This window comes from Myotis daubentonii, chromosome 2, assembly GCF_963259705.1.
Source record: "Myotis daubentonii chromosome 2, mMyoDau2.1, whole genome shotgun sequence".
Taxonomy (NCBI): domain Eukaryota; kingdom Metazoa; phylum Chordata; class Mammalia; order Chiroptera; family Vespertilionidae; genus Myotis; species Myotis daubentonii.
The window spans coordinates 129,110,751-129,182,839 of record NC_081841.1 but is presented as its reverse complement, the minus strand read 5'-3'; the positions used below and the strand labels follow the sequence as shown (position 1 = coordinate 129,182,839).

General features: G+C 42.1%; 1 pseudogene; it reads right to left on the bottom strand.

Annotated features, from left to right (window-relative positions):
- Positions 1-53,039: 53,039 nt before the first annotated feature.
- On the bottom strand, positions 53,040-56,778 carry LOC132228318 (nuclear factor of activated T-cells, cytoplasmic 3-like; annotated as a pseudogene).
- Positions 56,779-72,089: the final 15,311 nt, after the last annotated feature.

The window sequence follows — 72,089 nt, the reverse complement described above, 5'->3', positions numbered from 1 at the left end:
AGAAAAAAAAAAGAACAGAAAAAAAAGAATGAAAAAAAAATTGGTTTCTTAGTTAAAAAGTGAAAAAAGAAAAAAAATTGCAGTAGTGAAGGTCCTTCGTTTCTTCTATTCTTCAGTGTGGCTCGCCTTAGACCTTCCAGGTATTCAGGAGAGTGTTGAGTTTCCCTGCGATATACTGTTCCTCTGTGTTGTAAACCACAGTCCTTATTTTAAAGCATGCCACATTTATTTCCCAGACTGCCTTATTTTGTGTTTAGCAAAGAGTCAGTTTGTGGGTCAGCCTCTGGGTGGCAGTGTTCTGGGGTTGGCCTCTGAGGCTATAGGGCCTCTCTGTCCAGTGGAAGTTCACTGCCCAGAGCTGACTGAGTAATAGTTAGTTATGTTGTTGCTGGGATTGAAAATCCCTCTATAGGCCAGACCCTGTTAACTCCCAGGGACTGATCAGGTTATCTTAATCCTTGATCTCCTACAGGGTGGAATCTGGGTGTGGCTGTGCTCCTTGCCTGGGGGCCGGGGGGAAGAGACTCCCTCTCAGGAGCGGGTGGCTGCCCCAGCCCTGGCCTCAGGGGTGTCTCAGCACTCAATTCACTACCACCTCTCCCGGCTCCCCCTCTTTCCCCAGTCTCTCCCCAGATTCCACTCCCCAGCACACTCTCCCTCTCTTCAGCACAGGTGAGTGTCTGTATCCGAAATGTCCCATGAACAGGATTCAGTGAAAACAAACAAACAAATTCCGGCCGCGGAAACGGGGGAAGGCTTGGTTTCTGTAAGCTTCTTCTCTTACCGGGACTGCATGGTCAGGTCAGCTCTTCAGGCTGCCCCCTTTAGGCTCAGTCCTCCGTGATCACAGAACCCAGCTCTCAATTTCCCTGGCGGCGCCAGGAATCCCGCGGTTCTCCTTTCCCCCCCGTCAGGGGCTGTGCCTGTCCGAAGGGACGCGGCTGTCTGCCACGCGGTCTCCCTCCGACTCTCTGGGCTCAGAGGTCTGGCAAACTTTCCTGCCCAAATCCCTGGTGTTTTTTTTTTTTTACCTTACCAGGGGAGTTCTGCTCTTCCCGGCTGTAAACCCTCTCACCAGCTGAGCAATTTTGCCAATTCGGTGTGAGTGTTACTAGCTTCAGCTGCTCGTTCCATTTGCTCCGGGACACGACCTGGGACACGTCTGCCTATATCGCCGCCATCTTCCAAGTGACCCCTTTCCTCTTTGAATACTTTGTCTTGAAATATCTTACCCCCCTCCCCGCTTCCTCCCAAGGGATGTTTATGTCTCCTCTTCCTGAAGTGTCACTCCAGCCAGAAATCGGGAAGTCATCCTAAACTACTCTTTCCTCTTCATTCTTCAGATCTACTTAATATATAAAAGTACAATTGGAGCATTGTGTAAAAAATTCATTCAAAACTCTTGTCTCTGTGTGATTATCTTACCAATTTGATCCACAATTTGTATAATTTGTTTTAGTGTGTTTTTAATGTTTGCTTGTTTTTAAAAAATATGTAAAACATTTACATGGATCACAAATTAAAACTCTATAAAAGATATACTCAGAAAAGTCTCTCTTCCATCTCTGTCCTTTCTAACCCTTTTCTCCACATCCTTGCCAACTCTTGTTGATTGTTGATTTGTTGATGATAGCCATTCTGACAGGTTTGAGGTGGTACCTCATTGTCATTTTGGTTTGCATCTCTTGGATGATTAGTGACTTTGAGCATTTTTCATGTGCTTTTTGGCCTTATGTATGCCCACTTTGGAGGTCTTTTGCCTATTTTTTAATTGAAATTTATCTTCCTTTTGTAAAATTGTATGAGTTCCCTAAACATTTTGGAGATTATCCCTTATTGGAAGCATCATTGGCAAATATGTTCTCCCATGCAGTGGGCTACCTCGTTATTTTGTTGATGTTTTCTTTTGCTGTGCAGAATCTTTTAATTTTGATGTAGCCCCATTTGTTTATTTTCTCCTTAGTTTCCATTGTCCTAGGAGATGTATTGGTAAACATATTGCTATGAGAGATGTCTGAGATTTTGCTGCCTATGGTTTCTTCTAAGATTTTTATGGTTTCATGTCTTACATTTAAGTCTTTTTTATGCATTTTTAGTTTATTTTTGTGCATGGTGTAAGTTGGTGGTCTAATTTCTTTTTCTTTATTTTTGCATGTATCTGTCCAATTTTCCCAACACCATTTATTGAAGAGACTGTCTTGACTCTATGCTCTTGCCTCCTTTGTCAAATATTAATTGAGGATAATGTCTTGGGTCGATTTCTGGGTTCTCTAGTCTGTTCCATTGTTCTATATACCTGTTCTTGTGACAGTACCAGGCTGTTTTGAGTGCAGTAGCTTTGTAGTATAGCTTGATGTCTGGTATTGTGATTCCTCCAATGTTCTTCTTTCTCAAAATTGCTGAGGCTATTTGGGGTCTTTTTTGATTCCACATAAATTTTTTTAGAGTTTGTTCTAGGTCTATGAAATATGCTGTTGGTATTTTAATATGGATTGCATTGAATCTATAGATTGCTTTGGGTAGAATGGACATTTTAATAATGTTGATCCTACTAATCCATGAACATGGTATGTTCTTCCACTTGTGTATATCTTCCTCAATCTCTTTTTTCAATGTTCTGTAGTTTTCTAAGTACAGGTCTTTTACCTCCTTGGTTATGTTTATTCCTAAATATCTTAATATTTTTGTTGCAGTGGTAAGTGGGATTTTTTTAATTTTTAATTTTCTCTTTCTGAGAGTTCATTATTGGTATATAAAAATGCCATCAATTTCTGGGTGTTAATTTTATATCCTGTTATGTTGTCCAATTAATTTATTAAGTCTAGTAAGTTTTTGATGGAGTCTTTAGGGTTTTTTATGTATAATATCATGTCATCTGCGAATAATGACAGTTTTACTTCCTCCTTTCCTATTTGCATGCTTTTATTTCTTCATCTTGTCTGATCGCTATGGCTAGCACTTCCAGTACTATGTTGAACAGGAGTGGTGAAAGTGGGCATCCCTGTCTTGTTCCTGTTCTAGTTTTAGATTTTGCCCATTGAGTATGATGGTGGCTGTAGGTTTGTCATATACGACTTTTATTATGTTGATATATGATCCCTCTATTCCCATTTTGCTGAGAGTTTTTATCAAAAAGAGGGTGTTGGATTTTGTCCAATGCTTTTTCTGCATCTATTGATATGCTTGTGTGATTTTTGTGTTATAATTTGTTACAGTGCTGTATCACATTTATTGATTTGCAGATATTGTACCAGCCTTGCATCCCTGGAATAAATCTCACTTGGTTATGGTGTATGATCTTTTAATGTATTGCTGGATCCAATTTGCTAAAATTTGTTGAGGATTTTAGCATATATGTTCATCAGGGATATGGGCCTAGAATTCTTTTTCTTTGTAGTGTCTTTATCTGGTTTTGAAATTAGGATAATGCTGGCCTCATAAAAAGAGCTTGGAACTATTCCTTCCTCTTGGATTTTTTTGGAATTGTTTTAGGAGGATAGGTGTTAGTTCTTTGAATATTTGGTAAAACTCCCCTGTGAAGCTGTCTGGACAAGGGCTTTTGTTTGCTGGAAGTTGTTTTTTTTTTTATTACTGCTTCAATTTCATTAGTAGTTATTGGCCTATACAGGTTTTCTGATGTTTTCTGATTGAGTTTTAGAAGGTTATATTTTTCTAGGAATATGTCCATTTTGTCCAGGTTGTCCAGCTTGTTGGAATGAAGTTGTTCATAGTATTTTTTTTTATGATCCTTTGTATTTCTGTAGGGTCAGTTGTTACTTCACCTCTTTCATTTCTGATTTTGTTTATTTGGGTCCTCTTTGTTTCTTGGTGAGTCTGGCTAGAGGTTCATCAATTTTGTTTCTCCATTCAAAGAACCAGCTTTTTTTTTTTGTCTCTTTGTAATTTATTTACAACTGACTTTTATTATTTCCTACCTTCTACCTACTCTGGGCTTTTCTTGTTGTTCTCTTTCTAATTCTTTAAATTGTAGGGTTAGATAACGTAATACAAGTTTTTCTTGTTTTTTGGGGTAGGCCTGTAGAGCTATGAGCTTCCCTCTCAGGATTGCTTTCACTGTGACCCATAGATTTTGGATTGTTGTGTTTTCATTGTCATTTGTTTCCAGGATGCCTTTTATTTCTTTTTTGATCTCTTTGGTGACCCATTCATTGTTTAATAGCCTACTATTTAGCCTCCATGTATTTGATTGTTTTTTTATTACTTTTATTATAGTTGACTTCACATTTCATGCCATTGTGGTCTGAGAGGATGCTTGATATGACTTCAATCTTCTTAAATTTGTAGAGATTTAGGTTGTATCCTAAAATGTGGTCTATTTTTGAAAATGTTCCATGTGCACTTGAGAAGAATGTATATTCCATAGCTTAGGGGTGAAATGTTCTGAAGATGTCAGTTAGTTCCTCATCTAGTGAGTTGTTTAGGATTGTTGTTTTCTTGTTGATTTTTTTGTCTAGAAGGTTTATCCAGTGATGTCAAGAGGAAATGAAAAATAGCAGAGCTGTAATAAAGAACATCCTGGAAGGTTTCAACAGTAGAGTAGAAGAAGCTGAGTATTAAAGTCCCTTACTATGATTGCATTGCTGTTGATCTCTCCCTTGACACCTTCCAGAAGTTTTTTTTTTATGTATTTAGGTGCTTCTGTATTGGGTGCATATATGTTTACCAGAGTTATATCCTCTTGTTGTATTGATCCTTTTAGTATTATGAAGTGGCCTTCATTATCTCTTGTTATGGTCTTCACTTTGAAGTCTATTTTGTTAGATATAAGTACTGCTACCCCAGCTTTTTTCTCATTTCCATTTGCCTGAAGAAATTTTTTTCCATCCCTTCACTTTCAGTCTGTGTGAGTCCTTTGTTCTGAGATTGGTCTCTTGTAGACAGCATATATATATATATGGGTCATGTTTTCTTATCCATTAAGTTACCCTATGTCTTTTGATTGGAGCATTTAATTCATTTACATTTTAGATTGATATTGATAGGTACTTGTTTGTTGCCATTTTTATTTTTTATGCCTGTGTTCCTCCCTCTCTTTCTATTTCTTCTGCTTACAACAGTCCTTTTAGGGTTTCTTGCATTGCTGATTTAGTGGTAATAAACTCTTTTAGCCTTTTTCTTTATTTATTTCTCTTTTTTTAGCTGCAAAGCTCCTGATTTCACCTTCAATTTTGAATGATAGCCTTGGTGGATAGAGTAGTTTTGGGTTCAGTCCCTTGCTGTTCATTACTTGGTATACTTCATGCCGCTCTCTTCTGGCCTGATGAGTTTCTGTTGAGAAATCAGTTGATAGTCTAATGGGAGATCCCTTGTAGGTAACTTTATATCTCTCTCATGTAGCATTTAAGATTCTTTCTTTGTTATTGACATTTGCCATTTTAATTATAATGTGTCTTGGTGTGGGTTTTTTGGGGTTCATCTTGTTTGGAACTCTCTGTGCTTCCTGGACTTGTGTGACATTTTTCTTCCCCAAGTCAGGGAAGTTTTCTGTAATTATGTCTTCAAACATGTTTTCTATTCCTAGCTTAGCTTCTTCTCCTTCTGGCATAATATGCAGATGTTGTTTCATTTCATGTTGTCCCAAAGCTCCCTTAAACTCTCCTCCTGTCTTTTAATTTTTTTTCCCAATTGCTACTCTGATTGGGTGTTTTTTTTTCTACCCTGTATTCTAACTTGCTGGTTCAGTCTGAGCTTCTTCTACTCTACTGTTGAAACCTTCCAGGGATTTCTTTATTGCAGCCATATCATTCTTCATTTTCTCTTGATTCTTATTCATGTTGGTGTATTTCTCATTCAGCTCATTATAATTCTCATTGAGTTACTTGTAATTCTCAGTCAGATGTTTGAGTATCCTTATTACCATTACTTTGAATTTTTTATTACTTGCCTCCATTTAATTTAGTTCCTTTTCTGGCGATTCCTCCTTTTCTTTCCTTTGGGGATTGTTTCTTTGTCTCCACATTTTTGCTGTCCCTTTGTATTTGTTTCTATATCTTAGATCAAACTGCTATGCCACCCAGATTTTTGGGGGATGGTTCTATGTAGTAGGTGTTTTGTGAGACCCAGTGGTACAGTCTCTCAGATTTCCTGAGCTGGGTGTTCTAGGAAAGCTCCCTACTTGAGTTATTTGGATTCTCCTGATGTAGTTTGGTCTTTAATGTTATTGTCTCATTCGTGGATAGAGTCTCCTCACAGGTTGTCTGGCTATGTAGTGCAAGCTGTTGTGTATGTACTCTGTGTCCTGGCTCGGGTGGTGAGGGTTGCCTGTGAAGTCCCACTGGTGTGCAACCTGCGACCTAGAGACCCAGTTGGGGTGGTGTGCGACTCCATGACTCACTGCATGGGTCCGGGGTGGTGTCCAAGGCCAGTCTGGGTGGTGGTGAGGCTATGCTCCTAGCCACCACTGCTCCCTCCTTCAAGATGGCCTGGTTTCCATGCCAGAGTCGCATCTACATAGGGAGTGCCTGTGGTGGTAGCAAGAACTCTTTGACCATGAAAGCCTGATCCTCCAGCTCCCCAAAATCCTGCGAGATCTAACTGTCCATCACACACACACACACACACACACACACACACACACACATGTCCGCACACTCCCTTACTCACTCACACTCTTTCCCTCACTCCTGCCTGTCCCCTTCCTGTCCTGTTATGAACTAGGAAGCAAGGACATTCATTTTCAATAGAGAGCCCAGGGATATCATGAGGTGTTTCAACTGGTTGGGACACAGATAATAAAGAAATCAGTGTGTAAAATTTATTCCCCTTCCTTTTCCATATTTTCATTTTTATTTCCCTCATTCCTTACAAAACATTTAAAAGTTTTGGTATCTTAAAGTATTTTAAATGTATGAGTTTGAAACTCTCTACTTTAAAAATCTGTGAATTTGAAAACCTATTTGAAGAAATAATGACAGAAAACTTCCCCTACCTGGTGAAAGAAATAGATTTACAAGTCCAGGAAGCGCAGAGAACCCCAAACAAAAGGAATGCAAAGAGGTCCACACCAAGACACATCATAATTAACATGCCAAGAGCAAAAGACAAAGAGAGAATCTTAAAAGCAGCAAGAGAAAAACAGTCCATTACCTACAAGGGAGTACCCATACGACTGTCAGCTGATTTCTCAACAGAAACTTTGCAGGCCAGAAGGAAGTGGCAAGAAATATTCAAAGTGATGAATATCAAGAACCTACAACCAAGATTACTTTATCCAGCAAAGCTATCATTCAGAATTGAAGGTCAGATAAAGAGCTTCACAGATAAGAAAAAACTAAAGGAGTTCATCACCACCAAACCAGTATTATATGAAATGCTGAAAGGTATGCTTTAAGAAGAGGAAGAAGAAGAAAAAGGTAAAGATACAAATTATGAACAACAAATACACATCTATCAACAAGTGAATCTAAGAATCAAGTGAATAAATAATCTGATGAACAGAAAAAAAAATCTGTGAATATGGCTCATATTACATACTACATATAAACTTAAGAAATTGCTGCTTCTACAAGCTATAGAAGCAACCCATGGGCCCATAAGTAGATGAGTGGATAAAAAAGCTGTGGTAGATTTACACAATGGAATACTACTTAGCCATAGAAAAAGAAAATCTTATCCTTTGCAGCAACGTGGATGAATTTGGAGGACATTATGTTAAGTGAAATAAGCCAGTCAGAAAAAGACAAGTACCATATGATTTTACTTACATGTGAAATCTAATGAGCAAAATAAATTAACAAATAAAATAGAAATAGACTCATAGATACAGAAAACAGACTGACAGTTGTCAGAGGGGAAGGGTTTGGGGCTGGGTAAAAAAAAAGGAAGGGATTAAACAAAAAAAGAAATCATAGGCACAGATAACAGTATGTTTATTACTAGAGGGGAAAGGGGGTAGGAGGAGGGAAGAGGGGGTAATAGGGGAATATATGATGTTGAAAGGAGACTGGACTTGGAGTAGTGAATACACACTACAATATACAGATGATGTATTATAGAATTATACACCTGAAACCTATATAACCAATGTCACCCCAATAAATTCAATAAAAAATTGCTACTTCTAAATGATAAATGTTGGATACATATTTTAAAATAAAGTGGCAGTGAAGGATACCCATTATATCATCATGAGACCTTATTAATGTTTTATCTTTGTCATTCCCGTTCTCCCTCCCTGCTTACCATAAGTATTTAGTTGCCTGGGGTAATTTGCAAGCCTGTATTCCCACAGTACTTGGTTCATACAGCAGTTTTGCATTGATCTCATTATTTTATTGTTGTTTATATGCTTTTCCTAAAAAGCATGTGAGAACTGAGAGCAGGGATCTTATGTCTGTCTATCCTATTCCTCTCTGTATCTCATGCAGCACATTGTCGGGGAAAGTTCACTGTCCCTGGAATCTTGGCTCTTCCACCTCCCAGCTGCGTGAGCTTGTCCATGTTACTTAACCCCTGTGGACTTCAGTTTTCTCATGTGTAAGTAAGAATAATCTCTTCTTGCCAAACCATTGATAACATTGAGTGAGGTAATCTGAGTGAAGGGCACAGTGTATGGCCCAACCATCCTCTGAACTCTCAGTGCCATTCAGCCACTATTTTCCTTGTCCTTAGATTCAACTTCCATTTTCATTTTTGACATCAGTTTTTTAAATAAATTTTACACACTGATTTCTTTATTATCTGTGTCCCAACCAGTTGAAACACCTCATGATATCCCTGGGCTCTCTATTGAAAATGAATGTCCTTGCTTCCTAGTTCATAACAAAATTGGAGTTAATGGAGAGGGAGAATTGGAAACACCTTTCATAACTCCAGAGATCAGCATGCCCGCAGACCACAAGCCAACAGGGTCCCTAGGGTTGTGCAACTTCACAGCCCCACTTCCTGGCCTCCAACCGACAAACTGTTTCTAAATGGTTCTTAGTCTACTTTTCTCCGTCCCTTCTGCCTGTACTTAAGACCTCATTCCTTCCCTTTATTATCAGGCTTCTTGGAGGAGTTTTTACCTCATTTTCTCCTCTTCCATCAGCTCTTTTCCCCTTCCTTTTCCTCATTCACTAATCAACTCATTGCAATCTGGCTTTTAACTTTACTAGATTAAAAATGATTCCAATAAAAATCGTACTAATTTCAAGGCCTTTATACTTGCTCACTAAAACCTTTTAATCACTCTATTTTACACTGGATCCATAACTTTCCCAACCCTAACTCTGTATCTCATTACCTAACAGAGGCCCGGTGCACAAAAATTTGTGCATTGGTGGGGGTGGGGGGTGGGAGGGTTGGTCCCTCAGCCCTACTTGTGCCCTCTCACAGTCTGGGACCCCTCGGGAGATAACCACCTGCTGGCTTAGGCCACTCCCTGGGTGGCAGATGGCAGGCCTGATCCCTCGGTGCCTGCCCTGCCTCCCTGGGTCGTGCACACGGCAGGGCTGATCTGGGGTTGGGGCGCCGTCCCGGGTTGGGTTGCACACGGGACACCCGGGCAGGCCGGCAGATCACTGCAGCCCTGCCTGGCCGCCCTGGGTCGGGTCACACACGGGATGCCCGGATGGAGGCTGGGCAGGCTGGCTGATCGCTGCTGTACCGCCCGGCTGCCCCAGGTCGGGTCACACACAGATGCCTGCCCCACCACCCCGGGTCGCAAATAGCAGGCCCAGATGGCAGCGGGGCAGGCAGGATGGCACTGTCCCACCCTGCCAGCAGTATGCAAATTAGCGGCCATCTTTGTTGGTGGTTAATTTGCATATCATGTTGATTAGCCAATGGGAGGCGTAGCGAAGGTATGGTTAATTACCATGTTTGTCTATTATTAGATAGGATTATTTTTTTCCCACAGTATTTACCCAATGTATTAAAATTTTACATATTTATTTATTTCTGTGTCTCCCACTAGCAGGTAAGCCTAGAGGGCAGAGATTTTTATTTTCTACTAGAGGATCTGCGCATGAAAATTTATGCACTGGAGGGGGGGTCCCTTAGCCTGGCCAGCCCCCTCTCACAGTCCAGGAGCCCTCAGGGGTGGGAGGTGACCTGGCGATCAGGGGAAGGTGATGCCCCATCACACTTCTGCTGCTGCCACTGCCAGCGGTACAAGCCTCAGCCAGCCCTGGTTACCTGAGCCTTGGGCAGCCCTGGGTTGCTGGTCAGCCACCATCCGAGGCTTGCCTATGCCTCGGGCCAGCACTGGGTGGCTGGGCACCTGACATTTGAGGCTTGCCTGTGCCTCAGGTGTCATCTGGGCAGCTGCCATCTGAGGCTTTCCTGCACCTTGGGCCGGCCCTGGGTAGTTGGGGAGCTGAGGGGACTGGGGGACTCCAGAGGCAGGTTCGCGGAACTGAGAGGACTGGGCGCTGCCATCTTGTGGCTATGGGCACCACCATCTTTGAGGGCAGGACAGTCAATTAGCATATTCTCTCCTTATTGGCTGTGGGCGCTGCCATCTTTGAGGGTGGGGCAGTCAATTAGCATATTCCCTCTTATTGGCTGTGGGTGCTGCCATCATTGGGACAGTGTGAGGGTCAATTAGCATACTTCCTCTTTATTAGGTAGGATTTTGTTCATTATTTATCCCCAGTGCCTTGAACAGAATATGCACTTAATAGGTGCTTAATGCATATTCACTGACTTGAGCAAATAAATGACTATCTGGTTTTCAAATTCATTGTCTCTGTTTCAGATTGTACCCTACTTGGCCTTTCGGTGATATTTGACACTAGCTTCCCTGTGTTTCTGTGACCATATTCTTTCCTAGGTTTCCTTCTATTTTCAGACCACTTTTATTTCCCTTTGTCAGCATCTTATCTTCTTCTTAAATATTGGCCATCCTGATATTGTTTTTGTTACTTTTCTCTTTTTACCCTTCACACTTTTCTAGGCAAGCTTATCCACATTCAGGCTTTCAACTCACATCCACAGGATGAAAATTCTCACACATGTATGTACAGCTCTTGACTGCTCCTTCTGTCTTCAAAATGGTCATCTCAACCTGGATTCCAACACATCTTTTTTTCTTTCTCCAAACTGCTCTACATTCTGGAAGCACCACCATACAACTGCCTACCCCCTACCCCCACCCCAATCAGAAACTTAGGAGTAACTTTGAATTTTTTTGTTCTTTTACTAGCTTCTTGCATCTAGTAAGTACCCCCAAAATGGTGTCAATGTTATTATCCTTGTTTTTTCTAGCCCCATTGCACAGCCTTATCTTTCTGGCTTGTACTATTTCATTAATTTTCTAAAATTCCTCTGCCTCTATTTTTCCCTCCTCTAATTCATTCCACACATTCTTTTACAAATGTAAATCTGACCATACCACTCCCTTAGGAAGTATCATTTGTTGTCTGCAAAATTCAACCCAACTTCTTAGCATGGTACAGAAGGCACTTCAAGATCTGACAAATCTACTATCTATCTATCTATCTATCTATCTATCTATCTATCTATCTATAAAAGCCAAATATGCTAAGCGTCCGACCGATCAGTTGAACGTTCGGTCGACCACTCAACCAGTCGCTGTCATGCACAATGACCACCATGGGGAGATGCTCCAACTGGTAGGTTAGCTTGCTGCTGGGGTATAGCTAATCAGGACTGGGTGAGATTGGCCAGACACCCCCTGGAGCCCTCCCATGGCCCCTCCCTGGCCAGCCAACCTCCTATGGTCCATCCCTGGCCAGCAGGCCCCCATTGTCCCTGATCGGGACTGGGCAAGACGGTCCCGATGGATCAATCAGCCCTGATTGCTGGCCAGGCCAAGGAACCCCAACCATGCGCGAATTCATACACCAGGCGTCTAGTTTTCTACTTTGACACAAATATCCTGTATACTGTGTGCAGTTCCTTAAAGAAGACACACGCTTTCTCATTTCCTAGACTTTTCACATACTGTTCTTTTTTCATTTGGTATGTTTAATTTTTAGACACTTCACATGATGGAAGTCAAGTTACTTTTTTTAAAAATTTATTTTGTTGTTTACATTTTTAAATATATTTTATTGATTAAGATATTACATATGTGCCCTTATCCCCACGTTACCCCCTACCCCCGCCCCCCCCCCCCCCGCTCATGCCCTCACCCCCCCCCCCTGTTGTCCGTATCCATTGGTTAGGCCTATATGTTTGCATATAAGTCCTTTGGTTGATCTTTGATCTTTCCCCCTTACCCCCACCCTACCCCACCTTCCCTCCAAGGCCCGACAGTCCAATCAATGCCTCTCCGTCTCTGGATCAGTCCCTGTTCATCAGTTTATGTTGTTCATTATATTCCACAAATGAGTGAGATCATGTGGTATTTATCCTTCTCTGACTGGTTTATTTCACTTAGCATAATGCTCTCCAGTTCCATCCATGCTGTGGCAAATGGTAAGAGTTCCTTTTTCTTCTTCCTCTTCTTAAAGAATACCTTTCAGCATTTCATACAATGCTGGTTTGGTGGTGATGAACTCTTTTAGCTTTTTCTTATCTGTGAAGCTCTTTATCTGACCTTCAATTCTGAATGATAGCTTTGCTGGATAAAGTAATCTTGGTTGTAGGTTCTTGGTATTCATCACTTTGAATATTTCTTGCCACTCTCTTCTGGCCTGCATGGTTTCTGTTGAGAAGTCAGCTGACAGTCGTATGGGTACGCCCTTGTAGGTAACTGACTTTTTTTCTCTTGCTGCTTTTAAGATTCTCTCTTTGTCTTTTGCTCTTGGCATTTTAATTATGATGTGTTTTGGTGTGGTCCTCTTTGGATTCCTTTTGTTTGGGGTTCTCTGCGCTTCCTGGACTTGGACGTCTATTTCTTTCACCAGGTAGGGGAAGTTTTCTGTCATTATTTCTTCAAATAGGTTTTCAATATCTTGCCCTCTCTCTTCTTCTGGCACCCCTATAATTCTATAATTCTGATGTTGGTACGCTTGAAGTTGTCCCAGAGGCTCCTTACACTATCTTCATATTTTTGGATTCTTCTTTCATTTTGCTTTTTCGGTTGGGTATCTTTTGTTTCTTCGTATTTCAAATCTTTGACTTGATTCTTGGGATCCTCTTGTCTGCTGTTGGATCTCTGTATATTATTCTTTATTTCAGTCAGTGTATGCTTAATTTCTAGTTGGTCTTTTTTTCATATCCTCCAGGGTCTCACTAAATTTATCGGTGGTTTCCATAAAATTATTGAAAAACCTTATAAACGTGGTTTTGAACTCTATATCCAATCAATTGCTTTCCTCCATTTCTGTCATTTGTGACCTGTTTCTTTGTCTCCACATTTTTTATGTTTCCCTGTGTTGGTAGAGTGGCTTTGTGTGCTAGGTGTCCTGTGGGGCCCAGTGGCTCAGCCTCCCCAGTTACCTGAGGTGGACACTCTTGGTGCACCCCCTTGTGGGTTTTGTGCACTGTCTTGTTGTAGTTATGCCTTGATTGTTGTAGGTATCACTGGGAGGAATTGACCTCCAGGCCAATTGGCAGTGAGAATCAGCTGTGTCTGCAGTGGGAGAACTTCTGTGCTGAAGACCCTTCTGGGGCAAGACTTGCTTCAGTGGGGCTTTGGTGCTCACTGAGTCTTCCCCCTGAGTGTGTCCCTTATGGATCTGAGGAGTTGTAATCTGGATGGTCCCACTCTGACCACTGGGTACACTGGCTCTTGGATCTAAGGAGGTGCTAATTTAGCCTCTGCCTGAAGTTACCCAGCAGGAGCTATGAAGAGATCTGCAGATTCCCCTTCCTTTTTTGGAGTTTGGAGGTGCCCAGATGAGGTCCAGCTGTGAAGCAATGCAAGCTGCTGTGGGGCCTTGGGCCTTCTCTTGGAAGTTCTGGGTCTGTCTGGCCCAGCTGCAATTTGTTAGGTAATTTTCAGGTTGCAAAGGGCCAGGGCATTCATACGCAAAAGCCTCTGCCGCAGCCTGCGTGGGGCGGGGTCTCGGAATCAACAGGGTGGAGCAGCAGCTATGGCAGATCCTCAGCCCTGCCCTAAGGGGCCCCTTGTCTCAGCATCCCGGTAATTGCTGCAAGCACCTCTGAGGGAAAGCCGCCCTTAGGTTCTGAGTTCTGCCTGCTGCCAGACAGTCCAGTTTCTCCCTGTATGAGTCCTGGGTCCCCAGAGACTTCCCGGAACCGGAGTTCAGAGCAGTCGGGAGCTTGTGACTCCCTCCTGATTCAAAAAGACAGCCCCGTCCTCAGGTGCCAGCCCCTTTCCCTGCGTGCGCTCGAGCCTCCGTACCTCTGCACTTTACTTCCACAGCTCCTCTGAGTCTCAGTATGTTTTTCTCTTTCCTTCTAGTTGTAGAATTTCCACTCAGCCAGCCTTCCTGTAGTTCTGGATGATGTCCGTTTTCTCTTTTCATTCTATTTTTGAAGTTGTTGTGGGAGGCAGCAATTTCCGGTGTTTACCTATGCTGCCATCTTGGTTTCTCCCTCACATACTGTTCTTAATAAACACAGATGCCTTTCCATGCTTTGTCCATCTGGTGAACTCCTACTTAGGTCATTCCTGATATCCCTGGGCAGAGATGAGGAGCTTCTTCTTTGCCCCTCCCACCATTAAGTACCCACCTTACAGAACTGATTACATCGCAGTAATTGTTTTTGACATTTGTCTTCCTCAAGAAAATCATCTTTGTTCCTAAGGGCTCAGGGAAATGAGTGGCATAGAGTTTTCTTTCAGTCAAATTTATTAAATTAAACAAAAGACTAATCATCATCATCATCTCACATTTAACCTGATATTCTAATTTAATATGTTTTGAAACACTGTTTGTGTGGCCCAGCTTTGAGCAATTGCTATTTAGTGTAGAAAGGAGGAAGCCATCTGTATGGCCTGTCAAGTCAGGAGCTTGAATTCATCTCTCTATGCCTCTATGTGTATATTTGGGGCATTTAACTGGTCAAGCTTCAGTTTCTTCAACTGTGAAATGAGAACAACCTGACTTATGGGAGAAAACAAAGAATGTAAATGGAACTAAAGTAACAGCCACAATTCTGCTATAACAACCAATTTAGAAAGTTTAGTGTGCTCGAATCAGCTCTGTATTTTCTCTATTTTTGTAGTGCAATTGCAATTACATTTATCTATTTTATGTCTACCAGGGTCACAGGTGGCTATTTTAGATTGCAAATTCCAGAAGGGCAAAAGGCCTTATAACCTTCAGCATATGGTTGAGCCAAATACTTAGGCTTGAACAGTGTTCAGAACAACTTTCAGGCAACCTCAAAAATGGCAATGTTAGAAGCAGATTTGCTGTGATTTTACTTATCCTATCTAATAAAAGAGAAACATGGTAATTAGCCATACGTCTGCTACCCTTCCCATTGGCTAATCAGGGCTATATGCAAATTAACTGCCAGCCAAGATGGTGGCTGGCAGCCAGGCAGCTTGAAGCTAACATGAGGCTTGCTTGCTTCAGTGACGGAGGAAACCAACGTTCCCCGCCTGCCTTGCCGGCCTCTGAGCTTACAGTTTGAAACATTGTTACAAATATAGAAGCTAAACAAAACCCCAGAAACCTGCTTTCAGCCAGCCAGGATCTCAGAGCTGGAGTTGATACAGTGTTTCGATTGTAGAACCCAAACAAACCAGATACCTGCTTTCAGCAGCAGAGGCCTCAGACCTGGAGCCAGAACTAAAGCTGGCCCAGAATAAAAAAAGAAAAAGAAAAAAAGGAGCAGTTGGGAGCTTCAGTCACCCGCCAGCCTGAAAACAGCCCTCAGCCCCTCACCCAGACTGGCCAGGCACCCCAGTGGGGACCCCCACCCTGAAGGGTGTGTGACCAGCTGCAAACAGCCATCATCTCCTCACCCAGGCTGGCCAGGCACCCCAGTGGGGACCCCCACCCTGATACAGGATACCCTTCAGGGCAAACCAGCCGGCCCCCACCCATGCACCAGGCCTCTATCCTATATAGTAAAAGGGTAATATGCCTCCTAGCTCCGGGATCAGCATGACAGGGGGCAGTGACCAAACCCCCTGATCACCCTGCAGCTCTGTGTGTGACAGGGGCGGGGCCACAACCTCCCTATCCGCCCTGCTCTGTTTGTGACAGGGGAAGGCGCCCCAACCCCCTGATCAGCCCTGCTCTCTGCCTGATAAGGGGGAGCTCCCCAAACCCCTGATCGCCCTGCGGCTCTGTGTGTGACAGGGTGCGGCACCCCCCCCCCCAACGGGCCCTGCTCTGTGTGTGACGGGGTAGAGCCATAACCTCCCCATCGGCCCTGCCCTGAGTATGACAGTGGCAGTGCCCCAACCCCCTGATTGGCCCTGCTCTGTGCGTGACAGGGGGTGGCGACGCAACCTCCCCATCAACCCTGCCTTGAGTGTGACAGGGGGTCGTACCCCAACCTCCCAATCGGCCCTACCCTGAGCGTGACTGAGGGTGGCATCGCAGCCTCCCAATCCGCCCTCCTCTGTGCATGACAGGGGGCAGCGTCCCAACTCCCCAATCAGCCCTGCTCTGAGCCCGACCAGGGGCTGCACCTAGGGATTGGGCCTGCCCCCTGCCACCCGGGAGCAGGCCTAAGCCAGCAGGTCGTTATCTCCCGAGGGGTCCCAGACTGTGAGAGGGCATCAGGCCGGGCTGAGGGACCCCCCCCCCCCAGTGCACAAATTTTTGTGCACCGGGCCTCTAGTAAGTAATAAGAATAAACATTCTGCTCCTGACAAATGGAAGGCATCGGCTTATCTAAAGGAATAAGAAAGGAAACTGATGGATGACCTGATTTGCTAACCCCAATCCTGTTAGTGAAATAGGGACTTAAAAATGGAAAAACCTGCCTAGATAGCTGTGGGTTTTGTTTTTTAAGTATGTTTTTGTTGAGTTTTAGAGAGAGAGGAAGGAAGAGGGATAGAGAGATAGAAATATCCATGAGAGAGAAACATTGATTGGCTGCCTCCTGCTCACCCCTTACTGGGGATTGAGCCTGAAACCTGGGCATGTGTCCTGAGTAGGAATCAAACTGGTGACCTCTTGGTTCATAGGTTTACACTCAACCACTAAACCACATCAGCTGGGCATAGATTCCTTTGAGATGTTTGGTTCATAGTAGGCACTCTCTAAACACCTGTTAAGTGAATATTGAATGACTCCAGCTCCTCCACTGCATATAGCTTTAATGAGTTCCTAGGAGCAGCTAGCCATATCCCTTACTAGTGCCTTACTGCTGACAGCTGCGCGAAATGTATGGTGTAGCATCATTGCTAGATGATGGAAGAAGAGAAAGAAAAATCTTTGAATAAACATCTAGAAATTCAGCAAGAATAGTTCAGCAAAAACCAGCATAAAACCGCAAACAAAAAGACTATATACCTGTTAATGTCAATTTCCTTCAGTTAGGTATACAATTAAACAAACAAACAAACAAAAAAACACCCCAAAACAAAAGCTGGTGTCTGTTTGCCTGAAGATTGACTTTGGCCTACGAAAAGTTTTAATTTGAATTCTCTTTTGGTGGGCCTTATGGAATCTAGTTTTCCAGTTCCTAAAAATCTCTGTTATCTTGTTTGGTCATTTACATAATCCAGGAGACCCCTGAAGGCAGCAAGCCTTGGTTTAGTGGCAGCAGAAACCAGAGAGAGACCTTTGGGTGCCAAAGTGGCCTAAAATTAGAAGGTAGTCTTCAAAATTGGCTTAACCTATCTTTCAGAATGGATGAGCATTGTTTCTTCATCTGATTTATCTTAAGAGTTTTGTTGATTGCTACAACTTGTGAAAAACTTAAAGAAGGGCTTGTTATGAGTAATTTCCCAGAGGATCTTACAGACATGCATTTTTTCCCAATAATCAAGAACCATTTCTTATGTACATTTTAGGTAGCAACCTAGGTGCATAAGTGTATGAAGTCTCATTGCATTTGTGCAGCCATGGGAGGCTCAGAGAGTAAGGACTTGCTCAAGAGTACTCAATCAGCACCATGGCTAAAAAAAAATCTCCTATTGCAGGGGTGGGCAACCCCTGGCACGCGTGCCAACTATGGCACGCCAGTAACTTTTGCTGGCACGCGAAACCCTCTCTTATAATCTTCCATTTACAATTTTTTTCTTAATATCGACTTTTTTATTTTTCAGATAAATTCGGTGTAGGTGCATCTTAAATAAATAAATAAATAATTTTACTTAACATGTATACATTAAAAAATAAATGTAGTTTTCATCATCATATACTGTATTTTTTGTCACTTGAATGAATTTTATTATTTCTTCAAGGTTCTTCACAAACGTACACCTTAAGAGATATCAAGTAGGTGTAACATGTTCTCAAAAAATTAGGGTTGGCACGCAGAAGAATTTTGAGTCAAAGATTTTGCTGGTTTTGGCACGCACTCACCAGCCATGATCCCAGCTCAGGGCTTCTGGCTGAGCGGTGCTCCCCCTACGGGAGTGCGCAGACCACCAGGGGGCAGCTCCTGTGTTGAGTGTCTGCCCCCTGGTGGTCAGTGAGCTTCATAGTGACTGGTCTTTCTGCTGTTCAGTCTATTTGCATATTAGCCTTTTATTATATAGGATTGGCTGTGAGGATGGTGGAAGACAGCAAATTAAGCACTAGCCTGCATTCAAAAGCCAATGAAATATTTCTGGTATAAAAACAATGATGTGATCTTTATTGATATTTTGATTGATATTCAACATTTTATGACTATGGCATCCTGTGATGCAAATATGCAATTCTTTTGTAGATTTCTAGAACTATGAAATATTTAAAGCTAATTAGGTGGAGCCATCTAAACAATTTCTTTGTTTTCCTGGTTGTTTATTATTATTATTAGGAAAACTAAGAAAAAAACATGGAATAAGCAACTCTCAACAGAAGAGTTATAGCTCTCTTACTATGAAGTCAACATCTGTTTCTACTCTAACATTGCTGAGTCCAGATGTTGTTATCCTCCTAGTACAATCCCCACAGTGAATGTTTTCCAATTGGAACTTCATGTTCGAGCAAATCAAAGCAGAACAATGTTTTATGTAGGTTGACCTTTGGCTGTTTTGAACCATCCATTATTAAAAGACAATTCTGTTGCTTTTGTGCTCTGTTCTCAGTCAATAACACAGCCCCCTCATTCATTACATTAAACTTTGGCTTTTGCATGTCAGAAAAATTATTTAAATTTCCAGTCTGAGATATTATAGGAAAAAATTTTTTTAAGTATGAGAGAAAGCAGAATTTGCTATAGGTTCCTTGTTCACAGTTGTAAAAAAAATAACATTATAACAAGGATGTTTGCTTGACCTAACTTTAAAAAAAACAATTGATTCCCAGAATTCATAAGGTGATATTCATAAATAATGATTGTTTGAAAGTTATATGAATCAAAAGAAGAAAGTCATTAATGAGTAATTGTAACCTAATTTCCATATGTTTTAAAATCTGCTTCAAGACCAAAGGAAGCTTTTGCAGAAGAAAAAAGGGTTCTCAGATCCCTAACACTACTTTTCATTTTGGGTGTTTCTTTCCAGCCTATGACATTGGTGAGTTATTAATGGATATAATGCAGGATACATTTATTCTGCTGGGATAAACTACCCAAAGTTCTTTTCCTTAGTTTAAGTTTTATGACCCATCCCATGAAGACACAACTCAAGTGAAAGAGGAAAGGTTTGTTGTTGGTTTTTTTTTTTTTTCATTTAAAAACAATTTTTAAATACAAAACTCACGTTCAGGGAATTTGTTTTCTAGAGTTTGAGAAGGTGTGGTGACTATAAAAACCAACAGCTGTTTGTTGACTTTCTGTAGAAGTTATTTATACAGGCTGGGAAAGCAGAATGTCTGGGAGAATTTAAAAAGCCAATCTGATAACTCAACACAGCAGCAGGATGAGGTCATGGCTGAGCGTGGGATGGCCTAGAAGCCATACTAAGGCAGGATCTCTGCAGGTGGCCTGATGCGCCAATGGGAGGAGAGGAGAACAGAGGACAGGAAGGAGGGACTAGATCCAGTTGGATTAAACTAGACCCTGAAACTGACATGTGGAATTGCATTTCTATGAAGAAGTAGCTGAGAGGCCATATACTATTTATACTTAAAGTGTTATACCAGGTGTACCAGTTAATAATGCGGATTTTTTAAATGATGGAGTTACACATATGTTGACATATATGCGACTTGATATGTATGCTATTTTGTTGTATTGACAGTAAGCTTCAAAACTTCATATGTCAAATTTTCTGAAGGTGTTAACATCATAGATATTTTTACGCTTAAAAATGTTGAATTTTGTGCCAAAAGAGAGCATTTGTGGAAAGTTTGAATTCATTACTTTATTTTGAAGAAAAGTGCAGCTGAAAGTTATCGTATACTTCGGTAAGCTTATGGTGAACATGCTCCATCTCAAGATATTTGTGAGTGCTGGTTTAAATGCTTTAAAAGTGATGATTTCGATGTGAAAGACAAAGAATGTCCAGGTCAACCGAAAAAGTTTGAAGACCAACAATTACAAGCATTATTGGATGAAGATGCGTGTCAAACTCAAAAACAACTTGCAGAAAGATTAAACGTTGCTCAGCAAACAATTCCCGATAGTTTACAAGCGATGGGAAAGATTTTAAAGGAAGGAAAACCCATATCAACTGAACAAAAGACAAATAGAAAACCGAAAAGTTATCCATAAAACGTTGCTTCAATGGCATGAAAGAAAGTCTTTTTTGCATTGAATTGTGACTGGCGATGAAAAATGGATTTATTTTGAGAATCCCAAATGCACAAAATCATGGGTTGATACAGGTCACCCATCAACATTGACTGCAAGGCCAAATTGCTTCGGAAAGAAGACAATGCTCTGCATTTGATGGGATCAGGAAGGTGTGGTGTACATATTATGAGCTTCTAAAACCAGGTGAAACCATTAATACTGATCACTACTGACAACAAATAATCAATTTGAACCACGCTTTGATCATAAAATGACCAGAATGGGCCAGAAGACATGGCAAAGTAATTTTACTTCATGATAACCCACCATCATACACTTCAAAACCAGTTAAAGACATGTTAAAAGATCTTGCCTGGGAAGTATTAACCCACCACTGTATTCACCAGACCTTGCTCCTTCAGATTACCACTTGTTCTGATAGATGGCACACGCACTTTCTGAGCAGCATTCAAAACGTACGAAGAAGTGGAAAATTGGGTCTCTGAATGGTTTGCCTCAAAACAAGAAAAGTTTTATTGGGACGGTATCCACAAATTACCTGAAAGATGGGAAAATGGTAGCTAGCGGTGGACATTACTTTGAATAAAGCACTTTTGATGTTTCTCTTGAAATTATCATGTTTTCTTTGATTATAAAATCTGCATTATTAACTGGTACATCTGGATGTTAAAGAAATAGGTTGCCAATATTTTTGCCAGAAATCAGGACCACTGTATTTCTAGATACTAGAGATAAATGGGTGTGATTTGGACACAAAAAGTCCAAAGAGACTAGTCTGGCTAGCATTTGTTGTCAGGGCACCAATGTATGTAATCCCAGATAATATTTGTTGAGATCTTGCTATGTGCGAGCACTGGTGAAGGCACTTGGCTTGCATTAAATCATGTAATATTTATACTAGCTTTGGGAGCCAGCTGTCCCCAGACCAGGATGCTGAGACCCAGGGAGTTAAAGAACTTGTTCAAAGTCACACTGAGAACATGACGGAATCAACCTCATACCCCAGGCAGCTTTCTCTGGAGCTCACACTTATAACCACTGGGTTGTAGCTGCCTCTCTGAGGTGCAGCTTCTAGAGTGCTGTCTGGAGGGCGCTCACCTCCAAAAGGGCTCACAGCAAATTTATTCATGATACTCCCTTCTAACAAGTTCACAATTAATATTAGTATGGTGGGTGGCTCATCACCGAGTGTCCTCTTCAGCCTGAATTTATGTGGGGATGCAGTCTGATTTCTACCTGTTCAGTCCTCAGGCGCTGTCTCTGAGCTCCCTGGGATGTCCCAGCTATAAGGACCAGACATACATTGGCTTATCATTTGAATTTGTTTTTTAGTACTTTCTGGTGCTCTTCATTTTATCCTAGTAAGTCTAGCTTTAAAAAATAGGCCCTTTGTTGTAGCATATTTTGGTAGTAGCATTTTTAGACATTCTCTACTGGGAAATAGACTCAGAATGTTTACTTCTCAATATTGCCCCACAATTATCTTGTATGCTCTTTTCTAATATTACTGTATAGCAGCTTGGACTCCTCAAGACCTACCTACCTCACCCAACAGCAAAAGGAATTCAGGCTAGTAAGGAATGGTGGGTGTTACTGCTTTGGTGAGGCATACATTAACTAGAGCAGTGCTTTTCAAAATGTCTGGGAACCATAATTTTCTGGAGAACTAGTTTGAAACACAAACCTAATTCCTAGCTTCCTGGAACTTGCAATTTTGTAGGTCTAGGATGGAATCCAGAAATCCACATTTAAAACAATCACCCCCAAGTGCTTTTGATAAAATTGGAAAAGCACATAGCTAGCAGGTTGGGAAAAGCATAGTAATATATAAACAGTGCTATGGAAATTACACTCATGGACTTTGAGAGATGCTATCCTTTGGGAGGCAAATACATGGATTTTAAAAACAGATCAACAAATTTGAACCTCGATCCATAGTAATAACTATCCAAACTTGAGCAAGAGTTGTCAAAATATTTATAACTCAATGTCTTTACTAGATGGAGCTAAAAATAACTTTCACATAAAGTTGGTGTAAGGGTTAAGTGTGGAAACAGAATAGAGCATCTTATAGACTTTTGGCTAAACATAACTTTTAAACACATGCATATATTTTAATTGATGCTGAAATCCAACCAAAATGATAGTAAAGGAAGCCAAAAAGGCTTACACACCTAAGGACTGGAGAATAGGAAAGGAGACAACAGTAAACAAGATATATTACCAAAGTTTTATTACCAAAGAAATTGGATGGAGGCAGAGCAGATATTTAATTGGTACTCACCAATGCACACTCATATGACCCTATTGGTAATTTATATCACCAGTGCCCATTCAGTGCTCAAGCTCTCTTTGTGGTTAAGTATTTCCATGGTCACTCCAGCATGGAAGAATGGTAATTGATTGAGCAAGCTGAAATCTAAATCTAAGAAAGGAACACCAATGAGAAAAAGCTGATATGCTCCAGAGAACACTGGGAAAGCTCAGGATTTGGCAGCACCAGACACCAGAGAGAGCAAGATAAGTTTAAGAGCTCAAAACAGGGAGACTGGCTTAAAAAAAGTGTTAGAGCAGATTTAGATTTAGAATCAAATTTCATATATATATATATATATATATATATATATATATATATATAAAATTGATTAAGATATTACATATATGTCCTTATCCCCCCCTTACCCCCTACCCCCCCCCCCCCGCTCATGCCTTCACCCCCCTGTTGTCCGTGTCCATTGGTTAGGCCTATATGTTTGCATATAAGTCCTTTGGTTGATCTTTCCCCCTTACCTCCACCCTCCCCTACCTTCCCTCCAAGGCCTGACAGTCCAATCAATGCCTCTCCGTCTCTGGATCAGTCCTTGTTCATCAGTTTATGTTGTTCATTATATTCCACAAATGAGTGAGATCATGTGGTATTTATCCTTCTCTGACTGGTTTATTTCACTTAGCATAATGCTCTCCAGTTCCATCCATGCTGTGGCAAATGGTAAGAGTTCCTTTTTCTTCTTCCTCTTCTTAAAGAATACCTTTCAGCATTTCATACAATGCTGGTTTGGTGGTGATGAACTCTTTTAGCTTTTTCTTATCTGTGAAGCTCTTTATCTGACCTTCAATTCTGAATGATAGCTTTGCTGGATAAAGTAATCTTGGTTGTAGGTTCTTGGTATTCATCACTTTGAATATTTCTTGCCACTCTCTTCTGGCCTGCATGGTTTCTGTTGAGAAGTCAGCTGACAGTCGTATGGGTACTCCCTTGTAGGTAACTGACTTTTTTTCTCTTGCTGCTTTTAAGATTCTCTCTTTGTCTTTTGCTCTTGGCATTTTAATTATGATGTGTTTTGGTGTGGTCCTCTTTGGATTCCTTTTGTTTGGGGTTCTCTGCGCTTCCTGGACTTGGACGTCTATTTCTTTCACCAGGTAGGGGAAGTTTTCTGTCATTATTTCTTCAAATAGGTTTTCAATATCTTGCCCTCTCTCTTCTTCTGGCACCCCTATAATTCTATAATTCTGATGTTGGTACGCTTGAAGTTGTCCCAGAGGCTCCTTACACTATCTTCATATTTTTGGATTCTTCTTTCATTTTGCTTTTTCAGTTGGGTATCTTTTGTTTCTTCGTATTTCAAATCTTTGACTTGATTCTTGGGATCCTCTTGTCTGCTGTTGGATCTCTGTATATTATTCTTTATTTCAGTCAGTGTATGCTTAATTTTTAGTTGGTCTTTTTTCATATCCTCCAAGGTCTCACTAAATTTATCGGCGGTTTCCAGAAAATTATTGAAAAACCTTATAAACGTGGTTTTGAACTCTATATCCAATCAATTGCTTTCCTCCATTTCTGTCATTTGTGACCTGTTTCTTTGTCTCTGCATTTTTTATGTTTCCCTGTGTTGGTAGAGTGGCTTTGTGTGCTAGGTGTCCTGTGGGGCCCAGTGGCTCAGCCTCCCCAGTTACCTGAGGTGGACACTCTTGGTGCACCCCCTTGTGGGCTTTGTGTGCAGTCTTGTTGTAGTTATGCCTTGATTGTTGTAGGAACACTGGGAGGAATTGACCTCCAGGCCAATTGGCAGTGAGAATCAGCTGTGTCTGCAGTGGGAGAACTTCTGTGCTGAAGACACCCTTCTGGGGCAAGACTTGCTTCAGTGGGGCTTTGATGCTCACTGGGTCTGCCCCCTGAGTGTGTCCCTTATGGATCTGAGGAGTTGTAATCTGGATGGTCCCACTCTGACCACTGGGTACACTGGCTCTTGGATCTAAGGAGGTGCTAATTTAGCCTCTGCCTGAAGTTACCCAGCAGGAGCTAGGAAGAGAACTGTAGATTCCCCTTCCTTTTTTGGAGTTTGGAGGTGCCCAGATGAGGCCCAGCTGTGAGGCAATGCAAGCTGCTGTGGGGCCTTGGGCCTTCTCTTGGAAGTTCTGGGTCTGTCTGGCCCAGCTGCAATTTGTTAGGTAATTTTCAAGTTGCAAAGGGCCAGGCATTCATATGCAAAAGCCTCTGCCGCAGCCTGCGTGGGGCGGGGTCTCAGGGAATCAAAGGGCGGAGCAAGCAGCTATGGCAGATCCTCAGCCCTGCCCTAAGGGGCCCCTTGTCTCAGCATCCCGGTAATTGCTGCAAGCACCTCTGAGGGAAAGCCGCCCTTAGGTTCTGAGTTCTGCCTGCTGCCAGACAGTCCAGTGTCTCCCTGTATGAGTTCTGGGTCCCCGAGACTTCCCTGAACCAGAGTTCAGAGCAGTGGGGAGCTGTGATTCCCTCCTGATTAAAAAAGACAGCCACGTCCTCAGGTGCCCGCCCCTTTCCAGCACGCTCGAGCCTCCATACCTCTGCACTTTACTTCCACACCTCCTCTGAGTCTACGTGTGCTTTTCTTTTTCCTTCTAGTTGTAGAATTTCCACTCAGCCAGCCTTCCTGTAGTTCTGGATGATGCTCGTTTTGTCTTTTCGTTGTATTTTTGAAGTTGTTGTGGGAGGCAGCAATTTCCGGTTTTTACCTATGCCGCTATCTTTGTTTCTCCCCTAGAATCAAACTTCTTAACTGAAACTCTTCAGTCAATAAGACAATGAAGCTCTTTCAAAATGTAGAGAAGGCCTGAGGCAAGGTGAGAGGGTGGGGTAGAAGGGGTCAGTGGGTAAAAAGGGGCCATATGTAATGCTTTCAACAATAAAGATTTAAAAATAAAATAAATAAACAAATAAATAAAATGTAGAGACAAAATGTTTTTCAATGAAGATTCTATACCAAATCAAATGATCAATCAAGATATTTTCAGATACAAAAGGTCTAAAAATTTTACTTTGTTTTCTTTCTCAAGAGTTACTGGATAATGTGCTTTATGAAAATAGGTGAGTAAACCAGGATAAAGGAAGACACAAAGGGCAGGAAGTGAGGTCTCCAATATAGGAGAGAAACAGAAGGAATTGCTAATAGATGGGAAGGGGAGTGCCAGGAGAATTCCCCACCAGCCTGGGCTGGAGGACAATGGACACCTCCAAGAAAATGTCCGCAGGAAGTCAGTAAGTACTGTCGAGAACAGCCGTGGGGAAACTATGGCCCTCGGGCCGGATCCGGCCCGTTTGAAATGAATAAAACTATTGGGGGAAAAAAGACCGTACCCTTTTATGTAATGATGTTTACTTTGAATTCATATTAGTTCACACAAACACTCCATCCATGCTTTTGTTCCGGCCCTCCGGTCCAGTTTAAGAATCCATTGTGGCCCTCGAGTCAAAAAGTTTGCCCACCCCTGGTCTAGAATCAAGAAATAGCAGCATAAGAATTTTATTTATAACATTGGATGTAAATATTAGGAGAAAGCTAAATGAATTGGGGAATAGGATGGGATTAGACAAGGGTGAGACAGGGAGCTATTGTTTTCATTAGAAGTCATGTAGTACCATTTGTTTTTTAAACAAAATGCAAGTATGACTTTAGCAACAATGATTAATTTAAAATATAAGTGCTGTTTTCATATCTAGATCTACATATACAGTGCCTATTCCTATTAAATACTCAGTAGTTGGTTGGTAGTTATTTTTATAGTTTTTGGAGAACTGCAGGTGAAAACTAGGAGGACAGACTCAGAGGCTTCTCCAGAATTTCTATAGGAGAGGCTTAGCCATGGAATAAGATGGTGGGAGAGGTGGGTTGAATTGTGGTTCCAAAAAGATATGCCCAAGTACTAACCCCCAGTATCTGACTGTGACCTTATTTGGAAGTATGTCTTTGCAGATTTAATTAAACTAAGGATCTCAAGATGAGATCATCCTGGATTCAGGATGCACCTTAAACCCAATGGTGAATATCCTTATAAGGAACAAAGAAGGAGAAGACGCAGAGAGGCATAGGAGAGGAGGCTCCGTGAAGAGGGAATCAGAGATTGGAGTTATGTCCCTACAAGCCAAGAAACTGCTGGCAGCCACCATCTAGCAGAGATGCATGGCAGTTTCTCCTTCAGAGATTCAGAAGGAACCAACCTTGATTTCAGGTTTCTGGCCTCTGGAACTATGTGAGAATGAATTGTTGTGGTAAGCCACTCACTTTGTGGTAATTAATTATAGCAGCCCTAGAAAAGTGATTCAGTGGGGTTAGCAGACAGACCTTGAAGTTTGCTTGTAGAGCCTGTATTTCAATCCTTAGATTATATATTTATTGGCAGTTTTGATGGGGAGGGGGGTGGGGGGACTGAAGGAGATCCTTATATGACCCCTTGGCATTGCTGCTGGCTAGCTCTCAAATTGGATGAGTTCAGTGAAATAAATATATTTTATTTTTCCAACTTTATCAAAAATATAATATTGTGTAAGTTTAAGGTGTACAACACATTGATTTGATACATTATATATTACAAACTGATAACCAGCATAGTGTTAGCTAGAACCTGCATCACCTCACATAATTACCATTTTCTTTACTTGTGATGAGAACATTTAAGATATAGCCTTTAGCAGCTTCCAAGTATATAACACAGTGTTATAAGCTATAATCACTATGCTGTACATTTGATCCCAAGAATTTACTTATCTTAAAACCAGAAGTTTGTACTCTTTTACCAACACCCCTCAGTCCCTGTTAATCACCATTCTAGTCTGTTTTTATGAGTTCATATTTTTTAGATTTCACATATAAGTGATATCATACAAAAGTCTTTCCCTGTCTGACTTATTTTACTGAAATAAATGTGCTTCAAAGTGATTTCAGATGCATAAATTTATGTTATGAAATGTATTTCGGAGACAGCAACATTTCCACACTACTGTTTGCCTATTTCATCAGAGGCAGATATGAGGCAGGAAGATGGGAGTGTTGCCTTGAAATGGTGCAAGGGAACTCCAGGGGTGATGGAAATGCTGTCCATCTTTCTGGGGGTAATGATTACACAGGAATATACGTCTGTCAAAATGTATTAAACTGTACACTGAAGATATGTGCATTTTATTGTGTATGAAATTTACCTCAAATAACAACATAATCTCTTGTTTTTGTACTTGGCTGCTCAAAGTGATAGAGACAGAAATAAAATATTCGGAAGCAGCTATAATTGTAAGAAATGTTAATCATGCTCTGTTAACTGTGATTGCTTTGTTCTGATTAAAGAAGGCACATTCTAACCTGGCTGGGAGTTGCACGTGGGACCTGGGAGCTCACCTGGAAATGCGGCCCATCCTCTACATCTGGGAGTTGCTTATTATCATGAAAAGATGAACAACCTGGTTGCAGAAACCAGAACTGTCAACCATTTGAAGACATGCAGCCCTTTGCATACCCACAGGCCTATGCAAATCCCCAGCCTGCACTACCTGTCTACTGCCCATTTGGCACACCCTTCTGCCTACTTCCCCATGTAATCTTCGTCCCAATATAAGCAGCTGGTTTATGGTGAGGGGATAGAAGATTTTTGTGGATGACCTGCTTCTCTCCCATACTGCCAGCAGTATTGGAATAAACCAATAATTCAAATAATGCTCCTATGAACAAATTGAGTGCATATGTCATGAGTAGAACTTTGAAAGAGAAAAGAGTAGAATGGTAAAGAGGAGAAAATTTTCTGATTGGTGGGGACTAAAGAAAACCTTGCTGAACTTGGAAAGCATAATGAAAACAGGATCCCTTCTAGTTTGCGGCATTTGTATCCTTGAGCTCAGATTCATGCTTGAATTATATACAGTGCATCTTCAGGAATGAACGGCCCACAAGAGAATGAGAACATGAAGGCAAAGCGGATACTGCTGGAAGGGGAAAGCATGGAATGTCCGTAGAGGGCAAAATAAATGCAGATGTGGGTGTGTGGGAGGGTATCAAGGGAAATGAACACTGCCACGCTGATTTGTTTTCTAACTGCCGAAGCATTCCTGGGACATTTTTCCTAGATGCTGGGACTAGAGAGGTGGCAAGTTTCAACAATATGCTTATCTATTAGAAGTACAACCATTTTTTATTTTTTTGGTAAATGTATTTTTAATTCTAAAGAGACAAGACATTAAAGAAACTTTGAAACAACATGATTGATCCCTCGTAATTCCACTACCCTTTAACTGGTAATCTATTTTTATGTTTTCTTCTAGACTAAAATTCTCTTTCTTTAGTATACTTTTGGGTGAGTAAATTTCCTCTTGGCATAATACCTATTAAGGCAGCTTCTGACTCCCTAACAAACTGGGAATGATTCTCTAGTCCCGTATTATTCTGCCTTAAACTGGAAACTTTAACTGCTGAGATGATTACCTGCAAGTATCATTTCACAACTGTTTCCAAGATTCCCTCTTTCAAAAACTGCTGATCGGTTGTCATCTGGCCTCTGAAGTAAAGGCCAGCGAACTCCGGGTATACAGAGCCACTCTGTAGTTGTCTAGAAGGGGCTGGCGATCCTCCATCCTAGTCCCTGTTTAGTCAGGAAAGTGAGGCCCAGAAAAGTCACAGACCTAACAAATGCTGGAGCTGAGATTTGAGCCAAACTCTTAAAAATAAAACTTTTACTTTCAAATAATTTTAGAGTCATAGAAAAGTTTAAAAAATAGTATATAGAGTTCAAGACCTAGTGTACCCTTTATCCAGCTTCCCCTAATGTAAACAATTACACAACCATAATTACACAGAAATTAACATTGGTACGATGTTATTAATTAAACTACAGACCTTATTTGAACTTCATTAGTTTTCCTTCCAGTGTCTTTTTCCCCCTGTCATTCCAGGATCCAGTCCAGAATGTCACACTTAGTTATATGTCTCCGTAGTTTCTTCCAGTCTGGGCGAGTTCCTCAGTCTTTGTCTTTCAGGACCTGACACCTTCAAGAGTACTGGCTAGATATTTTGTAGAATTGTTATCGGATTCCAGGGCAGGAGGGATAGGAGAAACTGAGACAGGAAAATTAGAAAAAGGCCAAACAGTGTGAGTAATTTGCAGCTGGCCTGCAAATAACAAACCACTATTTCCCCCAGCCAAGGACACCTTGAGAGCAAATGGTTAAAGACCCCCTCACTAGAGAATGCAGGAAGGGAGGGGGGAAGGGGAAAGGAAAAAAGGGCAGTTTTACTCCCTAATGGAGAAGCCAGCAGTTTTGGGGCTTGGAAAGATGAAGTTGCCAGGATTCTGGGAAGATCACAACAAGCAAACCTTGAGACTTAATCTGTACCAAGATACTCAGCAAAAGAATATTTGAAATTTATAGACAGGAGGGTATATTACTCCTCGAAATTGCTCCAGGCGCTTTTCTGGATTAGCTGGAAAAGCCCATCTGTGCTCTAAGCCGGATGAAATAAGATAGATTTGCTTGCTTTGCTTTTTCAATAAAGGTGCATGCTTTAATAAATTGGCTTTTCATAAAACAAGACATTAAAGAAATTTTGAAACATGATCCCTCATAATTCCACTACTCTTTAACTGGTAATCTTCTATTTTTATGTTTTCTTCTAGACTAAAGAGCTAGAAGAAAACACTTTTAGGTTTTCTTCTAAAGACTAAAGGACTAGAAGAAAATACTCAAGGGCTCTCATATACATTCATTTATATGAGGAGACAAGGATGGAGTCTGGGGACAGCCCTCTCTCACTGACTCAGGGGGCTGTCTGGTAACACCTCTCTGGTGTCGGTGAGAGGTGCCTATAACAGAATGTCTCTCAATTGGAGTTTGTGTGGTATTTTCCCACGATTAGATTGAAATCATGTATATTTTGGCGAGAATACTAGAGGTGAAGTGTCCTTCTCAGTGCATGACGTTAATATGTCCAATTACTAGTGATGTTAATCTTAATTACTTGGTTAAGATGGTATCTGTCAGGTTGCTTCACTGTCGACTTACTGTTTTCCTTTTATAATTGACAAATACCTTGGAAGAGATACATTGAGACTATGCTAATATCCTGTTGTTTTTTCTCAAACTTTCATCCACGACCTTAGTATCTATCAGTGGGTCTAGCCTGCAACAATTATTATTGTGATGTTTGCCTAGTATTGACTTTGAAATTTATTTATATTTATAAGTATGGACTCGTGGATCTTTATTCTATTTTATGGATTATAATTTAATACTATGATTATTTATTTTGTTGCTCAAATTGTTCTAACTTTGGCCAGTGGGAATTCCTTTAGGTTGGTTCCTGTGTCCTTTTGTCATGTCTCATCACATTGCTGTTTTGACAATTTCCTTATTTCCTAGATGTTAGATATTCCAGGCTCAATTAGATTTTCCCTGTCCAGCCCTAGAATCAACTACTTCTCCAAGGAACCCTAAGGACAAGATCTTTTGATATAAACCTCTTATGCTCCTTCTACCAGTTCATATTACATCTTAAACAGAATTGTTTAACACAATACATTTTCTCAGAAATATACGATAAAGGTAGGTGGAGTTTGTACTTGTTGAATTTGTTATAGTCATCCAACATTGCCTTGCAGCTACTCCCAATGCTCCTCCATCCACTCTGTTTGTACAACTCTGACGATTTAAGCATGAGGTGGCAGGAAGGAGAAAAGATACAGAAGTGGACTGGAGTGTAGCTAAGTGACATAGGAAGATGATGTGATACAGATGAAGGTATGAATAAGAAGGCTGGAAGAATCCCTGAATGGGATTACAAATACACATATCTAAATTCTTTCTGCTTTACCACTATGCAAATCCAAAAAACACAAAGCTTCAAAAGCAAGTCAGAATTTATGAAGTTTAACATTTTTTTCTGGCGCTCTGCCTGTAAGGAAGGTGTTCTTTGTGACTTCAGCTCTTCTCTTTCTCAAGTTGCCTCCAGCAGTTCTCTGGGATGATTTATGGGGTCATGGCAAGTCTGCTTCTGAGTCTCAGACCCACATTGGGTACATATACGCTCTGTTAGGGATGGATAAAATTCAACATATGGATGTAAAACAGAGTTAAAGTCAGAGTGGAAATTAAAAGGAAGACTGAAAACAAACTTTAAAAGTCTAGATTTCTTATCTTTTGCAGGCAGAGAAAGAGAAATGTTGGGAGAATGAAACATTAATTGGCTGCCTACTGCATGCCCCCTACTGGAGATCGAGCCCGAAACCCTGGCATGTGCCCTGACTGGGAATTGAACTGTGATCTCCTGGTTCATGGGTCAATGCTCACCCACTGAGCCACACTGGCCAGGTGTGTATTTTTAAACTTTAAGCAATATTATACAACATGTATTGTTTGATATAAATAGATACATATGCATAAATATAATAAGATATATTATGCTGATAAAAGAACATTGAATATGACAGAGTCAGAAAGACTGGTAGCATAAAAAAGAGGTAAATGGATTTCAATGCTTTCATATGGGGATTTAAGAGGTTAAATTGTAAGTTCACACTTGTATATTATAGGAACTCAATGGTCTATTTTCTTCAGCCTATAACTTTACTATGAATTAGTAGTTGTTCCCCCAACAATATATATATATATATTTGGGGGATCAACATTGGTTAATAAAATTATATAGGTTTCAAGTGTACAATCTGTATGTTGCCTTGTGTGTTTAACACCCAGAGTCAAATCTTTTTCCATCACCATATATTTGACTCCCTTTACCCTTTACTACCCTGAGTCCCCTTTCCTTCTGGTAACCACCATATTGTTGTCTGTATCTAGCGTTTTTGTTTGTTTGTTTGTTTGTTCATTTGTTACTTTCAGTTTTGTATCTACATATGAGTGAAATCATATGGTTCCTGACTTTTTTCTGTCTGACTTATTTTGCTTAGCATTATATTCTCAAGATTCATTCATGTTGTCACAAATGGCAGTATTTCATCTTTTCTTATGACTGAGTAGTATTCCATTGTATATATCTACCACATCTTCTTATCCAATCATCTATCAAGGGACACTTAGTTGTTTCTGTGTTTGGTAATATTTTATATAAAGAGTGAATGCCCCAAACTTAATGTGAATAATGTTATTCATCAATATTTTGGATTTATTTTTCCTAATAGATAACACACACACAAAACAATATTTGCTACTAGAAGGATAATTGCAGACTCATAAAATTATAAAGAAAATCAATTGTACCCTAACTGGTTTGGCTCAGTGGATAGAGCGTCAGCCTGCGGACTGAAAGGTCCCAGGTTCGATTCTGGTTAGGGACATGTACCTTGGTCACAGGCACATCCCCCGTAGCGGGTGTGCAGGAGGCAGCTGATCAATGTTTCTCTCTCATTGATGTTTCTGACTCTCTATCCCTCTCCCTTCCTCTCTTTAAAAAGTCAATAAAATATATTTTTAAAAAAAGAAAAAGAAAATCAATTGTACTTCTGTATGCTAGCAAGAAAATGAGAAATAAAATAAAAATTTCCATTTTCAATAGCACCAAATACATAAACTTATTTATTTAAAAACACAGATCTGCCAAAACCGGTTTGGCTCAGCGGATAGAGCGTCGGCCTGCGGACTGAGGGGTCCCAGGTCCGATTCCGGTCAAGGGCATGTACCTGGGTTGCGGGCACATCCCCGGTGGGAGATGTGTAGGAGGCAGCTGATCGATGTTTCTCTCTCATCGATGTTTCTAACTCTCTATCTCTCTCCCTTCCTCTCTGTGAAAAATCAATAAAATATATATAAAAATAAATAAATAAATAAATAAAAAATAAAAACACAGATCTATATAAATGGAGAAAGAGGTTATGTTGATGGACTGAAGACACAAGTTTATTGATCTCTCCAAATTGATCTATAGATTGAACACAATCCCAACAAAAATCCCACTGGTATTTTTTTTGTAGAAAACAACAAACTGGTTCTAAAATTAATATGGAAGCACAAAGCACTAAGAATAACCAAACTAATCTTCAGAAAGAAGAAAAGTGCTGGAGGATTATACTATTTGATTTATTTTACTCTTACTATAGAGCTAGAGTAATCAAGACATCATGGTATTGGCATAATAATAGGCAAGCCAATGGAATAGAAGAGAGCCCAGAAAAATATTTTATATATATATTCAATTATTTTTTAAAATGGTGCTAAGGCAATTCAATGGGGAAAAAGTCTTTTATTTTTTTTCATTTAATATAAACTTTATTTGTAAACACTTTAAAAACTAAATTAAAATACACACTTTTTAGTGTGACTTTCTCCTCAGTATCAATATAAAAAGAAGTACAATTTCCATTCCTATAGCATCCTATATAATAAAAGACTAATATGCAAATCAATGGAATGGTAGAATGACCGGTTGCTGTGATGTGCACTGACCACCAGGGGGCACACGCTCAACACAGGAGCTGCTCCCTGGTGTTCAGTGCGCTCCCACATTGGGAGCGCTGCTCAGTCAGAAGCCGGGCTCACAGCTGGTGAGCATAGTGGGGGTGGCGGAAGCCTCTCCCACCTCTGTGGCAGCGTAAAGGATGTCCAAGGGGAGCGGGCCTAAGCCATCAGTCAGACATCCCCTGAGGGCTCCTGGACTGCCAGAGGGCACAGGCCAGGCTGAGGGACCCCTGAATGCATGAATTTCATGCACCGGGCCTCTAGTAAAACTATAATTAAAGGAGTTACTTTTGCCCTAGGCTACCCTTATTATTTTTTAAAAATATTTTTTATTGATTTCAGAGAGAGGAAGGGAGAGGGAGAGAAACATCAATGATGAGAAAGAACCATTGCTCGGCTGCATCCTGCAAGCCTCCTAGTGGAGATTGAGCCTGCAAACCCAGGCATGTGCCCTGATTGGGAATCTAACCCTGACCTGGTTCATGGGTTGACGCCCAGCCACTGAGCCACACTGGCCAGGCAGAAAACTGCTTTTTAAGTTTTCATATGTACATTTGTATCAGTGTAAATATGAATCTCAGGTCAGGTCAGATTTGTGGTGAAGTGATGACCAGATATATTATTCAAAGTTAAACTCACTGGAAAGACTTTCCTTTGAAGATTTTCTGTTTTTCAGTGATATGCTGGAGTGGGAAACTGGTATTACAGCTGCCCATTGGTATCACATAGACCATCAGTAAACCCAGTCTGTGAGTTTTTTTCCGCTTCTGTTCAGTGGTCATCGGGAACTGATTCCCCATGAGACCATGGAAGAGGCAGTGGAGCAGCAGGAAAAGGTCTTGTGGGAATTTGAGCCACTTGCTCATTCAGTTTGTGCGTTCTCTTCCTGTATTTCTAGTTAATGGTGAAATGCTACTTCACACACTCAGCTTCATAACTCAGAAGACTGGCAAACCCACTTCATGATGGGCAGCCCTGGTCCTGGTCATGTAGTCACTTGGTGTCCTATAGCCGGATGCTCAGTCTGTACCATAGCCCAGCAGAACTAGGAGCTGCTTCTCAATGAAGAATCATAGTTGACAGAGGACGCTGGGGTCTTGCAGTGACTTTCCTTTGGGGCTTTCCAGAGGGTGTACACAGCAGCCTTCCTGCCGTGGGTAATTCGGGGCCATTGGGTCTGCTAGGCCATAGGGCAGAGCTCTTTCTGGCTCTGGCTGTACTTAAAAGTAGCAACTCTATTTGAATGTGCTATGTCTTGCTTCTAGAATTCAGAGATTCTCCACGTTTTGTGCTTTTTCTTTTTGGAAGCTAGTGCAACATTGTTTTTTGTTTGTTTGTTTGGTTTTTTTTTTGTTTTTTTTTTTTTTTAAATATATTTTATTGATTTTTTACAGAGAGGAAGGGAGAGAGATAGAGAGTTAGAAACATCGATGAGAGAGAAACATCGATCAGCTGCCTCCAGCACATCTCCTACTGGGGATGTGCCCGCAACCCAGGTACATGCCCTTGACCGGAATCGAACCTGGGACCCTTCAGTCCGCAGCCCGACGCTCTATCCACCGAGCCAAACCGGTTTTGGCTTTTTGTTTGTTTTTTAATTAAAGCTGTATCATTGAAAGTATTACACATGTCCCTTTTTTTCTCCCATGACCCCTTATATCCCCCCAGTGCCGTCGCCCCCAGGCCTTTACCACTCTATTGTTCGTGTCCATGGGTTATGCATATCTATATATATAAAAGCCTAAGTGACCGAACGACCGAATGATCAAACGACCAGTTGACTGGTTACTATGATGTTCACTGACCACCAGGGGGCAGGCATTCAATGCAGGAGCTGCTCCTTGGTGATCAGTTCACTCCCACAGTGGGAGCGCCACTCAGCTGACTGATGGGCACCAGATGTCGGGCTCACGGCTGGCAAGTGTAGTTGCGGTGGCATGAGCCTCTCCCACCTCCATGGCAATGTGCTATGGCGTGGGCAGGCACCGCAAGGCTCAGATGAGCGGGAGTGGCGCAGCGCCCAGCTCAGGCTCCTTCCTGGCCACCTGCTGCTTCACGCACTACTATATCCCTTAGGGGATGTCGGTTAGGCCTGCGGGGATCAGGCCTAAACTGGCAGTCCAACATCCCCTGAAGGGTCCCTGATTGCAAGAGGGCGCAGGCCAGGCTAAGGGACCCCACCAGTGCATGAATCCGTGCCTCTAGTCCTATGTAATAAAAGGCGAATATGCAAATTGTCCCCTCAGGAGTTCAACTGACCAGGAATTCAACCACTCGCTATGACGTGCAATGACCATTAGGGGGCGGCGTTGAATGAAGGAAGGCCCCGGACAGCAGCTGGCAGCCGGCAGCCGAGGGAAGGAAGGTTCTGATTGGCCCTGATTGGCGGCCAGGTCTAGGGACCCTACCTTGCATGAATTTGGTGCATCGGGCCTCTAGTATGCATATAAGTTCTTTGGTTGATCTCTTCCCACCCGCCCACCCTGCCTTCCCTCTGAGATTCCACAGGCAACATTGTTTTTAGAGAGCATATTCTAACATGCCCCAGACTTTCCTGGAAACTTATAGTGTGGCAGGCTCTTAATTTTTATAGGGTAATTGCCACTTCCTGCTTAGCAGGTCTGGATTGGACTAGCATTATGTTCCTTGGGATATCAGGATGATCAAAATTCCCTGAGGACAGTCTAATAACAAAGATCAGGAGTATTGAAATAGTCCAGAAGCAAGAGAATAAAGATATCCTTTTTTTTTTTTTCATTACAAAGAGTCTTTACTTTTGAATGATTATCAGTACACCAAGTAATAATATGTAACATGTAACAATGTCTTGAATTCTATAACCTAGTAATTTTTTAAGAACTCTTTTGTTTGTTTGTTAATCCTTACCCAAGAATAATGCCCCCACCCATTGACTTTTAGAGAAAATGGAAGGGAGGGGGAGAGACAGAGAGAGAAACATTGATGTGAGAGAGATACTTCAATTGGTTGCCTCCCATACGTGCCTGGATCGGGGCCCAGGATCCAACCTGCAACCAAAGTCTATACCCTTGACCGGAATAGAACCTGCCACCCTTCAGTCTGTGGGCCAACACTCTATCCACTGAACCAAACCAGCCAGGGCTATGATCTAGTAGTTTTGATGAAGAGAAACTAAAAGCAGTATAGAAATTATACCAGTACTCACTGTTCTAACCCTTTAGTCAGAAAGGACTGTTTCAAGGTGGCTGCTGCTTCACACAGGTTACAAATAACTAATACTGCGTTTTCATGGATTAAGTTTCTGCTCTTCAAGAAAGGTTTAGAGAGAAAAAAAATATTAATCTCTTTCTTCAAAATAAAATATTTTTTACTGTATCTAAGAAAGAAAAAGCCAGTATTGGTATAAATGTTGCTTGGGCTAAAAGACATAGGAAAACAGACATTGTATGCCCATTAACTTTCTAAGAAATACAAGGTAAAAAGATGAAATCTTTGGTTAAGCAGTAAGTTTGTACAAAGAAGCTAGATTTGCTATTCTCAAAAAAGTGAAGGAACCTACTGTATCTTATACAGAAATAACTGAATGCTTTTTTTTTCTCCACAAGAATATGACTTGAGCTTTGCTACAATTCATATTCCATGAAGGCGTCTAAATCGCCCATCCATGGGACAGGCACTTCTTTCTTCTTCCCCTGTCCACTTATGCAGTGGTGTTTGTGTGTTTTGAGCCGGATGCTGCGGACAAAGGCCAACAAGTTACCTAGGACTCATCCCTGTTTTGCCAGAAGTAGGTCTGGGGACGGTCACTTCCTGGGTCTTCTTCTCCAATGAGTTCTGCAAATGTGCCGGCGTGCCGGAGCCACGGCACCCTTGGCCTCACACTCCTTCTCCCTCTGCGGGTGGTGCTGTTCAGTTTCAGCCAGAGCTGCTTTGACCTGCTTCAGCCTCAGGTTCTTTGCTGTGGGTGTCGGACCCCTTCTCGGCGGTCATGCCTTGGCCTGCAGCAGTTGCTGGGTATCCTGTGACTGATGGTGGTGATGGCCTCTACTGCCATCTTTGACAGGCAAAGGAACTACTTGTGACCGTTTTTGTTAATTTGGATTAAAACAATGTAATAGGTTAATATTTGCACCAGGTTTCATGGGGTGTGTTGACCTGTTCCACTAAATATGCCATATTTTTTAATAGTAGCCGTAATTGGAATCCCTATGAACACAATTCATGATAATCCACAGTCATTATCCAAGAGTCATTTGGCTCTTTGCACAGGCCAAGTAGGATACTGAATGAAGATGCGTCTTTCAAGTCTTTGATGGTGGCATTAATCTCTGCAATTTCCTTAGGGAAGAGTAGTGATCTTGCAGCATGTGCTATATTGGTGGGTTGGGGGCAGTTCTAAGGGATTCCGGTTAGCCCTTGCTATCACAACAGCCTTCATAATGCTCTTAAAAGGAAGTAATGCAGGTATTCAGCCAGTTCCTGAGTATGTCTGTTCCAACTGTGCATTAACCAAATGAGGAAATAATGGCAGGATGGATCTGTGCACCCCCTGGGTTTACTATGAGGAAGACCTTGGCCAAGGCTGTGTTTGTAACTAGAATCCATAAGCCCCGTTTTGACGAGTGAAACCTGTGGTATTTGGAATCCTCAGAGATTAGCAAACCTGAAAAGGTCTGTGTATTTTCTTTTTCTTTGTGCAGTGCCACCCTGTTAAATGGCCACCATGGAGGCTTTTGGGTTCTCCACCTATACCTTGATGCGGGTGGTCAAGGTCCCAAGCTTTTTTATGTTGTAAGTGCTTAAGCAGAGAAGGTAGCCCACTTAGCAATCTTTGTATTTATAGTTGCCATCAAACAATCCAGTGCAATAGCCATGTGCCTCTCAACCCTTTATCTTTCACTGGCACTGCATCCCACACCGCTGATCTGAGCAACAGTGATTCCATGCATGCCATTGCATGCAAACAATTTCTATCGTTTTCCTTTTTCTCTGGTAGGAAAATCATCTGTGCATTCATCAGATATGTGAGCAATCTAGTCCCGAAGTTCCTAAGTTCTGACTCAGTTAGGATCCCAGCAGATCTCAGCTTCCTCAGCCGCGCCCAATTCTGATTTCTGTCTCCTCAGCTTAGTGGGGCCACTGTGCTGTGCTCGAGCTCTAGCTTGCTGTGCTGCAGTTGGAAATGGTCGGTTGGCAGAGAGCTTGGGCAGTGGTGGGACTCACTCCGAGTTTCTCTTTACGTCACAGGCTTGTACTGCCCGTAGTCAGTGCCTGCTGACAATAACCTGATATATTTTGTCCAGGTTATAGTAGCTGACGGCGGGAGGGCTAGTTATTCCGTTTTGGCAGGAAGTCGAAATCCCCCAAGAGTCTAGATTTCTGAATACTTGGAAAACACGATTGTTCATGATTTTCTTGGGCTCCAGCAGAGGGAGGGCAGAGTAGACCGGAGCTATGTGAGGAGAGTGCAGGTTGGGGGCTCCCGCATTAGAGCTAGGAGCTGGGCTGCGGAGGACATCTTTCTCCTACAGACCTTTTTTGTTATGTTTTTTCTATGCTATCTTTAAAAAGTATGGTAGTGAAATTGAAGTGGCCACCTTTACATATGTATGTATGTAAAGGCTTATTTAATAAAAAGGCATATTTTCCTTCATTTTTCTAAGTAAAAACGCTTTTATATAATATCAAGTGAAATAATAAAAATCTAAAATTATACATGCAATATGATTGCAGTCATATTTTAAAAATATGTGCCTAATCAAGGAGAAAAAAGGCAATAAGAAAACACACAAAAATCTTGACAGTTGATGTTACCAAATTTTCTGTAATGTAATAGTTTAACAATAAAAACCAAGAAATAAAAACTATATATATAAATGTTTTTATTGATTTGAGAGATGAAAGGAGAGGAAGAGAGAGACAGAAACACAAACGATGAGAGAGAATCACCGATCAGCTGCCTCCCGCATGCCCCGCACTGGGAATCGAGCCCACAACCCAGGTATGTGCCCTTAACTGGAATTGAACCCAGGATCCTTCAGTCCGCAGGGCTGACACTCCATCCACTGAGCCAAACCAGCCAGGGCCAATATATATTTTTTAATCTTTAATTTCTTTATTGGTTAAGATATTATAAATGTGTCCTCATCCCCCCATTAACCCCCTACCTCCTCACCCCCACTCATGCTCTCATCCCCCTGTTGTCCATGTCCATTGGTTTGGCTTATATGCATGCATACAAGTCCTTTGGTTGATCTCTTCCCCTTACCCCCACCCTCCCCTACTTTCCCTCTGGGGATTGATAGTCTGATCACCGTTTCTCTGTCTTTGGTTCTGTCCCTGTTCATCAGTCTATGTTGTTCTCTATATTCCATAACTGAGTGAGATTATGTGGTATTTATCTTTCTCTGACTGGCTTATTTCACTTAGCATAATGCTCTCCAGTTCCATCCATGCTGTTGCAAATGGAAAGAATTCTATTTTAACGCAGCATAGTATTCCATTGTGTAGATGTAGCACAGTTTTCAGGTCCACTCATCTGCTGATGGGCACTTAGGCTGTTTCCAAATCTTAGCTATGGTAAATTGTGCTGCTATGAACATAGGGGTGCATATATCCTTTCTGATTGGTGTTTCTGGCTTCTTGGGATATATTCCTAGAAGTGGGATCACTGGGTCAAATGGGAGTTCCATTTTTAGTTTTTTGAGGAAACTCCATACTGCTCTCCACAGTGGCTGCACCAGTCTGCATTCCCACCAGCAGTGCACGAGTGTTCCTTTTTCTCCACATCCTCTCCAACACTTGTTTTTTGTTGATTTGTTGATGATAGCCATTCTGACAGGTGTGAGATGATACCTCATTGTCGTTTAGATTTGCATCTCTCATATAATTAGTGACTTGGAGCATGTCTTCATATGTCTTTTGGCCTTCTGTATGTCCTCTTTTGAAAAGTGTCTATTTAGATCCATTGCCCATTTTTTGATTGGATTGTTTATGTTCCTTTTCTTAAGTTGCATGAGTTCCCTGTAAATGTTGGGGATCAAACCCTTATCAGTGATATCATTGGCAAATATGTTCTCCCATGCAGTGGGCTTTCTTGTTATTTTGTTGATGGTTTCCTTTGCTGTGCAAAAGCTTTTTATTTTATTTTTTTATTTTATTTTTATTTCTATTATTATTATTATTATTATTATTATTATTATTAGTTAAGGTATTACAAATGTGTCCTCATCCCCCCATTAACCCCCAACCTCCCCCCCCCCCCGCCCCGCACACTCACGATCCCATCCCCCTGTTGTCCATGTCCATTGGTTTGGCTTATATACATGTATACAAGTCCTTCGGTTGATCTCTTCCCCTTAACCCCGCCTTCCCTACTTTCCTTCTGGGGATTGATAGCCTGATCGCTGTTTCTCAGTCTTTGGATCTGTCCCTTTTCATCAGTCTATGTTGTTCTCTATAATCCACAAATGAGTGAGATCATGTGGTATTTATCTTTCTCTGACTGGCTTATTTCACTTAAAAAGCTTTTTATTTTGATTTAGTCCCATTTTTTTTATTTTCTCTTTAGTTTCCATTGCCCTAGGAGCAGTATCAGAGAAGAAATTCTTTCGGCATGTGTTTGCGATTTCATTGCCTGTGGATTCCTCTAGTATTTTTATGGTTTCCCGTAGTACATTTAAGTCCTTTATCCATTTTGAGTTTATTTTTGTGTATGGTGTGAGTTGGTGGTCTAGTTTCATCTTTTTGCATGTATCTGTCCAATTTTCCCAACACCATTTATTGAAGAGACTGTCTTGACTCCATTGTATGCTCTTACCTCCATTGTTGAATATTAATTGGGCATAGTGGTTTGGATTGATTTCTGGGTTCTCTATTCTATTCCATTGATCTATATGTCTGTTCTTGTGCCAGTACCAAGCTGTCTTAAGAACGGTGGCTTTGTAATACAGCTTGATATCTGGTATTGAGATCCCACCTATTTTGTTCTTCTTTCTCAGGATTGCTGCAGCTATTTAAGGTCTTTTTTTATTCCAGATGAATTTTTGGAACGTTTGTTCTAGATCTGTGAAATATGCCGTTGGTAATTTAATGGGGATTGCATTGAATCTATAGATTGCTTTGGGTAGTATGGACATTTTGATGATGATTCTACCAATCCATGAACACCGTATGTTCTTCCATCTGTTTGTGTTTTCCTCTATCTTTTCAGTGTCCTGTAGTTTTTCGCATATAAGCCTTTTACCTCCTTAGTTAAGTTTATTCCTAGGTATCTTAATTTTTTTTGGTGCAATGGTAAATGGGATTGCTTTTTTAGTCTCACTTTCTCTAAGTTCACTATTGATGTAAAGAAATGCCATAGATTTCTTGGTGTTAATTTTGTATCCTGCTACATTGCCAAATTCATTTATTAAGCATAATAATTTTTTGATGGAGTCTTTAGGGTTTTCTATGTACAGTATCATGTCATCTGCAAATAAGGACAGTTTTACTTCTTCTTTTCCAATTTGGGTGTCTTTTAATTCTTCTTCTTGTCTGATCACAATGGCTAGTACTTCCAGTACTATGTTGAATAGGAGTGGTGAGAGGGGGCATCCCTGTCTTGTTCCTGTTCTTGGGGTAAATGGTTTTAGTTTTTGCCCATTGATTATGATGTTGGCCATGGGTTTGTCATATATGGCTTTTATTATGTTGAGGTATGATCCTTCTATTCCTACCTTTCTGAGAGTTTTTATCAAGAAAGGGTGTTGGATTTTGTCAAATGCTTTTTCTGCATCAATTGATATGACTATGTGATTTTTATCTCTCAATTTGTTTATGTGATGTATCATGTTTATTGATTTGCGGATATTGTACCATCCTTGCATCCCCAGGATAAATACTACTTGGTCATGGTGTATGATCTTCTGATGTATTGCTGGATCCGATTTGCTAGAATTTTGTTGAGTATTTTGGCATCTATGTTCATGAGGGATATTGGCCTATAATTCTGTATCATGTGTTGTTTTTATCTGGTTTTGGTATTAGGGTGATGCTGGCTTCATAGAATGAGCTTGGAAGTGTTCCTTCCTCTTGGATTTTTTGGAATAGTCTGAGGAGGATAGGTTTTAGTTCTTCCTTGAATGTTTGGTTAAACTCCCCTGTGAAGCTGTCTGGCCCCGGGCTTTTGTTTGATGGAAGCTTTTTGATGACTGCTTCAATTTCTTCCATAGTTATTGGCCTATTGAGATTTTTAGATTCTTCCTGATTGAGTTTTGGAATGTTGTATTTTTCTAGGAATATGTCCATTTCCTCCAGGTTGTCTAGTTTGTTAGAGTAGAGTTGTTCATAGTATTTTTTAACAATTTTTTGAATTTCTGTGGGGTCTGTTGTTATTTTGCCTCTTTCATTTGTGATTTTGTTAATTTGGGTCCTCTCTCTTTGCTTCTTGGTGAGTCTGGCTAGAAGTTCATCAATCTTGTTTATCCTTTCAAAGAACTAGCTCTTGTTTTCATTGATCTTTTGTATTTTTTTTTTTGTCTCTATGTCGTTTATTTCTGCTCTGATCTTTATTATCTCCTTCCTTCTGGGTACTGTGGGCTTTTCTTGTTGCTCTCTTTCTAATTCTTTGAGTTGTAGAGTTAGATGATTTACTATCACTTTTTTTCTTGTTTTTTGAGATAGGCCCGTAGAGCTATAAACTTCCCTCTCAGAACTGCTTTCATTGTGTCCCATAGATTTGGATTGTTGTGCTTTTATTGTCATTAGTTTCCAGGATGTTTTTAATTTCTTCTTTGATCTCATTGGTAACCCAATCAATATTTAATAACATGCTATTCAGCTTCCAAGTGTTTGAGTATTTTGGGTTGTTTTTTTGTAGGTTATTTCTAATATTATGCCATCGTGGTCTGAGAAGATGCTTGTTATGATTTCAATCTTCTTGAATTTGGGGAGACTTTGCTTGTGACCCAATATGTGGTCTATTTTTGAAAATGTCCCATGTGCACTTGAGAAGAACATATATTCCGTGGCTTTGTGGTGAAATGTTCTTAAGATGTCAATTAAGTCCATCTGATCTAGTGAGTCATTTAGGATTGCTGTTTCTTTGCTGAGTTTTTGTCTAGAGGATTTATCCAGTGATGCCAGTGGTGTCTTTAAGTCCCCTACTATGATTGTGTTGTTGTTGATATCTCCCTTGTTAAAATCCAGGAGGTTTTTAATGTATTTGGGTGCTCCTGCATTGGGTGCATATATGTTTATCAGAGTTATATCCTCTTGTTGTATCAATCTCTTTAGTATTATGAAGTGGCCTTCCTTATCTCTTGTTATGGCCTTCACTTTGAGGTCTATTTTGTCAGATATAAGTATTGCTACCCTAGCTTTTTTTTCATTTCCATTTACCTGAAAGATATTTTTCCATCCCTTCACTTTCAGTCTGTGTGAGTCCCTTGTTCTGAGGTGGGTCTCTTGTAGACAGCATTTATATGGATCATGTCATTTTATCCATTCAGCCACTTGATGTCTTTTGATTGGAGCATTTAGTCTGTTTATGTTTAAAGTTATTATTGAAAGGTACTTGCTTGTAGCCATTTCTATTTTTTTTTTTTTGTGGCTGTTTTCTTTCTGGGCTTTTTAGTTCTTCTTTTTACAGCATTCCCTTTAGCATTTCTTGCATTGCTGGCTTGGTGGTGATAAACTCCCTTAGCCTTTTTTTGTCTCTGAAGCTTCTTATTTCCCCTTCAATTTTGAATGATAGCCTTGCTGGATAGAGTATTCTTGGATTCAGTCCTTTGCTTTGCATCACTTTATGTTTCTGTCCATTCTTTTCTGGCCTGATGTGTTTCTGTTGAGAAATCATTTGATAATCTGATGGGGGATCCTTTGTAGGTAACTCTCTGTTTCTCTCTTGCAGCCTTTAAGATTCTCTCTTTGTCTTGTACATTTGCCATCGTTATTATGACGTGTCTTGGTGTGGGTCTTTTGGGGTTCATCTTGCCTGGGACTCTCTGTACTTGTGTAACTTTTTTCTTCCCCTTATCAGGGAAGTTTTCTGACATTATTTCTTCAGATAGATTTTCTAATCCTTGCTGCTCTTCTTGTCCTTCTTGCAGCCCTATTATGCGTATGTTACTTTGTTTCATGTTGTCCCAAAGCTCCCTTAGGCTCTCCTCCTGCTTCTTAATTTTTTTCTCCAGTTGCTGTTAAGATTGAGCTCGTTTCTCTGCCTTATCTTCTAATTCACAAATTCGGTCCTCTGCTTCTTCTAGTCTGCTGTTGAAACTTTCCATGGTGTTTTTGATTGTACCTATATCACTTTTCATTTCTTCCTGATTCTTGCATAGGTTGTTGATTTTCTCATCCATCCGGTGAATGAATTGTACAACCATTATTCTGAATTCTTTTTCTGTCATGTTGCATGCTTCAACTTCATTAATTTCCTTTCTTGGCGACTCCTCATTGTCTTTCCTCTGGGTGTTGTTTCGTCTTTTCATTCTGATTATCTCCTGATGGTTCAAACGTCGAGTTGCGTGGGCCTAGGCCGTGTGCAGTGGGAGCCTCCCGCCAACCTAGTGTCACTGAAGAGCTCTGACACTAAGATGTGTGGTTGTGGTGGGTTGGTGGGAACCAGGCTCGCTCAGAGTCAGTGTTGTCAGCGCTCAATGTGGCCTGGTACGCGCCCTTAGAAACAGGGACCCTGCCTGCACCATGCTGAAACAGAGACCCCCCTGAAGCGTGTTGAAAACCAGAGCCCCCTAGCGTGCGCCAGGAGTCAGAGTTCCCCAAGAATCCAGTATCAGAGTCTCTGTTGCTTCGCGAGACCTTGCCTTGAGAATCAGGGTCCCTGTGTGCCCTTGCACCAGGAATTGGAGTCACTGGCTCTTAGTATGAATGCACAGGAAATCAGGATCTCAGGCGCAGGTGATAAGAACCACAGTCAAGTCACTGGTGCTTGGTGCTGCCTCCTGCCCAGAGAATCGGGGTCCCTGGGCCTGTGATACGTGGGACAAATTCTCGGTGTTTGCGCGATTGCTCCCAGCCCAGGGCTCAGAAGCCGGCAGTGCACCTAGGCTCAGTTCCTGGGGTTTGCGCGTTTGCTCCCAGCCCAGGGCTCCTGAACCCGGCCCTATGCGGGATCAGTTCCAAGGTGCTTGCGCACTTCCAGGCTAAAGTTCCTGGAGCGCTGAGGCCCAGGCAAGGGGTGGGTCTATCAGTTAGTTACTCTGGCGCTACCTGCAAGCCTGCGGGGAAGGGGGGATGGGCTCTTTTACTCACGGATCTGCCGCGGGGATTTCTGAACTTTTGGTGTCAGCAGGTCTGTAGCTGTGGTCGCAGGTCTCAGTCCCCAGTGGCTGCAGGGTCTTGGTATGCGTCTGAGATCAGACTGGGTGGTGCTGAGGCCAGGATCCTAGTCTCAAGCAGCTCTGTTTCCCAAGATGGCGTGGTCGCCATGCCTGTGCTGGCCGCCCAGGAGTGTCCGCGCAGGGAGTGGGACTCCGCCGCCTAAGACTGCCCGGTTTAGCAGCCCCTTAGAAGACCTGCAGAATCTAACTGTCCCTAGCTCATACACACACACACCACACACATCCACACACTCCTCTATCACTTCCTTGTGCTCTCACACTCTCTCCCTCCCTACCTTCCTGCTGGTCGCCATTTTCCGCCAATCCATAGGGAAAATTTTCATAGTAGCCTTTTATGTATCAGAACAGAGACCCCAGAAATGAACCCACACCATTACAGTCAATTAATATTTGACAAAGGAGGCAAGGACATACAATGGAGTAAAGACAGCCTCTTTAACAAATGGTGTTGGAAAAACTGGACAGACACATGCAAGAACATTAAATTAGACCACCAATTTACACCATACATAAGAATAAACTCAAAATGGATAAAAGACTTAAATGTGAGGTTAAAAAACCCCATAAATATCTTAGAAGAAAACATAGGCAGTAAAATCTCAGATATCATATGTAGCAGAATTTTTGCCAATACATCTATTAGGGCAAAGGAAATAAAGGAGAAAATAAATAAATGGGACCACATAAAAATAAAAAGCTTCTGCACAGCAAAAGAAATCACCTTAAAAATGAAAAGGGAACCCACTGTATGGGAGAATGTATTTGTCAATGATACATCTTATAAGGGGCTAATATCCAAAATATATAAAATACACATACAACTAAACAAAAGGAAGACAAACAATCCAATAAAAAATGGGCAAAAGTCCTGAATAGACATTTCTCTAAAGAGGACATACAAAAGGCCAAGAGACACATAAAAAATGCTCAAAGCCACTAATCATCAGAGAAATGCAAATTAAAACCACAATGAGATATCAGCTCACACCTGTCAGAATGGCTATCATCAAAAAGTCAACAAACAAGTGCTGGTGAGGATGTGGAGAAAAGGGAACACTAGTTCACTGCTGGTGGGAATTCAGATTGGTACAGCCTTTGGAAAACAATATGGAATTTCCTAAAAAAATTAAAAATGGAACTTCAGTTTGACCCAGCAATTCCACTTCTGGAATATGTCCCCAAACCCCAAAACACCAATCAGAAAGAATATATGTGGCCTTATGTTCATAGCAGCATTATTTACAACAGCTAAGATTTGGAAACGGCTTAAGTGTCCATCAGTAGATGAGTGGATAAAAAAGCTGTGGGACATTTACACAATGGAATACTCTGCAGCTATAAAAAAGAGGGATCTCTTGCCCTTTGAGACAGCATGGATGGACCTGGAGACTATTCTGCCAAGTAAAATAAGTCAATCCGAGAAAGACAAATATCACATGATCTCACTTATTTGTGTAATCTAATGAACAAAATGAATTGACCAACAAAGATCTGAAGCATGGAGGCATGGAACAGACTGACATACCTTGTGGGGTTGTGGGGACGAGAAGAGATAAACCAGAGAACTTATATACTTATACGCAGAGCCCATGGACATGGGCAATAGGATGGTGAAGACCTGGGGGGGGGGGGCTGGGAGGAGGGGGGTAAAGGGCGGGAATAGAAGACATCTATACTACTACTAACAATAAAAATATATATTTTTAAAAAATCCTAAGGACCTTAAGAATTATTCTAAACCTACTCTGCCTGTGGTCTATAAATGGAAAAAGTCTGGATAACAGCACATCTGCTTACAACATGGTTTACTAAGTATTTTAAGCTCACAGTTAACATTATCCTAAAAACAGTGAGCACATTTATAAAGGAAGCCAAGAGCTCATTGTACCCTCCTTCAGAATAAGGATATGTGAGAAGCACATTAAATGCAAAAGAAAAACTAACAGTTGACACAGTCTGTTCTGAAATTATCCTCAGATTTCGGATCTTGGAATCCCTCTACCCCTCATCTTTAAGGAGAACAGTGTCTGTTTTTAAGTCCCTGCAGCTTGTCCTATTCCTCGCTCTACAACAATCTCAGGACCACTGGAATCTTTTGTTTGGGGTCACCATGGACACAGGGGTTCTTATTCCAGTATTGGCTTGTTACCAGCACAAGGTAAAGACCTAGGGTGGGGGGTCTCTAGACAAGAATGTCTCATCTCAACCTCTGCCCTCTATGTTGTCTAATGGTGTGCTCTCCCCTCTCAACCTCACAGAGCGTGGGAAAAGTATAATGTTTTAGAGGTACAATGGAGGGTGAGGGAAGAGGTAGGGTGGGGAGAATGGACAGGATGGGGGTCTGTGGGGACATAGGACGGTTTGCCAAGTGCTCAGCTGTAGACACCACTAATTAACTGTGCTCTCCTCTCCCAGGCACTCTCAGAGAAGGGGAGGGGAAGCACTAGGCCAGTATAGGACCAAATAGCAGTAACCTTGTTGCTTGCCAGGAATTGGGCCAAGATTTGACTGAATAGGCTTGGTTTAGGTAAATTAAAAAATAATTGTTTTTAATGAAAAGGCGTTATCCAGAAAGGCAGCAGGAGAGAAAACTGCTACCAGGATCTCCAGTAACATTCACTCCCACATAGGAAAAGTTGTACCAAGGTCACAGGATCTGAGTCCTTCTGCGTCCCCCTGCCCCTTCAGGCCCAGCCCCCTTCAAGCCACAGCACCTCAGTGAAACCAGCCCTGCTTGCAGGTAAGGGGGTCGGGGCTTACATGGAGGAGGAACCCCAGAAATCCAGTTCTCCTTCCATTTCCTTGGTTCTTAGGGCCACCTTACTGGAGCAAACTGTGTTAGCCTCAGAGGCTTGGGATTTGTACTTCAACTGTGCGTAAACTGTTATCCCTTAAAGGTACAGAATTCACAGATGGCTGGGTGCCATGCCCAAAAATCAAAAGTTTATGTCCGAATTAGTTTGTTTTTGAAAAAAGTATTTTCCTATTTGTTTTCATTTTTCTCTCCTTTCTAGAATTTAGGGGCTTGTGGCACATCTCTGGCTACTTTTTAGCTTGGCAATGTGCTTGGCAATGTCTTATTATTCCCCAATGACTTCCAGTTTTCTTGATGACATAAATCTGCTCTGTGAAATGTTGGGGGGTACATGTCTTTGCTTTCCCACACCTTTGATTTATTCTACAGAATATTTCAGGATGGAAATATCATCAATCGCTATGATTATATAAAATTGGTTTGAAATGGATTTTATGTCACTTTCTGGATCCTGTATAGCAAGTGGGCTATCTTTGAAATGTTCTGTACTTGAGCTAAACTTAAATTTTGAACATTCAGAAAGCATTTTCTTCTATTTTTTTTTAATTTTAAAATTTAACTTTTATTTTAAATAGGAAAGCATTTCTAGTGCTACAGGCATCAAGGTATTTAAAAGGCATCAAAATTTGGTGCATAGCAACTCTGGATCATAGAGGCTTTTATTCTTGAGGACAACAAAGCAACCCACAATGGATCCTGCAAAGAGAACTTTTGCAAGAAACCCATGTGAGGCAGCTATACCAGGGAAAAAAGGGTGGAGGCAAGTCTGACCATCTGTATGGAACTTCATCTTATTGGCCAGCCCCCACAACCTCCAAAGGAAGCTGTGGGCTTCCAACCATAGCCCTGAAATATCTCACTACACTACATTTTCAAAGAAAATATTAAAAAACCCAGCTCCAAGAGGACCAGAGTGATTTGCTGAAGGACAGACATTTTTTCTTAACTAGTTTTAAGGGAGAAATCTAAAACATGGTTTAAAGAGAGAAAAACACAAAGAAACACTTCCTCATCCTGGCCAATAGCTCCTACCTGGGTGACTATAGGTAATGCATCATAAACCTGACCTGGGTGACTATAGGCAATGAGCAAGCTGCCTCTGCCCAGGACTCACTTGGTCTCAGTAGAGAATCCTGGCATCTAGGACCCACAATCCCCTGGCATAACAACATCAGACCTTTAACCAGACTAGCACATGGTCTCGTGTAGGCACTCAAAAATTTTGCTTTCTGAATAAATAAAAGTACATCATTTCACATGAAAACATACTACAAACTTCAGGAGCTTTGAAATGGCCCAGGCCTTGGACCAAGTAACTTATCCTATTAATGGGAGTGGTAAGGATGGGGCTTGAAAAAAGCACCCAAGTTGGGCACTCCTTTGGTAGACAGCAGGCTGGAGTTCCTTGCTGGCCTCTGCCTTGAGTGCCAGCCTCACCTGCAGCAGCACCAGGGCTACCTCATTTTTTTGATTTGGCTCAAAGCCTTTTTGGGAAAAGGCTGGTTTTTAGGCCATGCAGATGGAACAGGTAGGCCAGAATCTTTTTAGGCTGTAAACAGAATGAGGGATAAGCCTTCTGTGCCACTATGAATCTTAAAAGCTTCCCATCTGGAATCTTGTGTTTTCTCTGCTCTTGTTCTGAAGCATTGCTCGTTCATGCTTAGCTCCTGACACAGCCTGGCCCCTGGAGATGAGTTAGAACCAGCAAAGTTGTCTAAACCATCATGAGACTGGCTTCAAAGGTTACAGGGCAGCCAAAGGCTAATGCTCCCACTTAGAAAAGGACACAAAAAGGAAGAGCACTTGTTTGTAAGATGGCAGGAACTTAAAGCTATAAAGCTAAAACCTCACCTTTCACAGTCACCTTATAAGTAGCTATCTTACCCAAGGCCCTGAGGGAAAAAAGCAATTTCAACATGAAGTCAGAATGGAGAGACTGCAGGAAGATCTAGAAAGTTACAAAAAGGCTATGCCCTGGAATGTCATTTAATATTCCAACACTTCAATGATTGGAATGGCCTCTTCTCATTTTATCTAACAGTTTACTTTTATAGAGGTACTAGAGGCCCCGTGCACGGATTCGTGCACTGGTGGGGTCCCTCGGCCTGGCCGGCAGGGATCAAGCCAAAACCAGTTCTCCAACATCCCCCAAGGGGTCCCAGATTGTGAGACCCCTCCTGCAGGCCCAGCCTCCAGGACCTGGACTCCCACTGGCTCCCTCCTCCCTCCTCTCTCCTCTCTGTGTCCAGGCTGTGGGTGAAGCATATTCGGGGCCTACAGTGCCCCAGCAGCAACCTAACCCATGGCTGATTCCTCAAGGAATTGGGCTCCCCCCTCTACTGGTCAGAGCGTCGGCCCCCTGGTGGTCATTGTGCGTCAAAGCTACTGGGCAAATTGTTGAACGGTCACTTAGGCTTTTATATATATACTAGAGGCCCTGTGCACAAAAATTTGTGCACTTGGGAGGGTCCCTCAGCCCGGCCTATGCCCTCTCACAGTCTTTTCCCTCGGGGAATGACCACCTGCTGGCTTAGGCCCGCTCCCTGGGGGATTGAGCCTAAGCTGGCAGTCAGACATCCTTCTGGCAGCCTGGGAGCCCTTGGGGGATGTCCACTTGCCAGTGGGGAGCAGGCCTAGCTGCAGTCAGACATCCTTAGTGCTGCTGAGGAGGCAGGAGAAGTCCCACCACCACCACTGTACTAGCAGCCATCAGCCTGGCTTGTGGCTGAGCAGAGCTCCCCCTGTAGGAGAACACTGACCACCAAGGGGCAGCTCCTGCATTGAGCATCTGCCCCATGGTGTTCAGTGTCTGTCATAGTGACCAGTGATTCCCAGTCGCTCTGCTGATAGGGTCAATTTGCATACTACCCTTTTATTATATAGGATAGAGGCCTGGTGCATGCGTGGGGGCCGGTTGGTTTGCCCTGAAGGGTGTCCCGGATCAGGGTGGGGGTACCCGCTGCGGTGCCTGGCCAGCCTGGGTGAGGGGCTGAGGGCCGTTTCAGGCTGGCCACACACCCTTCAGGGAGGGGGGGTCCTGCTGGGGTGCCTGGCCAGCCTGGGTGAGTGGCTGATGGCTGTTTGCAGGCTGGCCACAGCCCCTTCAGGGTAGGGTTCCCTGCTGGGGTGCCTGGACAGCCTGGGTTAGGGGCTGAGGGCCATTTTAAGGCTGGCCAAGCCCCCCAGCAGGGACCCTCACCCCATGAGGGTGTGACCATCCTGGGTGAGGGGCTGATGGCTATTTGCAGGCTGGCCATGGCCCCCAGCTACCCAAGCTCCCAGTGGAGACTGGCTGGAAGCTGGTATCTGGGATTTATTTAGCTTCTATAATTGAAACTTTGTTGCCTTTTGCGGAGGCCACAGCTGGCCAGAGCAGGCGGGAAACTTGGCTTCCTCCATCATCGGGGCAACCAAGCCTCCTGCTTGCTCCAGCTCCATGGCTGCCAGCTGCCATCTTGGTTGGGTTAATTTGCATATAGTCACTCTGATTGGCTGGTGGGCGTGGCATGGGCATAGTGATGGTATGGTCAATTAGCATATTTGTCTTTTATTAGTGTAGATATAGATGAGCTACATTTGGCTTTATTTCCTATGTATCTATGAAAGGCTTCAGGACACATGTTGACTTTCTGAGGCATAGGTGTGAGCTTGGACAATTTTTTTCTTTTATGTTTGCCTCTGGAAGGTTTTATCAAAAGTTCCTATTTTTAAAATATCATTAAAGCTAAAAGGTCCTTCAAATGACCACAAAGCAGTTCAAATCACTAACTCTAGCTAAGCAATGAGGTCATCTACAAAAGCAGCACCTCTGAAATGAAGAGCCTGCTACATTCACACTCAAAGCACCCATCATATTAAAGTATCCTATTCAAAAATAAAAAGCAAAGCTCATTTCCCCAAAGCTCAAACAGCCTCTGCTGTTGCTGTTCTTTTACAAAATCTACCCAAGTCCTGAGGTGGAGGACTGCTGCTTTCCCCAGTGATCCCAACTCCTGGTGCCAGTCCTGAAGGCTGCAGAGTTAAAAACCCAAGGTCCAAGGAGAGAAAACCTGCTGAGAAGTATATGGTGGTGGTGGATGCAAGGTTGCAGCGAGCACTGTCATAGCTCATCAGATCTTCCTAAATCCAAGGAATCGGGACCAGGGAGGGGATCCTGCCTGCTCACACCTGTTCCATGGGAAACAGAAATCTGAGACATGTCTCTCCCAATTATCTCGTTCACATCATCTAAAGTGATGTCCTGTAGACCAGCTGTTGAAAATTTAGGTTCTTGCTCTTCAGATTCACGTTTAATGTTCTCAGTTGCCTTATCAGATGGAAATGAAGCTGGATCACACAAATTGTGACATATTAAGGATGAAGGTGCAGAAAGACCTCCCTGGCCTGTACTCTGTGCTTGAGTTGAATGTTGTCCTGAATGCATTCTAGTGGCTAGAGTTGGTAATGAGGTGGTTCCTGAGCTAGGAGGTTGGTAAGGCATAGGCTGGAGCTGAGGAGACGGTGGTCCAGAAAGTGGTGAACTGGCCAAGGGATGGGAAGCTGCTGGGGAAACTTCACAATTAGCAGACCCTAACTGTGAAGAACCATATGTAATGGATTGTAACTGAGGGGAAGGCTGACCTGTGATCTGGTCAGTCACTGGAGAAGAAAGAGATCTATGTCCTGTGTTTGAACAATGGTATTCCATTGACTGTAGATGAGGCAGGGTCTGCACAGAATGAGGTATATGGGCTAAGAGATATCCTGTTCAGCCTGAATTTGAAGAATGAACAGGTACGGATGATGGTGGTTGGCAGCCAAGATTTATTAAACTAGGAAGAGCTGCATCTTGCTGAAACAAAACAGGAAGAAATTCTTGACTAGAGGCAGCATTAATAGGAGGACAAGTGGGTCCATTATACACAACATTAGTTTGCATAGGTTGATAGGAAGACCCCACTGGAGGCGTTGGTGTGACTTGAAAAGGCTGGTGCATGACTGAAGAAGGTATCATATGCTGTTCTTTACCAGCACTCTCATCCCGACACTGCAACTGTGGCAGATGAGATGGGATTACCATGGATGCATATGTTTGCTGGATGGGACAAACCACGCTTCTCTGTGCTGACAGTACACTGTCACATGGATGTCCTGTATCTGAGGAAGGCCTCTGAGTCTGGGCAGGATGAGGCACAGGCAATGATGGAACCGAAGACAAGTCAATTTCCTCTCTGTGTTCTTGCTTCAACAAAACTGGTGTGTAAGTAAAACGTTGAGACTGGCTTTTTTTCCTCTTGCCATTGCAAAGGTAAAAGTGCACCTGCACTGCAGCTGTAACTGCTGAGTTATGATATGAAGGAACTTCAAGGACAATGTGAGCCCCTTGACATTTTTCCCTGATTATTTTCCTTTCTACCTCCCATTGAGGTCGTCCATCTTGTCCTTTTTCAAGAAAAATGATTTTCGATTCTGGAAGAAAATTAGATCCAATCACAATCATTTCATGACCTCCACTTACAGAACATCTGTTGATACGGTACTTCTCAATATGAGGAAGTTCTTGAGCAGACCGCTGGGAGCACTCAACAGGTATAGAAGCTGTCTGCAGAGAAAGGACTTTTCCATTGGGCTGTGGGATGTGTACATGAAACACAAGTCGTACTCTAGTATTCTTTCTGCCAATATCAATGTCTCCTTTTCGAAGTTCTGTATCTGAATTGCGGAGTTTCAAAATACCTGCACCGTCAATACTGGCTGACATATTGTTTTCAGGAAGACGTGGAATTTCCAGAACCTTTGTGCTGGCAATTATTATCTCTTGGCTTGCAGTAGCAACTGTCTTCCCAGTGATTCGATGCACCTGGTAAAATGCATGAGGTCATAAATATCGATCATCTGCTATTCCAATAAACATCTGTAGATTATCGGCTTTTCACTATAGCCCAGCTGCTTCACAACAGGGTGTCCGCCAGCAGATGCTTTTACTGCTCCGCGGCTACCTTCAGTTTCATAATGGGCTCGATGATGAGTTTTAGGTTGCACTTCTGTTTTCAGTTCACATTGTCCAAAATGAGTAGGTAAAGGCCAGTCTAGTGGAGGTAATGAAGATGTGCAAAATATAGGGGTGTGGCCAGGCTTGGGTTTGCTTCAGGTAAAGGGTGAAGGAACTGAAAGAAAGTGATCATCAGATGAATCTTTCTTTAAAGGATACTGAGATCTGAGGCCATCATCTATTGAAGTCTCCCGGGATGGTGATAAATTACCTCAGTCATCTGAACAGAGCTAAGTTTCCTGGTAGTACAGTAGCTTGATCTTCAGAAGGCTTCCTTGTTTTCAGGGGGATATCAGTCTCTACGTAGTACTGAAATGGTGGAAGAAGTGCTGGACTACGGCCTGATCTACTCTGGACAGAAGCATTGAGCCAGGTATCTTCTGTTACACTTCCCCTGGGGGCGTGACCAGGAGAAGGAACAGGTGAGTGATGGGGTGAAAGGGACCCAGCACAACAAACCTCAGCACTAGAGTGTCGTTTCCCACAGGGGGAAGTAGGCCTTGATGAGGGTCCTGAGGCTGGCCTGGGGCTCAGCCAATTCTCACCAGTGATACTAGATCTAGGAGAGTGGCAAGCAGATTGCCTGGGTGACAGTGAGTGTCCAAGTCCATATTGCTGATGCCAGGATTCTTCTCCAGGGCAGCCCCCTGGAGAGCCACCAGGAGAAGTCAGAGGGGATCCAAGAGTAAATCGGGCAACAGCTTCATTTAATTCTGAATCCACATCATCATAAATATGAGATTCACAAGAAGATGCATCTGAGAACCAGCTTCTAGAAGAGATGCTGCTGGCAGGACCGGGACTAAGGGAAGACTCCCGGTAAGATGGCTCAAGAGGAAGATGATCTCTAGGTCTTTCCAAATATTCCTTTTCTGGGTCATTTATGTGCAGGTCGTCTTCATGAGCATCTACTTCTTGATGACAGTTAGGAGAGATGGATGTGATTTGAATACTTGGGCACTCAAAGGGTTTGGGACCACCTAATGGGCTGTAGAGTCTGGAATCTCACAAGTTCCTTCATAGTTTTTGTGACCTTGGAGCTGAAACGATGACAAAACAGAAGGGTGAGATGGTAATCCATGATGTGGTGAGCAAAGTGGTGAGTTTAAAGTAGATGGAGGTGGGTCTACATTAAAGATGTAAATGGATGCACAATCACCTGGTTCAAGATCTGCAGGCCTCGAGCCTGGAGGCGAGGCGGCCACGCCGACTCCCCTTCCTCGCGGAAGACGAGTTTGAAGTCGAGCTCGCCGTGGGCGTCACAGTTAGCGGTAGTCATCGGCGCGCCCCAGGGTGCAGCGGCTCCTCAGGCGGCGGCAGCACCGGTGGTAGCTACAGCGGCGACAGCTCCTCAGCGCCAGCCAGAAGGTCCCGGCTCCGCGACCGCGACCCGAGCCTTCCATCGGAACTTCAGAGCTGCCTGCGCGCAGAACTGCACCGGGAGCTGCCGCCACTGCCAGCCTAAAGCCGCAGCAGGCGCCTAGTCAGCATTCCGGGCCCTGCAACAGCCGCTGCCGCCGCGCGCTCCCTCTATTTCTTGAGCTAAAGTACTAAGAGAAAATATAGAATATGTTTCATGAAATTGATAAAATTGCACAGTACTGTAGATTTTTATGTTTGTGTATCCAAGACTTTGGAAATGCTGACCTATACCTAATGAGTTCTACATGTGACTTTTTAATTGGGAGGATACCATGAGTTTTAAATACTTTTGATTATAAAATTCTTATGTGTTTTTCCTTCTCTTAGAATTAATTATAGATACTACCATGCAAAGGTTAAAGAGGAACCTTTTATATCACTGGTTCATGCCTCAAAATATTAACAGGTAAGTGGTAAGATTCAAATGTACTGAATTTTAAGCATAATTCTCAGCCTTTGTGTACTTGCATAATAAATGTAAATTATATGTAAATCATTTTGACCAACTCACAATTTAAAGATGTGTAAACCTGTAATTTATTTATTTACTTATTTTTTTTGGTTTGGGATAAGGCTTTATTTTTTTAAAATTTCTTTATTGATTAAGGTATTACATATGTATCTCTATCCCACCATAACCCCTGTAATTTCTTTAAAGAAACTACAGCGTAGACAGTGTGCCAGTAATAATATGCATGTGCCAGTCATGGTCACTTTAAACTTCTCTAAGGTTGCCCCAATGGAGAATACTTTGTGCAGGAGTGGTGACAGTTTTCTAGAGATGGCCACTACAAGGGATTCAGTGTCCCATTTTGATCAACATCTGAAGCATCGTTAATTACCCAGTGAAGGTCACAAATGGATTTTTATTAGTGAGATTAGTGGCTTATAAATCAGCATGATGGTTGTTAGAAACATTTGAATATTCAAGATCTGTGATTTGCATAAAATAATAATAACTCTCTTAAAGGTTGTAATGATGACAAATTGAGGTACACTTGTGAAGCATCAGGACAATATCTGGCAATAAGTAAATACTATTTAAATATTTGTTAAATGAACTATCACTTCTATGATATTCTTTCTATAATTCTGGAAAATTTATCCTTATTATTTTTAAAACATTTCCTCTTTCCCATTTTCTTTTTTCCATTTATTCTTAGATGTCTATAATCCAGGTGTTAGATGTCTCTTTTTATCCTTCATGTCAACTGGCTTTTCTTTTGTACCTTCTCTCTCTTTATTCTTTTCTAGTATTGTTTGTGAAAGTTTCTGTATAACTTTATTTCTCATGCCTATTTAAAAATCTTGGTTGGTATGTTCCAATCGTTCTGCTTCAGATGGTTTATGTTGTTCAGTTGTTTTTTTCCTTTTCCAGTAAGTGTACTCCTCCAGTATCTAATTATTTGACTTGTGAGTTCACATTCCTTGTGGCTATTAGCCACTCTGTCTGGTAACTTGTATTAAGAAAGGGGCTGAAATTATGTTTGTTGTCTCAGCATAGTTACTAACAGTGCATCTGTTCACTTTATTAAATGTCCCTGCTTGGGTGAAGTATTATATAAGTCATCCTCGTTAAAAGGTAGGATGTAAAGTGTGTTTTTCTCAGTAGGTTTAAAATAAGAGGAGGTGATGAGCTTGGGGACAATAAAGTCTCAGGAACCACAAAGCACTGTGAGTAGGCCACTCCTCTAGTCATGGTATGTCACTTTTAAGCTCCAGGGCAAAGCAGCACTGGAGGAGGCAGTCTCCCTAGATTGTCACCTGGGGTTTAGGAGATTGGTGGGTAAAGGAGTGAAGGCCCAAGGATTGCTCTGCAGTCCTTTCCTGTTTTTATCAGCTAACCTAATGCTTCCCTAATTTATCCTAACTACTAGTACATCCAGTTGCTACTGGTTTCTACTGAGAAAGGTAGTGATTGTCTCTAAGAAACTCAGGAGAAAAGCAAGGACAGAATTTAAAATTTTCCTTCCCATGGAGCCCCTGGCAAATCTTTTCCACAGTCTGACCATGGGTTAGGTTTGCCAGGAAATGATGATAGCGCATCACTTTGGTGAGAATCTTTATGCGTTTTTGAAATTTAAGTATGTGTCAGTTTATCTGTCAAATATTAATTTTTTCCTCATAACATTTGGTGAAGAAGGCAGGCTGCCTAAAAAAACAATAATATTTGTAAGTGAATATTCAGCATGACTTTATAAAGCTGACAGATGTAAAGTACATTTTCATGTGTCTTATTTTATACATGAGGAAATTAAATTGTAGAGAGATTACATTACCCAATTGGTGGAAAGTCTTGATTTTGGATGATATAACCAGGCATCTTTTTTGAAATTAATTCAAAGAAAAAGAAACCATTCTGAACACATGCTTTACTTTCAGTTCAGAAAAATATTTTTTTAAAAAATATCTTTTTATTCATTTTAGGGAGAGAGAAACATCAATGTGAGAGAAACATCGATTGGACAGGAATTGAACCCGCAACCTGGGTATGTGCCCTGCCTGGGAATCGAACCCACGACCTTTCAGCATGGGATAATGCTCCAGCCAACTGAGCAACACTGACCAGAGACAGAAATAAATATCTTTTAAAATTAATTTAGGCCATCCTTGACCTCCCTTCTTGTTTCTTCTCCAACAAATGGTAACCAGGGACTAGCCCTTGACATTGCAATCAATATTCATTGTTCTGGCATTTTCTTTTCTTTTTCTGTATCCCTTTATTAGCACATGGATTCACCTCCCCCATCCCTACATTCCCAGATCTCTTTCATGTTTCCCAGATAGATTTCAGAGTGTGTGGAGCAGTTGACAAAATGGGAAAGAAGAAAACAGGTTTAATCATGACTGCTACACACACACACACACACACACACACACACACACACACACACACATACACACACGGCTCAGAGGCTGTCTAAGAGGTCTCAATGGTATATACACTGAAACTGGTTTGTTAGTTCCTGTCATATTTCCTCATGATTTTACTTTTCATGTCCTGAAATTCCATGAAGAAAAATAACTTGATTGCCTTCCAAAATGTCTGACTACTTTTGTATGTTTTTTACCCTTTAGGAAAGTTATGGATATCTCTTTAGGGTCCTTTGACAACAAGGACAACAAGGGGTGAGTTGTGTGATTTTTGTGGTGAAAGGTATTTGGATCACCCATGGCAATTAGAGGTTTCCATAAGAGACTGTAAGCTTCTGTAGATAACTTTCTTTTTGGGTCTATGTGGAAAAAACAAGAGCAGGTCCTAAGAGGGAAACTTCCTATTCATAGACTGTGACCTTCAGTAGGTAGTAGCCTCTTGGAAACTCTCCGAATGTCTGTGTGAGGCTCTACTAGAGGGGCCAGGAGAGGGAGAATCTATGTGTCATAAGGAGGAAGTAGCAGTAGATAGGGGGCCGTGAAGCTCTCAAAAGGAAAGACTGGAGCTGAGAGACCTTGGCTCTGTCCCTCACCCTCCAAAGCTGTTACCACCTAACCCTGGTGTCACAAATGCAGCATCACCATCATGTTGGAGGGAGCCCAGGGCTCAGTCTTGCAGTTATTTGAACCCACCTGAGGAAAGAAAGGACATGCATGATACATGCAGAGTAAAGACGCTGTGAAAGGTCTTGATAATCAGAAAATTAGAAGAGGCTATGCATACCTATAAGCAGAATTTAACTTTTGAAGTAAATTCACCTCAATGCATTTATACCTGAGAGTTTGGCTTCACAGTAAAGAATTGTCCTTGTCATGATTCATTAGGCATTTTGACAGACCTAAGATCTTCATTACAAAAAATATAAAGCCTGATTTCTAGGGAAAATTGCAATGTTGAAATATGTAATTAATTTAGATATAGATTTTAGAGTTCAACCAGTTTTTAGATTGAAGACTACTTGTAACTAATTTCAAATAAAAGTGTAATTTATGAAGTCACTTGGAATCTGATCATCTATGTTTTAACTCCTTAGAAATGACCCAAAGGAACTGACATCAGTAATCTGTGATAAAACTATCAATAAAAGGTGAGGTATATACTGAGAGGGGATGGGGTGGAGAAATTCAGACTTATCCATGGCAATACAGAAATTTCTGTAACAATGATCTAAAATCATTTCTAAAATGTTAGGACTTTTATTATTATTATTATTGACTTCAGACAGGAAGAGAGAGGGAGAGAGAGGTAGAAACAGCAATGATGAGAGAGAATCATTGATTGGCTGTCTCCTGCACTTCCCCTCCTGGGGACCGAGCCTGCAACCTGGGCATGTGCCCTTAACTGGGATGGAACCCAAAACCCTTCCGTCTACAGGCCGACAGCTATATCCACTGAGCAAAACCAGTTAGGGCTAAAATGTTAGGACTTCTAATAAGCTATTTCATGGGCAAAAGTATGAAACACAGAGTTTATTCTTGTATTATTTATAATTATTATTTATAATTATTATTTTCCACACAAACAACTGTAAACCTACTTTTCCCCTACCTTGTATATTTTGACCAAGGAATTACTTTGGTTGAAGTAAATTAATCACATTACTATTCCTTGTAAGAATTCTTTAATGATATGTTTTTCCCTTTGTTGGTATTTAAAGTAAAATAGAACAACTCTCCGGGCCAGATGATGGTGATGAAGACTTTGACTTTCCTCATTCATATGAGTAAGTGAGTTTGAAGTTTGGAAGGAGGGAACCATTGATGGGCTTATGCTGAGGTAAAAAGAAAATGTAAAAGTATGGAAAGATAAAATGTTTGAGGGAAAAGTACAAAGTAAATCACTCTAATTTAATTTACAGAAAAGTAACACATTTATCACAATTAAATATTCTAGTTTGAAAATGTAAACATAACCTTAGTAATGTGCAATGGAGAAATGCAAAATGCTACTTACTCTGCAATTGTGTTCCTTTCTCATTTTTCCTGGAAATATATTCTGGTTCTGGGTTTTGTTGATTATGAGCCAAAGGAACTGTTAGCAAAAGTGAGCATGGTTTTTTATGCTCACTGGAATTTTATTTATTTATATACTTGTTTGTTTGTTTAAAGGATTGAACTATATTAATAGAAAGACTTTCATTACCTAGAACAGGTATTGACAAACTTTTTCTGAAAAGGACCATCTTTGTGGATCACCCATATAGTCTCTACTCTCATACAACCCTGATACTTAGCATGAGAGCAGTGCAGACAGTAGGTAAACAAATGGCTGTATTCCAATAAAACGTGACTTTCCCCCAAATCTGGCAATCTGGTTTGGGCCAAGAACCATAGTTTACCATCACCTGCTCTAGACAATTTACTTATGGGTATCTCTGTGGAAACCCTAGGGCTTTCCATGGCACCCTTTGAAAATTATTCAAAGATTTTTTTCTAAGAACTATTTATTATTATTATTTTTCAATAACTGATACTGTTTTAGGCACTGGAGATACAACAATTACCAAAATGGACAAAATTTTCTTTTTTCATAATGTTTGTATTATTGTTGTGAAGACAGACCATAAGAATATTAAGTAAATAACACAGTAAGTTATACGAGGGTTAGTGCAATAGAGATCATTAAGAATAGGGCAAGGGAAATGGAGGAGGATGCAATTTTGATATTGGGAAAACTAGATAATCACTTGGGAGAAAAGTAGGTTCCTACATTTTATACCTTAATACAAAATAAATTCTGAACAGATGTCTTCCTTAAGTGTAGGAAATAAATTCAAAACATAGAAGAAAAACTTTTGGTGAATACATTAAAATAGCAGGGCAGGGGAGTTAGAGAGCAACCAAAGGACTTGTATGCATGTATATTAGCATATCCAATGGACACAGGCACTGAGGCAGTGGGGGTTTGCCTGGGGTGGGAATGGCTGGGGTGGGGGGAGTTGTCAATTGGGGAAAAAGAAGACAAATGTAAAACTTTAGACAATAAAAAAAATTTCCTTAAAAAAAATGGCAGGTAGAGAAAGACTTTCTACACATGACATGAAAGACATCTAAACAAAAATACATTCAATTGCATGAAGATTTATAAACTTCCATATAGTGAAAAGCTAGACAGGTGCTAAAAATTACTTGCACTGTATGTAATGCAAAAAGGATTGATATGTTTAACTTTTCAATTCAATGACAGATATAAACACCCCAATTTGAAATGGGTAAAGGTCTTTTTGTTTGTTTTTTAATATGTTTTTATTGATTTCAGAGAGGGAGAGAGAGATAGAAACGTCAATGATGAGAGAAAATCATTGATTGGCTGCCTCCCACACACATCCCACTGGGAACCAAGCCTGCAACCAAGGCATGTGCCCTGACCAGGAATTGAACCAATGACTTCCTGGTTCATAGGTCGATGCACAACCACTGAGCCGCACTGTAGGGCAAGGTAGTTTTTAAACAATGAAATACAAGTACTATGAAAAATATAAACAAAAGTATCTCAAAGAAATGTGCATTAGAAAAGCATATTTACTAATATTAAAATATCAATGATGGCTAGGATGGGAGGAAGGAAATATATGCTTTTGAATCTTGACATGGGGAGGCATGTCAATATCAATAGTTTCACAAGCATTCCTTTTGACACAGACAATGCATCCTATATAATAAAAGGCTAATATGCAAATAGGCCAAATGGCGGAACAACCGAATAACTGAACAACTGGTTGCTATGGCATGCGCTGACCACCAGAGGGTGCGCACAGAACATGGTGGGGGTTGGCCATGGCGGGATAGTGAAGCAGGTCAGCGGGGGCACCAGACCAAGGCAGGGTGCCGATCGCTGTCATTGGGGTGAGCCTCTGGTGGTTACTGAAAAGTCTTTGCTCCTGCACACCTCGGTCCCACCTGGTGCTCACACCCACCACCAGCACTGGAGCCACCGCTTGCACCTGCTGCCGGCGCCCACCACTGGTCCTGATCGCTTGGCGCCATTAGTGGGTGCAACCGGTGGCTGCCAGCCCGGATTGCCCCTGAGGACTTCTCCACCTCCCCCTCTTCCTGAGGGGCGATTGGAGAAGCAGCCACTGGCTCACACTGCTGATGCTACCAGCCCCGCTAGCACCTGCTGGTGCAGGCCCCAATCGCTCCGCACCATCAGAGGGTGAGAGTGGGCCAGTGCGGTCAGTGCGTGGGAGCAGTGGTGGGCAGACAGGGGACCAGGGGCCATGGCAGGAGGGGCCAGGCATGGGCATGAAGGATGGCCCGAGACTCACCCCTGTGCCCACCGCAGCCTCGTGGCCCACAGTTCCTTTCAAGGTGCACGAATTCGTGCACTGGGCTCCTATTAGCTAATAAACAGATGTATAATTTAATTAAGTGGCAGAGTGAACACTTCATTGATGGACTATGATGAAATAAATAATAGAAAATGAAAATTCATGGGTAATTTGAAGAACTATTTGTATTCATTAGTTGCTTCACTTATCTTAAACGAGGTAAAAAGTACCATGTTGCTAGGTTTGTATCTCTCCTGATCCTCCTTTCACAGATACATTAGGAAGTAATGATGACTTTTGTTTAAAAATATAAAGTTGTATTCTGAGTGTATCATCTGTGCAAGGCACTCTGCCCTGCTTTGGATATGCCATAAGAAAGAAGAAACAATCCCTGTCATCTTAGCTCAGGATGCAGGTGGCAGCCTTGGAGGGGGAGAGTTGTGGGTTTTTGTTTTTAAAGACTTTATATTTTATTTTTTTAAATCCTCAATAGAAGATATTTTTACATTGATTTTTAGAGAGAGTGGAAGGAAGGTAGGGAGGGAGGGAGAAAGACAGAGAGAGAAACATTGATGTGAGAGCGACACATCGATTGGTTGCCTCCTGCATGCACCCTTACCAAGGCTGGGGATCCTGCAACTGAAGTACACGCCCTTGACAATGAATCGGACCTGTGACCCTTCAGTCCACAGGCTGGTGCTCTAACCATTGAGAAAAACCAGCCAGGGCTAAAGACTTTGTTTTTAAAGTATTTTTAGGTTCAGTAAAATTAAGAGAAAGGTACAGAGATTTCCCATATGCCCCTGCCCCCACACATACATAGCCTCCTCAATTAGCAACATCCCCCACCAGAGCAACACGTTTGTTATAATTAATAAATCTACACTGACACATCATAATCACCCGAAGTCCATTGTTTACATTATCATTCACTCCTGCTAATGTACATTCTGTGGGTTTTTATAAATGTACTAGAGACCCAGAGCATGAAATTTGTGCACAGGGGTGGGGGGGAGTTCCTCAGCCCAGGAGTCCCTCAACCCTCTCCAATCCAGGACCCCATGGGGGAGGTCCAACTGCCTCTTGCAATCCGGGACCGCTGGCTCCTAACCGCTCACCTGCCTGCCTGCCTGATTGCCCCTAACCCCTCTGCCTGCCTGATCACCCCTAACCACCTCTGCCTGCCTGCGTGATTGCCCCTAACTGCTCCCCTACCAACCTGATCACCCCTAACTGCTCCCCTACTGGCCTGATTGCCCCTAACCGCCTCTGCCTTGCCCCGCACCCGGGACCCAGGATTCCCTCCTCCGGGTGGTCGCAGGCAACCAGGACCTGGGCTTCCCTCCTTCTGGCTGGTTGCCGGCACCCAGAACCTGGGTCGGCTTCGCCCAGACCGGCCACAGCCACAGGGGACTGTGGGCGGGTGGCTTCGCCCCGGCTGCAGCCACAGGCACCTGGGACTGCGTGGTGGGCGGCATGTCCTTCTTCTGGGCCGCAGGCACAGCTGCTGGCACCTGGGACCTCAGGGACCGTGGGGCATGCAGACTGTCCCTCTTCTGGGCCGCAGGCAGAGGTGGAGCCGCTGGCGCCCGGGACCTCAGGGTGTGTGGTTTGTCCCTCTCTGGGCCTTAGCCTGGCTGGTCCCCATTCCTCTATCCTCAGTGTTCAGTGTCTGAGCCATTACGGCGTGACGGCGTGAGGGCATGATTCCCATTTGCATATTAGCTCTTTATTATATAGGATAATGACATGCACCCATCATTATAGTATCATTCAAAGTTCACTCCCCTAAAAATCATCTGTGCTCCATCTAATTATGTTTTCCCCTTTGTTTCGGATTTTAGCATAAAACTGATGATGTTTTAGAGTTTCCAAAGCACTTTCACACTTTAATTTTACTTTTATTGTTAATTTAAAAATACAACACCTACTATATATAATTACTAATATAGAATTATTACCAGTTTGCAGATGAAGAAACTAAAGTTTAAAGAGGTTAAGTGAAAATTAGATGTCAAAGTCAAGCACTGATTCCAGCTCTTCATTCAAATCCAAGATCATCACTTTGGTCTGAGCCACCAATGTCTTTCACAGGGATTATTGCAAATGCCTCCGTTATCTATATAGCAAGCTTTTGTAATTAAAAACAAAACAAAACAAAACAAAACAAATTATCTTTATGTTGTTTGGACTGAGATAGGAAGAAAGAAATGCTTACCTTGTTCAATCCATCCAAATTTTGCCCCACCCCTGGGCCAAGCCCCATTGCAGAATATGTATAGTTAATATGCAGATACGTAGCATATCCACTGTAATAATAATAACAGTAACAATAATATGAGAAATAATGTCAAGTTGTTTTCTGATAAAAATTAGAAGAAAACTGGTAAAGATCTTGGTGATTAAGCAAACAGATTCAGATTATTAGCAATCCAGAGACACATGCCTTACCCAGGATGCTATAGAAAGGTATCTAAGATCATGTCAATTCCAGATTCTAATTGGCCAAGAAACGCAGATGTTTCTATGCTGACTTCTGAGAGCTACCCAAGCTGCAGGATTCTAACCATATGCAAGAATAATAAGGGAGCTTTTTCAAGATGGTGGCAGAGAAGATGGATCTTGCTTTCACCTCCTCCCAGAACCAAACTGGAAATACAGCTAAATTGAGGAACAATCACCCTGAATTACCATCTAAAGACATCTGAAAAGGCATCTTATTACCAATGATTGGCAGAAAAAGCCACCTTAAGACTGGTGGAAAGGGCAGAGACATGAAGGGGCTGACCGCACTCCCATGGGAAGCCGCGGAGGTTGTGAAGGGACAGCTCGGCCACAGGAGGTTCCCTCAGAGGTATGAAGGCAAACCCAGGCCAGGCTCCCCAGCCCAGTGTGCCAGAGCTGGGAAGAGGCATCCACATAGCATCCGGCTGTGAAAAGTGGCAGGGTTCCTGTCCACCAAGGAGAGGCAGAACCTGCTGGAGACAAAGGTCCCCTCTTAAAGGGCCAACACACAAAATTTCAGTTATAGTCACTCACCCTTACCTCCAGCTAAGAGCGGGTGGTGCGGACTGAAGTCACCTGAGGAGAGTCTGGAGTTTGTGGCTTTCAGGAAAGATGTGGAGGAATAACCACCAGGATCCCTCTACTGAGTCATCCTCTGATACCACAACAGCCATCTTTCTGGGGTGAAGCAATCCTCTCTGAGTGCCCTCGGCCTGGGAATCTCTCTCACCCCACTCTGTGGATCTTAAGCCCTGCTGAAGAGTCAGTGGCATAAACCGAGGCATAGATGTCTGGGCAGACTCAGGAGGATGCCAATGACTAGCTTTGGGGTTAAGCCATCACCCCCACTTTCCTGTGAACCTGATTGGCACTTCCCCTTCGCAAGAGATCTGATAGAAACATTTTCCCTGCTTCCAACAGACACACCGTCTGTGCTCCAGAGGCCCCACCCCCTGACTACTAGGGACTCCACCCTGCTGAGGTCAGGAAAAATCGGGACAGTCTCAGACATGTAACTCTAGGGGATCACACCCACCATTTTCCCTGAAGTCTGAACAGCACCTCCCTCTCATGGGAGATGCAGTAGCCCATCATCTTGATTCTGCCAGAGGCTGCCGGGAGCCGGTCCATCCTTGCTGTTTCAAGGGACCTGGCATATATGGCATACGGTTCTTAATATGTTTGCTCACCTTCTTGGCGCTGTGTTTTAACCAAAGTCACCTCTCCGAGAAAGGTTGAATCCCCAGGTAGGGATTTTCCCCTGAAGTTAGGGAGGGAATAAAACCCCTCAACTAAGTGCCAGGCGGGTAATTAATCCCTTTAACTACGAACAATCATGCTTAAACTACATAATCTTTTCTCCCTGGAATGGAGATAAGAAACGCCCTAACCTTTGTAATAGAGATTGATAGGATTGAATCAACTGGTATAAATACAGTTGTAACAAGACAGAAAGACTCAGAACTTAGAACAGAATCAAGAAGACAGAACCTACACGGAGCCTAGAGACAGAAGAACTTCGCTGGAGAGAGCATGCCGGAGGATCCTGGAGAGGGACTGGCCTCGGAGCCTGGAGGCGGAGCCTGGCGAGAGAGCATGGCAGGGGATCCTGGACTGAACCTGACTGTGGAGATTGGCAGGACAGCCTGACTAGAACCTGGTGATTGAACCTACTGGAGTACCTGTACAGAACCTGGCTGGAGACCCTGACAAGCGAACCCGGCTATGATGATCAACTGAACGCTATCTCTGTATCGTTCCTTCTTCGCCGACTCCGTCCACACCTTAGGGGACCCCTGGACCCGCTGGGGTTGGACCCCGGCAAGAGGCTCTTTCAGTGACTGACCCTTTTCTTTCTAAAAAATTTTTCTTCATTTTTTTTGTGTTAATCCTCACCAAGGATATTTTCCCATTGATTTTTTTTGAGAGAGTGGGAGGGATAGGGAGAGACACAGAGAGAGAAACATCAACGTGAGAGGAACACATTGGTTGGTTGCCTCCCACATGCACCCCGACCTTGACTGGAATCAAACCCACGACCTTTCATTTTGTGGGCTGATGCTCTAACCATTGAGCAACAGCCAGGGCAGGGACTGAGTCTTTTTAGTGACTAAGCCTAATAGGCAGCCAGCAGAGGCAGGTGGAGGTGGATACTGGGCTGCCTTGGGACATTTGCTGGCCTGCCCCTGGGCCCAGTGCTGGTAAAAGCCCACATTGGAGCACAGCTTAATCCTTCCCATGCACAGCCAAGCCTAGCAGAAGGGAGCCCCTCATGTGCTTGTAGCTTCAAACAGGTTGCTAAGGGGCAGACATACACAGAGTCTGACATTGGCTTACACCAGAGTCCTTCATAAGATGCCCAGAACCAACACACTCAATGGCCAGGTTCAGACAACATTGAAGCAGGATCCAACAAGCTTTCCACACAGCACATACAAAGGGAGATGCAGCAGGCACTAAACTCTGTTAAGGCAAACTTCACTTTTATCTTTTTATTCCTTTCCTTTTTGTTTCTTTTATCTTTTATATTTCTTTTTATCCTTTGTCTTTTTGTTATTCTTTTTCTTTCTTTTATTATTTCTTTTTTCTTTTCTTATTCTTTTGTTTTTCTTCTATCTCTTCATATTTTTTCTTCTCTTATTATTTTTTCTTCTTTCTTTCCTTTTCTTGTTCTTTATTTGTATTGTATTGTTTTGTTTTCTCAGCACCTGTAGAGCAGCTTGCACACTCTGGTCAGGGTTAAGCCTCACAGTCAGCCAGCCTGAGAGTCAATCCTACCCTTGAATGGGCCAACATCAATCAAAAATCAATGACAACAGGAGGGCCTACATAACCCACATAAAGAATATTCCTGGAGCACCCAGCTCAGGTGACCAAGAAGACTGCACCACTGGGTCCCAAAGGACACCTACTACCAAATACGGAGTTCAAAACAATAATTATAAGGGTGCTCAAGGAACTTAGCGAGAACTTCAACAGCATTAAAAAGGACATAGAAACCATAAAAAACAAGCAGAAATGAAGGATACACTAACTGAAATGAAGAATACTTTATAGGGAACCAACAGTAGAGTGGATGAACCTGAGGATAAAATCAGCAATTTGCAATATAAAAAAACAAAACAAATTAAAAAAATCCAAAACCATGAAGATAGTGCAAGGAGCCTCTGGAACAACTTCAACTGTACTAACATTCACATAATAGGGGTGCTGGGAAAAAGAGAGCAAGAAATTGAAAGTCTTCTTGAAAAAATAATAACACAAAACTTACCTAATTTGGTGACATAGAAGCTCAGGAAGTGCAGAGAGTTTCAAATAAGACGAACCCAAAATAACCTATACCAAGACACATCATAATTAAAATGCAAAAGGTTAAAGACAAAGAGTGAATCTTAAAAGGAACAAGAGAAAAGCAGTTAGTTACCTATAAGGCAGCTCTCATAAGACTGTCAATGACTTCTCAACAGAAAATTTGCACGCCAGAGGGAGTGGCAAGAGATATTCAAACTGATGAAAAGCAAGGACCTACAACTACTAGTAAGATTACCCAACAAAGCTATAATTTATAATAGGACAGATGAAGAGCTTCCCAGACAAGAAAAAGCTATAGGAGTTCACCACCACTAAACCAGTATTACATGAAATGTTAATGGATCTTCTTTAAGAAGAAGAAGAAAAAAATTAAAAATATGAACATTAAAATGGCAATAAATACATATCTATCAACAATTGAGTCTAAAAATAAAAATAAATGAACAAGAAGAATAGAAACAGACACACAGATACAGAGAACATTTTGACAGTTGCCAGATGGGAGAGAGGGGTGGAGGGATGGGTGGAACAGGTGAAGGGAGTTAGAAGTACAAATTGGAAGTTACAGGACATCAGAGTAATGGTGGCATGACAAATCCTGTTGGCCTCTCCCCCTGGATTTTCCAAGACACATCATAATTAAATGTTGTTTAACAAGTTAAACAACTATAACCCAACAAAGATTTCCCTACTTAGTATAGAGGTATGCCTGAGAGACCCGTGCCTTGAAGCATCTAAAGGTGGGCAACCAGGAATAAACAAGGAGGCAAGAAGGGAGGGAAGCTCAGACAGCCACTGACATAGCCTTGCAGCCAGCAGCTTGCTGCTTGGCCAAGAGAGGGGAAGAAGCCGGCAGTAGCAGGTGTTTCCTTTGGCCAAGAGGAACAGAGAGTCATGGCAGGCAGTCCAGCAGGGACAGCGGGGTAAACAGTAACAGAGCCAGCAAAGATGCCTGACAGAGCGCAGGGGGTCTGCAGGTGGCAATCCACTATTGAGAGGAGGTATTTCAGACAAAGGAACAGAACCACAGAACCCTGCCACCCCTTGGACTCCCCAAACTCACTTCCCGTTGTCATTGGTGTTGAGTCAAGGAGCTCATTATCTGTAAACCAAGAACTATTGCAGTAGAACTCCTGTTTCCCTCAGTGATTGATCCCCAGATGGGGCACTTGGGAGGGGGGTAAGAGGGGAGGCCCACAGAAGTCCAGGGTCACCATTATGGTAAGGGCAAAATACCCCCACCCCCAAGCAGCATGGCCATAGTGTCTTTGGAAGCCATGGAGATCAATTCTGGGAGATTACAGAGGTAAAAATCTTATGTGTCAGTGCCATCTACTGGAAAATAATAGAAAGACCTCTTCAGAGAAAGCTGCTAGAGAAGGGAAAATAATACACACATACATGCATACATATATATACATACATGTCTAGACAAAGGAGACCAGCAAATACTATGAATAACTACAGTAATGAGGAAGCTCAGAAAGAAAAACAATACCTAGAAAGCAAACTGGAACACATGGAAATATGTGATATAAATGACAGAGATTTCAAGATTGCAGTTCTGAAAAAACTCAGTGAGATGCGAGAAAATACAGAGAGGCAATTAAATGTACTCAGAAAACAAATGAATGATCAAAACAAGTACTTTACCAAAGAGATGGAAACTTAAAAAAGAACAAATCTGCCCTACTGGTGTGGCTCAATGGTTGAACATCAACCCATGAACCAAGAAGTTTGATTCCGGTCAGGGCACATGTCTGGGTTGTGGGCTCTATCCCCAGTAGGGGGTGTGCAGGAGGCAGCTGATTAATGATGTGTGTCTCTCATCAATGTGTTTATCTCTCTATCCCTCTCCCTTCATCTGTCTCTAAAAATCAATAAAAACATTTAAAAAAGAAACCAGTCGGTAATCTTATAAATGAAGCATGCCTAAGGAGATTAGGACTGAGCTACTGAGCATAGGCAACAAAGCCACCAAGATGGAGGAAAGAATTAGTGACATCGAAACTAAGAATCTAGAAATGATGCAGAAGGAAGAAATATCTAAGCATAAAAAATGAAAGCACTCTATAAGAACGATTTTACTCCATCAGAAAAAGTAATGCTAGAATAATAGGTATACCAGAAGACGAACAGAGGGAGA